General features: G+C 39.0%; 1 long non-coding RNA gene across 1 annotated transcript; it reads left to right on the top strand.

The window, feature by feature from the left end:
- Nucleotides 1-13,223: 13,223 nt before the first annotated feature.
- On the top strand, nt 13,224-44,831 carry LOC116558255. Its single transcript, XR_004271921.1, has 3 exons — nt 13,224-13,385; nt 19,116-19,246; nt 43,062-44,831. It is a non-coding gene; the product is annotated as an uncharacterized LOC116558255 (long non-coding RNA).
- The last annotated feature ends 23,413 nt before the right edge of the window (nt 44,832-68,244 follow it).

Genomic DNA, 68,244 nt, shown 5'->3' with positions numbered 1-68,244 from the left:
TTTGTTTTACGAATCTGTTTTGGGTTATTTATATTTAGGATTGTTAGCTTTTCTTGTTGCATTGATCCTTTTACCATTATGTAATCCCCTTCTTTGTCTTTTTTGATCTTTGTTGGTTTAAAATCTGTTTTACCAGAGACTGGAATTGCAACCCGTTTTTTTTTTTTTTCTTTCCATTGCTTGGCAAATTTTCCTCCATCTCTTATTTTTGAGGCTGTGCTTGTATTTGCACAGCAGATAGGTCTGAATACAGCACACCAATGGGTCTTGGCTCTTTATCCAATATGCCAGTCTATGTCTTTTAATTGGAGCATTTAGCTGATTTACATTTAAGGTTAATATTGTTATGTGTGAACTTGAGATTTTCATCATGATACTAGCTGGTTTTGCACACTAGTTGATGCAGTTTCTTCATAGTGTCATTGGTCTTTATATTTTGGTGTATTTTTGCAGTGGCTGGTACTGGATTTTCCTTTCCATATTTAGTGCTTCCTTCAGGAGCTCTTTCAAGGCAGGCCTGGTGATGACAAAATCCCTTAGAATTTTCTTGTCTGGAAAGGATTTTATTTCTCCTTCACTTATGCAGCTTAGTTTGGCTGGATATGACATTCTGGGTTGAAAATTATTTTCTTTAAGAATGTTGAATATTGGCCCCACTCTCTTCTGGTTTGTAGGGTTTTTTCTGAGAGATCTGCTGTTAGTCTGATGGGCTTCCCTTTGTAAGTGACTTCACCTTTCTCTCTGGCTGCCCTTAACATTTTTTCCTTCATTTTGGCCTTGAAGAATCTGATGATTATATATCTTGGGGTTGATCTTCTCATGGAGTATCTTAGTGGTTTTCTCTGCATTTCCTGAATTTGAATGTTGGCCTGTCTTGCTAGGTTGGGGAAGTTCTCCTAGATAATATTCTGAAGTGTGTTTTCCAGCTTGGTTCCATTCTCCCTGTCTCTTTCAGATACACCAATCAATCATAGGTTCAGTCTTTTCACATAGTCCCATATTTCTTGGAGGTTTTGTTTGTTCCTTTTCATTCTTTTTTCTCTAGTCTTGTCTGCATGCCTTCTTTTAGCAAGATAGTCTTCAAACTCTGATATCCTTTCTTCCACTTGATTGATTCTGCTACTGATATTTGTGTAGGTTTCACAAAGTTCTTGTGCTGTGATTTTAAGCTCCATCAGGTCATTTATGTTCCTCTCTAAATGGTTATTCTAGTTAGCAACTTCTGGAACCTTTTGTCAAGGTTCTTAGCTTCTTTGTATTGAGTTGGACCATGCTCCTTTAGCTCAGTGGAGTTTGTTATTACCCACCTTCTGAAGCCTACTTCTGTCAATTCATCCATTTCATTCCCTGTCCAGTTCTGCGCCTTTGCTGGAGAGCTGTTGTGATCATCTGGAGGAGAAGAAGCATTCTGGCTTTTTAAAATGTTCAGTATTTTTGTGCTGATTTTTCCTCATCTTCATGGATTCATATACCTTTCATCTTTGAGACTGATGACCTTTGGATGGGGTTTTTGTGGGGGGTCTTTTTTGCCGATGTTGTTGTTGTTGCTTTCTGTTTGTGAGTTTTTCTTCTAACAGTCAGGACCTTCTACTGTGTATCTGTTGCAGTTTTCTGGGGATCCACTCCAGACCCTGTTTGCCTGGGTATCACCAGTGGAGGCTGCAGAACAGCAAAGATTACGGCCTACTCCTTCTCCTGGAAGCTTCATCCCAGAGTGTCACCACATACCAGCCAGAGCTCTCCTCTATGAGGTGTCTATCAACCCCTGTTGGGAGATCTCTCCCAGTCAGGAGGCACAGAGTCAGGGACCCATTTGCGGAGGCAGTCTGTCCTTTAGCAGAGTTAGTGCACTGTGCTGGGAGAATTCCCCTTGTCAGGATCAGCTGCTCTCTACAGAGCAGGCAGACAGGAAAGAATAAGGCTGCTGAAGCTGTTACGGCAACCTCCCTTCCCCCAGGTGCTCTTTCTTAGGAAGATGAGAGTCCCCTGACTGGAGCTGCTGGATTTCCTGCAGAGATGCCTTGCCCAGTGAGGAGGAATCTAGAGAAGAAGTCTGGCCATAGCTGCCCAGGCCAAACCTCTCAGTCTCCTTAGCACTGTCGTGGGAAAACTGCCTACTAAGGCCACAGTAATGGTGGTCACCCCTTCCCAACCAAACTTGATTGTCCCAGGCTGACTCCAGACTGCTATGCTGGCAGTGAGAATTTCAAGCCAGTGGTTCTTAGCTTGCTGGACTCTGTGGGAGTGGGACCAGCTGAGCGAAACCACTTGGCTCCCTGGCTGCTGCCCCCTTTCCAGGGGTGTGGACAGTTCTCCTGTCTCACTGGAGCTCCAGGCACTGCTGGAGTATAAAACTCCTGCAGCTCAGTGTCTTCCCGAACAGCTGCCCAGTTTTGTGCTCGAAATCCAGGGCCCTGGTGGTGTTGGCTCATGAGGGAATCTCCTGATCCACAGATCTCCAAGATCCACGGGAAAAGCATAGTACCCTGGGCAGGTGGCACAGTCCCTCACCGCTTCCTTTGGCTGGGGAAGGGAGGTCCCCTGGCTCCTTGTGCTTCTCAAGTGAAGCAATGCTTCACCTTGCTTCTGCTCGCTCTCTGTGGGTTGCATCTACTGCCTAATCAGTCCCAATTAGATGAGCTGGGTACCTCAGTTGGAAATGCAGAAATCACCTGCCTTCTGCATTGGTCTCGCTGGGAGCTGCCACCAGAGTTATTTCTATTTGGCCATCTTGGCTCCTCCCCGCCCATGAGTTTTACTACCCTTGGTTTTCAGATAAGAACACTGAGACATAGAGTGGTTAACTAGTCCTAAATTTTAAGTCATGGGGCCAGAATTATACCATTCCAAAACTTTCTTTTCCTTTCTTTTTATGAAATAATGTTAACATTTACTAGTTAAAAGACTTGATTACTAATATATTCTGAGTAAGAGTAACAAATTATTATGCTAACAGTTAAGATGTGAATCCCACTCAAGAACATGCTGTTCTAGTTTTTGAAATTGAACTCTACCCTGATAACTGTTCTTTCTTCGATTTCAAAAATGAGGCTAATTTTTCATCAATCTTTGCTATGCAACGTTATTGCCATTACATAGAGAATGTGGTCATTTTCTCCTGCATTATTTCTACCACATAATCAGTAGCTCATAACGTGTTACTCTTCCCCCATAGAAACCCTAGTGTCCTAAGGGCTTGGCCTGTTCCATATCATGGTCAGCCAGTAAAGAATTTCTTTCCTTTAACCCACAGTGCCCTCCTGTGAGAAAGGCACCCTGAACACAATGAGCACAATGAGTGGCATCATTGTTTTACTTTATTCTCAGCCCCTGCCAAATGCTCTCTCATTCAGACAATATTTAATTTTCAAAGGCAAAGTCCTTCTGCTTCCAGGAACTTGGATAGAAATGATCCTCACCTAATGAAATGGGCCATGTCATACTATTGATTCTTTCCCAGAGACCATAAGGAAAGGCCTGTAATCACACATTTGATCCATTCTCACCCATTTCAGTTTCTTGCTATTTGCACTTGGCGCTCTACAGTCCAAGGCTCTTTCCCTTGCTCCAACATGGAGATACTACCTAGGTCAAAAAGAGACATTCCCAGGAAGACAAGGTTCCTGTACATCTCCAACATCACATCTCTGCATAAAGCCCTCTGAGTAGAGGCTCCAGTCATGTTCACTCCTCCCAAGAGTATTCTGTGGCCACATCCCTAAGTGTCAACTCTCTCTGAGTAGGAGTCATCCCTGAGTTTTTATCTTTTCTATTCTGCCTCTTCTGGGTTTCTTCCTGATGTGGAGGGGGTGGTGTGGGGATTTTGAGATCCATAGCAACTGCTGGGTGCTGGGTATGGAAATGGTGAAGCACAGGCTTAACCTAGACAGGGGAACACTCAAGCTCCCTAGTGTCACCCTCACTCCATGCAATTTGTTTCCGGGACTATCCTGAAACTTTCTATTAAACCTCAAATCACATTTTAGTTACATTATATAAGATCTCATAGGAAAAATATAAATTTTCAAAGCTTGCTGCCAAAAGCACTCTTGACAGTTCTTCTGTAAGATCTGTTACAATCCTTTCATTACTCCAAATAGAAGGACTCAAAAAAATAACTTTTATTTCTAATATCAATAGAAAAGTACCAAATGAAAAAAGTCAGGAAGCATAAAACCAAAATAAATATTATATAACTGATATGGTTTGGCTCTGTGTCCCCACCCAAATCTCACGTTGAATTGTAATCCCCATAATCCCCATGTGTCAAGAGCAGGACCAGGTGAAGGTATCTGGATTATGAGGGTGATTTCTCTCATGCTATTCTCATGATAATAATGAGATTTTATCATGAGATCTCATGAAATCTGATGGTTTTATAAGAGGCTCTTTCCCTTCACTCAGCCCTTCTTCTTGCTGCCTTGTAAGGAAGGTGCCTTTGCCCTCCTTTGCCCTCTGGCAAGATTGTAAGTTTCCTTATACCTCCCCAACAATGCAGAACTCTGAGTCCATTAAACTTCTTTCCTTTATAAATTACCCAGTCTCACGCAGTTCTTTAGAGCATCATGAGAATGGACTAATACGATAACGATTCAAAATTATGTTTTTAGTTGAAAGGATAGAATGGGGAGTTATTGTTCGGTGGATACAAAGTTTCACTTTTTTTTCAAGAGTTCTACACGGATGGAGCTGGAGGTCATTATCCTTAGCAAACTAACCTAGGAACAGAAAGCCAAATACTGCATGTTCTCACTTATAAGCGGGAGCTAAATGAGGAGAATACATGGATACATAGAAAGAAGCAACACACACTGGGGCCCATCAGAGGGTGGATGATGGGAGGAGGGAGAGGATCAGGAAAAATAACTATAGGTGCTAGGCTTAGAACCTAGGTAACTAAATAATCTGTACAACAAACCCCCAATGACACAACTTTACCTATGTAACAACCCTGCACATGTATCACTGAACTTAAAATGCAAGTTAAATTAAAAAAAAAAAAAAAGAGTTCTAGAGAAGGATGGTGGAGATGATTGCACAACAATGTGAATGTACTTAACATCACTGAACTGTACACTTTAAAATGCTTAACGTGGCATATTTTGTTATGTGTATTTTAACACAATTAAAAATAATTTTTAAAAGATAAACAGATTAAACTGTCGAACTGTTGGGGAAATAGGACTAACTACTAAGGGCACTGTCCTATAAATGCAGTTGTTTAATTTGGCTTGTATATTAAAACAGACTTTCATTTTTAAAAACTTTAATGACTTAGAAAAATACTCATGATGTAATATTAAAGTGGAAAAAAAAATACATGATGCAAAACTATATAGAACAAAGCTGGTTGGAATGTAAACTAGTATAGCCACCATGGAAAACATTACAGAGATTTCTCAAAGAACTAAAAATAGACATAAAATCCAGCAATCCCACTACTGAGTATTCACACCCTCAATAAAAGAAAATCAGTATATCAAAGGATACCTGCACCCCTATGTTTATTGAAGCACTATACAGAATAGCAAAGATATGGAATCAACTAAATTGCACATCAAGAGATGAATGGATAAAGAAAAGAAAATGGGTATTGTATATGCAACAGAATACTATTCAGCCATAAAAAAGAATGAAATCATGTCACTTGCAGTGACATGGATGGTAGTGCAGGACGATATGTTCGGTGAAATTAACCAGGCACAGAAAGACAAATATTATAGGTTCTCATTTACATGTGGTAGCTAAAAGAAGTTTATCTCAGAGAGGTAGAGAGTAGAATGGTAGATACCAGAGGTTGGGAAGTGTGTATGTGGAGATGGAGGAATGAAGAGAGGTTGGTTAATGGCAAAAACACACAGTTAGATAGAAGGAATGAGTTCTAATGTTCAATAGCAGAGTAGGGTGACTGTAGTTAACAATCATGTATTATATGTTTCAAAATATCTAGAAGAGAAAACTTGAAATGTTTCCAACACATAGAAATGACAGGTAAAGTGGTGGATATTCCTAAAATATTTGCTATCTGAACTTCTAAAGAAAAATTTGGTGGGTCCTTGATCCAGAAATAACCACCATTATTTTGGTGCCTCTTCATTTCAATTCCTATTGAGCACCCATGTGAATTTTTAAGAAAACAAAGTCTGTGATACTGCTGTTTGTAGTTTTTATTGATACATAATATTTGGGTATACTTATTTAAAAATGTGATATTTTGTTAAATGTATATTTTGTTATACAAAATATACAAATGATCAATATATACAAAATGATCAATATAAAAAAATAACAAAATGGTCAATCATTTTGATCATGTTGATCATTACATATTCCATACATTTAACAAAATATCACATTTTTAAATAAATATATGCAAATATTATGTATCAATAAAAACTATAAACAGCTGTATCACAGACTTTGTTTTCTTAAAACTTCACATAGGTGCTCAATAGGAATTGGAAAGAAAAGGGACCAAAATAATGGTGGTTATTTCTGGATCAAGGATGCACCAAATTTTTCTGTAGAAGTTCAGATAGCAAATATTTTAGGATTTGTGAACTCCATGAGGTCTGCAGAGAGGGGTGTCCCTCTACTTTTTGCTATGTCTCATAGATCAAAGTTCATGTTCTCTCTATCCTCATGGAAGGTATGGACAACTCAGTTTATTTTCTAGTTCATATTAGTTTATTTTTTGTCTTCCTGAATCTCTCAATAAAACTCTGGTCCTCCTCAACAGTTTTCTTGCTTTTTTTACATTTTTTGTTCTCAATCCTGACTGTCTACTTCTTCTATTGATCACAATACAAGTGATCAGAAATTCTTGTACCCTAGAACCAACACTTCTGTGCTTGCCGATCAAGTTTTACAAAGGTATTTATTTTCCGGATTATCTGAAGTCCATGAAACAAAAATGTGACAGGAATGGAATATCTCTTTGAGACCTTTTGGGAACATGAGACTGGTCGCCGTGGTTTTGTGGCAGAGCTTTCTCGTGTCACCTCTGCAGCAGCATGGGTTTAATTACAACCGAGGAAGTCAGGAGCCATCTGACTTAGACAATGACTAGGCCTCTTACTCACAGCTTCCACAGACATTTCGGAATATTAATCGAAATCATAGAGAAGATACTTATCCAGACTACCATTTTTGCCAAGTCATGGCTTCTTAATTACTGAATTCGTATTTTTCAGAGGTGACAGAGAGAGTTGCCTGAATTAGCTCCTAAGTGTATCACCTTCTCATATGCTTTGGTTGTGTAGAATCTGCCCTAATTAAAAAATGATTCTTGGAAATGCTTCTGGGATCAGAGACTTTGAAGAGGGTTGCATTAATATGAAATAAAGCAGCTGCCAACCAAAGATATGTTCCCATTTGTCTTTCTCCTTGACCATTCCATTCCCATTAAAATCAACTCTCAATGCTTTTAAAAGAGTTTGTTCCTGGCCTTGCTTTTAGAGAACATGCCCTTTGTGGTTGTACTCTGAAAAGATAGAGAGGCAGTACTCAAGGCTAACTGGAACATATGAATCAGTCTTATATTCCAGCAGGCATGGGGGCAGTAGAGCTCCAAAGTCCAAGGAGAACACTCTAAGCATAGTCAGATGGGCTGTGCATAGTCAGGGTTTTACAGGCTCACTCACAATTTGGAAGTCATTGTCTCAAGCGGACCTCTGCTGCCATCTCATTAAATAGCAGTCTTATGCTTTTTCTCATCTTTGTGTTTTTTACTTTGCATTGCAGCTTTGAAAAGGAAGCCAGCTTTATCACCAACAGATATACCTACAGAATGCAGTGCTTTACTGCCGGTCTTTTCAATTAATCTTGGCTGTGCTGGCCTAGTGGGGCTGTGTTCTCTGGTGATACTCCAGCGGACCCCAGGACTGACCCCATCTACCTGTTGTTGCTTCCATGGTTGATGATTTCCCTCTGGTTTTTCCTGGCAGCAGCCGCTCGCTTAATTGAAGCCTCTGTTTGGTTGCATGTCCTCTATTCCCCAAGAGAAGCTGAAACTGCACATGCTGCTCCATTGTCAGCTCACCCCTGTCTATATTTGAATTAGACTGCAGAAGAGGAGCACGGTGTCAGCCTGAATCCAAATGGATACTGCTGTGAGCAAGTGTATATGTTTGCCTTGTGTTACAAGTATGCCTTGATTTAAACAAATTGAAGTATGCAAAAGTACAATTTTAAAAACCGAAATGTCCAAGGTGACAGTTTTTAGGGACCTACTCTTTGAGACTGAAGGAAACTTGGATGCCACTTAATTCAACCTTTTATCTAATATATGAATTCTTCTTACAACATTCCCTATAAGTGGCTCTCAAGATATTACTTGGCACATCCGGGAATAAGGAACACATTCTCTCAAGAAGTAGTCCTTGCCATTTTCAGAGAGAGAATGGAATTTCTTCTGTATGTCAAACTGAAATTAATCATCCTCTATTTAGCTTATTTTCATAAACACTGACACCTGCAACCACATAGAAAAAAATTTCTACCCCAAACTGCAACCATTTAAAGACAACTAAAGTGCTCCATGAATATTCTTTTCTCCAGGATATCTGTGCAGCATTACAGTTTTCAATGTTTTCTTATAATATGATTTGCAGGTCTTTCTTTCCTTCATCATACGTTTTTCTCTTCTTCAACAAAATTGTCTCTCTTAACGTGTGTATCTTAGAACCAAACCAGTAATCTAAATGCCTAATGTAGAAGGAAGTTATTCCCTTAACCAGAAACTGTCTTCCATGATTCCGGTCTAAGATCTGGCATTGGTTACAGAAAGCCGTGTGTGTTGCCTACTATCGTTTGGATATTTGACTCTTCAAACCTCATGTTGAAATTTGATCTCTAATGTTGGAGGTGGGACCTAATGAGAGGTGTTTGGGCCATGGGGGCAGATTTCTTCTAAATGGCTTTGTGCCTTCCTCCTGGTAATGAGTGATTTCTTGTTCTATTAGTTCCCATGAGGGTTCTCCAAGAGCTAGTTGTTAAAAAGAGCCTGACACCTTCGGCCCCTCTCTTCTCTCACCATGTAATCTCTGCACACCTGGCTTTCCTTCACCTCCTGCCATAAGTGAAAGCAGCCTGAAGTCCTCACCAGAAAGCAGATACTGGTGCCATGCTTCTTGTACAACCTGCAGAACTGTGAGCCAAACTAACCTCTTTTCTTTATAAGTTGCCCAGCCTCAGGTATTCCTTTATGGCAACACAAAGGGACTAAAACATTGCTCCAACAAACAAACCCCCAAAACTCAACAATAGTAAAACTTTATTTGCTCGCTCTGCAGTTGGATGAGAGTCTGAAGACCATCCTCCAACCCATAGCCAGGCCATTAGGTCTCCATGGTTCCAAGGGTCACTTGGAACTATGGAAGCGAGGACTAGAGGCTTACTCTGATTTTAAAGGCCAACTCTGGAAGTGGCTTACATATCTTATTGGCTAAAACAGTAGATTTCCATGAATTTCCAGAAAGGGGAAATGCTATGAAAGACACATAGCTTTGTCTTTACCACAGATCTTATTAGCTTTCTTGCCATTACAGCCTGAAGGCATCTTTGAAAACTGGACCCAGCTTGTCTACTGTCATTTTTACTTAACATGATAATAAATTTTATACCCACAGGAATCCTTAGAAGTCAATATTATTATTTTCATGTTATAAATGAGGAAACTAAGGTTTAGAAAAGTTAAAAACACAATTGAGTTCACATTTGAGGGTTTCACAAAAATTTTTCAAATAACCAACTTTTCACACTGAAAATTTAAGATGCTAAAGCTCTTATTGCATTCAACACTTGAGAGTTCACGATATATAGATATTGGTAGAAACTCTAAGAAATCATTGAGTACATTAGTTCTTATCACTATGTGACCCAAAGCCCTCTTTTAATAAAAAATATGTTATAATACCTTCTTGGTAAACATGAAATAAAATTAATAATAAAATAAAATATTCAATAGGCAAAACTAGACTAGAAGAAAATAAGAAAATGAAAGTAGCTGTAATTATATATCTACATTTTAGCCTATACATTATTGTTTCTGTTTCTCTGGAGAACCCTGATCAACACAGACTTTAACATATAAATGTGCAGGTCAGGAGGTGGAATGCAATTCAGCCCCTAACAACCCCCAATTAATTTTGAAGTCTGAAGGGAGTGAGATGGTGGAGGGGAAGTAAAGGCAGGGTCACGGTGCTAGTACCTATGTACTGGTTGAAAATAAAGGAAATGTTTGTATAGTAGAGTCCAGAGGAGATAAGAGAAGGTGAAATCAAATGTGTTTGGTGAAAGATTTGTCTTTACAAGCAAAACAAAATTTAAAAACCTAATAAAACACAAATTTTACAAAACCCTTTATATTCTCTGAGAAGAAAACTTTTATCTTATAGATGAAATGTTCACTAACACATATTGAGTGCCTACTGTGTGCCAGGCATATTATCTCATATCCCGCAATAACCTGAAAGGCTGGCACTACTATCTTCACTTTATATGTGAGAAACCTGAAGCCAAGAGAAATTAGAAAAATTGTTCGGCTCCTAGTTTATAAAGCAGCAGGTTGTTCAAATCCAAGCATGCCTGTTTTATCTGAGAACAACTTGTCAGTTGTTGAGCTACTGCTGCTCTTACAGAACTTGAGAAAATCCCAGATGTCATTGGTTAGAAAATGATGTCCTGAAATCCCTCTTGTTTGGTCAGTGTTTTTCAGGGGATAAGAAATAAGAGAACTGCTTGATTACCTACCCCCCCCCTTTTTTTTTTTTGGCCTCTGAGGTCTACCTTTAGGAACACCTTTAATCATCAATTCTTAACACTTTACCTCCTCCAGGTAGAATAGTAAAATTTATTTTCTTGTTCTTGAGACCTTTCCAGACTTTTCTTATAACATTCATCATGTACTAATCAAGTTTATTTGTGTTTTCCTAATTCAACTGCAGTCCAGAATTTTCTTTTGTCTTTGTATCTCCATTGCCTAATATAGTGACTGACACACTAGGTAGCTCATGCCTATAATCCCATCAGTTTGGGAAGCTGAGGCAGGAGGATTACTTCAGCCCGTGAGTTCGAGACCAGTGAAGGCAATAGAGTGAGGGACGTAGTGGGAGGTGGTTGGATCATGGCGACAATTTCCCCCATGCTGTTCTGGTAGTGAGTGAGTTCTTACAACATCTGATGGTTTTATAAGGGGCTCTTCCCCCTTCACTCTCTCTCTTTTCTACTGCCTTGTGAAGAAGGTGTTTGCTTTTCCTTCTCCTTCCACCGTGATTATAGATTTCCTGAGGCCTCCCAAGCCATGTGGAACTGTGAGTCAATTAAACCTCTTTCCTTTTAAATTACCCAGTCTTGGGTGTTTATAGCAATGGGAAAACAGAGTAATATATATGCAAACAGCATTTGCATATGTTGGAGACAGAAAATCTCTCTCTGTTTCTCCTCTATTCATTCAATTAATTTTCTCAAGAACCCTGTCAGGAACATGCTCCTATTGTTCACACTTTGAAAAAAACACTGAGATTTAGCAAAATGATGTATCTTGCCCAAAGTCACCCATCTAATAAGTGGAAGAGCCAGTCATGGCCCTTAGTCTGCCCATGTTTGCCGGTGCTCTTAATAACACAATATGGAAAGTGCCCTTTAGCAGTGATTGGCAGCCAGTTAATAACTTCAGAATTTCATTCTAACCTTAGAAAATCTTCCCTCTCCTTTTCCAATAACCAATATCAAATAGAGGAACTTCATTTGTGTTGAGGACAGGAACCCGACACTTCTGTCTGTGTCACTGGTCTCTGGCTCAGTGATTACCATATATGGGTGTTCAGTACATGTGTAGGAACTCAATACAGGACATGTTCAACCTTTATGCTAGAGGCACCCACAGAGGGCCAGGGTGACTTTTCCAAGATCAATCCCATGCCTCTTGGCTCAAATCCTAATACACCTCTAGAACCTGGGGATATGTATGACATAATGTCCTATATGTTTTATATAATTTAGTTTTCATGATACTTGCTTGTGTAAGTATGAGAATTATTTCCACATGAAAAAATAGTTTGTCTTGGAGAAATGCTAAATGACTTGCCCAAGTTCACACAGCTAGTAAGTGGCAGAGCTAAACTTTAGACCTAGGCTTCTTTCTCTCCAGCCCCTCTGCATTTTCTTTGGTGTATCCTACCAACAAATCAGCACTGTTGACTTGGACATTTTCAAACTGGCCATGACATGACTCGTTGAGTCCACACACATATAAAAGAGGGAGGGAGCTACATTCCCTAGTCTGTGCCAGATAATGCTCAGATATGAAAATAAAGCTACCGAAAAACTGTAGAACAGAAGCTGTTGAAACTTTTTCCTCAGGGACCAGTAATAGCTCTTTAATAATCCAGACACATGTGGCAATCCAGTTTATCTACAGCCAATAGTGTATTTGCAGGATGGGAATTAGGTGTGACCTCTCCAGTCAAGGAACAGGATTAAACTAATTAGCCACTAATGCCACCAAATGCATAACCTGAAAAGGCAATCAGGGGCTGCCCAAGCTGGGCTAGCCACCCACCAACAGTTGAGAGTACCTCATACAGAGGAGGAGACTTATTTCAGTGGCATTTCGATTAAACATATCACTAAATTGTACAGACACATGCAAATGTAAAGATGCAAATGTGAAATACAACACTTTCTTGTAGGTGATTTTGGGACCGAAACAGTGGACTGAAACTTCAAACAACCACTGTTTTGTCCCTGGTGGATTCCTAGGGTGTATCTCAGTGCCTTGCACTCGATGGTGTTTACTGAATAAAGGAATCAATGAGTTAAAACATGTTCTTATGACAATAATCACCTATAAAGCTACACAATTTTCTAATCCTCATTTGGTTTTCACTTCTGCATTGCAATTAAAAGGCTACCTTCATTTCCACACATATCAATCAATATCTCCCCAACAAAAAAGAAAGTTGCATGAAAAAAAAAATAGGAAACCTGTGACTTTCCACCATGTCCCAGATTTTCCAAATAATCCTGCCATTTGGAAGCCTGTTCATAGCCCCCAATGTACTGAAAGGCCTTGCAAAATGCTCATAGGTGAAACAGCAGGAAGCATCTAGAGCCATCTCAGAGGGAGCCTTCTGCTTCCAGGAATAAAGTCACGCACTCACAGGTGCTTCCTGTTTTTTCAAACACCTTGCCCACCTTCTGCACACCAAGCGTGGATTCTGCAAAACGTACGCCCAACAGGAAGCTGCCTGCAATTTCAGGTAGCTTTTCTGACTCTTGAAAAGATCTTGAGTATACTTTCAGAGAAATGCCAGCAAAAACTGTAGTCATTTGGGAAGGAACAATTCTGGAAGGAAGAGATACAGCGAACTAGCACAAAGAGGGTGAGAACATGTTTCATGAAAATGCTGTCTGTAAAGTACATTTTTAAACAAATAAATGTGTTTTCTTTAGGTTTTTAGCTCCTGTGGGTGGAATTAGGAGAACCCACGTGGTGTTTGTCATAGCTGTGCTGTGAGGGAGGAAGAGGAAGGAGGAAGGCTGAGGTGGAGAGGAGGAAGGAGGCCCGTATGGCTGGAATGTCTCCACTGAGCTCAGGAGTATGAATTCCTCTGAGACTTTCTCTATTTCAGGAAGCTCACAAACCCTTTCTGAGATCTCAGGATAACCTGAAATGAACATGTAGAACATTGATTAAGTCGTGAGAGTGTTCACAGTAAGTTTTGATTGAACTGTTCTAGGAAATTTCTTCTTAACATGATCACACGTGGACAAGTTGGGAAGAAAATGCCAGGGGTTCTGTACTCAGTTTTAAAATGAATTCAGAGAAGTTGTTCAAGGTAATGAGTGCCATGTCATATATCATAGGTCTTGGATAATTTGGGCTGATTTTTAAATGTAATTAAAACTGGTAATTGCATAATTCCTGCTGACAGTACTGGTTCTGTTCCAGATATGTACTCTTACATTTGCTTTTGTTTTGCTCTATTTTTTTCCATCCATATTGCCAAATTAAGTTAAGTTGTCTAAATGATTTTGCTTATTAAGTTGACTTCTTAATGCTCTTTTTCCTGAAATGAAATTAAAAACAATATCTACAAAGTTAAGCTTCTTCAACTTAACTGTTGAAAGGGCTACACGGGAGAATGTTTCTCTGCTGAAATTCAAAGAAATGTCTTTAGCCTACAATGGTCAGAACTGGTCCATATAAATCCTCTCTGAGCTCGCCCTTAGCAGTGAATTAAGGGAACAAAGTTAAGAGCGATTAATTTTGTTTTCCTTGTGGTAACAAAGATAGAAACACCTCAATATCTTATATGACCAATAGAAGCTTTCTAATCCTTTTTTAAAGGAAACTTTATATACCTAAGCGTTTGAAATACATTAACAATTTTTTTAAACTTTAAACTCTGTTCTACACAGAAATTATTTCTCTTTCACCTGCCCTGTGTAACCATGTCACCGTGTGCATATGGCTATTAAAGATCCAGATTCAAACAAGTCACTGTCCAGAAAGAACCTGATATTCTCTCAGGACACACACATATCACAGTGAAGTGATACCAGATAATGGCAAAGGTGGGGTGGAGTCTAGACTTGGTTCTATTATTTACCAGGTATCGCTAGGTTTCCATTTTCTCATCAGCAGAAGGAGGAAATTGGACTATGTGTTCTGTAAAACCTCTTCTAGCTTTAAAGTGTATTGATTCTTAGGTTTTAAGAAGACCTAAAATAAAAGACAGCACATGCTAAGTGGCAGATGAGCTGCTATAATGGTTCTGAAAAGGAAGCAACTGCATAGGCTTGGAGCATCTGGGACAGCCTCCATGGGGCTGTGAGATGTGGCTGGCTCTAAAAAATGGGCAGAACCTGAGAAGGTAGAGGTGAGGGGCAGCAGTTCACAGGGTACACTCAGGAGACCAGGGGATGTTCCACTGTGGCTAGATCCAGACAGACCCCAGATGCACATGTGAGTGCTAGAGAAAATCTTGCTCCTTGTCACCTTAATGAATGAGGATAATAAGATAACTTGTGGGAAAGTTTTAGTAGCTAAGGCGGCTGAGCCATTGGGCACAGCATCTTCAAAGAAAGGCCAGCAAGATGGACTGTGTTAAACCCAGAACTTTTGCCAAGGCTCTTTGGCTTCTCCACACCAGGAGGTCTCAGTCAGTAGTCTGCACTGCAACTACGCACTCACATGACTCCTCTCTTTTAAATAGTTGGGAGTCCCTTAAAGAGGTTCAAAAAATAAGGCTTCCTAAAAGAAAGCTATACAAATTCTGCCACTCTTAGCTCTATGACCTTGAAAACTTCGTTTTAAATGAAATAGCTCAAGGATAGAGAAAATTCTCTAGAATGAACTAATAAGCGCCCATGTGCTTGTCATTCCAGCTTTGTCATGTTATTCCTCATAGTTATTTTCTCATAGTTATTTCAGATTTTTCACAAGGAATGAAAGGTTAAAGATAAAGTTGAAGCTCATTATGTACTACCTTTCAAACCAATTCTCTTCCTCTTTCTCTTTTTGTCTCTCTCTTTCTCTCTCTCTCCAAGAGTAAACACATTTTCAATTTGACGCTTATCTTCCCATGATGTTTCTGTATTTACACTCCATAGACATCTACAAATAATACTGAGTATTGCTTTGTGTCCCTAGATGTTATATGGTAACATGCTTTGCATATCTTTTCATATCTTGCTTTGGTAATTCACCATTACATTTTTGAGATTTGTCCATGTTGATACACATAACTTTATTTTCACTGCTACATAGTATTCCACTGAATCATTATTCCAAAATGTATCTATCTGTTTTCTTGTTAGTAGAATCTTGGCTTGTTTAAAAGATCTATCTTGAACAATGCTGCAACATTGCCCTTGCACGTGTTTCCTGTACAATCAGGTCAAAGCTTCCCTAGAAGCCATTGGAGGACACACAGACTGTTAGTTTTAGAAGATATTACATAACTGCTCTGTGCTTTCCTAACACTGAGAGCATCCAATTCTCTACATCCTTGCCCACGTGCAATATTTTAATCCTTTCAATTTGATAGGTGTACTATTTTAATGTACATTTGCATGCTATAAAAGCCTTTTATGCTCCATTGTACAGAATACTAAAGTGAAATCTTTATTTCTCTTGCTGCATACCCCAGTCTAGTTTCTTTTAGGACTAATCGAATTCCTTTCAATTTATGGTATTTTGGCCACCAAATTAGTCACTGTTTTTCTTTGAGTAACTATATCTCAAAGCAGGTGTTGACTTTGCACAGTAACAAAGAAAGGTAAATTATTTGCAAAAGTAGAGATAATATCACTGTGTCAATTTTAAGGCTCAGAAAACATCCCTTGATTTCTTATCCAATTTTCTTTCCCTTTAGTCCTCCCACCAGTTGCTAATCACCATGAACAGCCAAAATACTGCATGCAAAATTATATTTGTGATGTTTGCAGCTTGACTTAAGACAATGAAGTAGCCAAAAATCTGACAAATGTGTTCTTTTGTCACTGTCCTGTCCTTGTGCAGTGGAGGGGGATTTCAGACACAAACTGGTCCCCATTAGGCTTGAATCGCTTTGATAAGCTCTGCTAAGCATCAAGGTTCTAGAGCTTTTTACAGAAAAGAATTTGTTTTTCTTTATTTTTTAATTTCTGAATTTCATTGGACAGAGGAAAGTTCCTCCCTTTCTTTAGAAAATCACCCTCTGTTTTTTAATGCAGTTTATGATGTACTCTTCTCTCTCACTCAGAAAGGATTTAGAAGACTAATCTAGCATTCATCTCAGTGAAAGCACTGAAATATCTAACACTGTCAGATCATTAAATAGAACCCTATATAGTTATAAAGTAAACATCCTAAACCATTTCTAAAAGGTCATTGAGGAATCTTAAGTGATCTGAAAAATGTTTATGAGATAAGGCTCAGTCAGTGGAAATAAACTGTATGTATATGTGCATATCAATAACTGTTCCATTTCTATATTTCAATCTATTTATCATCAATCTATTTAGATAAAGGAAATACACCAAAATATTAACAGTGAGAACTTTCCAATGAAGAGACTATGAATTATTAAACAATTAAAAATACATTTCTGATTCTCCAATAACTCTACCATGAACATATATTATTTTTATAACCCAAAATGATTAGCACAAAAGGCATTTATTAATAAAAGAAGATAATGTGACAAAACGTCTAAGAAGACATAGTCTTATAGTATGGAGACTTGATAAAGAAATTTAATATACTCAATTATTTTTCTTTAGACTTTCCTTTTATTTTTCTTTTTGCAAACTATTCCTGAGTTTGACATAGGTTTGGGAAAATAATAGAACTGTAACTTTCAACATATATTTAGAAACACACATTCAGTAAATTTAGACATGTACAAGCATGTCTAAATGGTAGCCTGCTGGGGTTTATTTGCATAAAAGGCAGAGGGTCTCAGTAATAACAAGTTGCTATTTTCTCAAGGTTGATGATTAGTACCACCATGTCCCCCCAAAAACCCCACTCATTGTGGCATGAGGGAATACATTAACCTTCCAACCATTGGGAGTCATTTCAGTAGGGGAAGGCATTCATCATCCCAGGTGAGTTGTTGTACACAAGCTGAATTGGGGTTGTCCTAGGGCTAAAGAAGAACTCAGTTCCACCTTCATATAGTGACAACAAGCTTCCTACCCCTCCTTCAGAGAAGAGCCATGGCCCTCAGCAGAGGAAGCTATAACAGAGAATGAGTTAAGTGAATGCTTTATTAACCAGTGTTGGTGTAAATCAATCAAGTCACAGGGCACCCCGTTTCATTTGTATCCATCAATGCATTGTTATATCCACCTGGAAACACAGCGAGGAAGGACAGGAGGTGGATGATGTTGTGGGGATCTTCTACCCCACTGAGTTCCTATTACATCTATTATAATCACGATCATACATTTATTTCTTGAGTAAACAAATTTGGAGATTTTTAAAATATGCTGCTCTATCTTAACTTGTTAAAACGCCTATATACAATTACCTAAAACAAGGAGGAGAATTTAAACACAGTTTCCTTTTTGTCTTTTTTTTTTTTAGATAGAGTCTCATACTGTTGCCCGGGCTGGAGTGCAATGGCACGATCTCGGCTCACTGCAATTTCTGCCTTCCAGGCTCATACGATTTTCCTGCCTTAGACTCTCGAGTAGCTGGGATTACAGGTGCACACCACCACACACAACTAATTTTTCTGTATTTTTAGTAGAGACAGGTTTTTACTATATTGGCCAGACTGGTCTCGAACTTCTGACCTCGTGATCCACCCACCTCGGCCTCCCAAAGTGCTGGAATTACAGGTGTTAGCTACCATGACCAGCCTAAACACAGTTTTCAAAACAATTAAGCAAGTATATATGAAATGGCCACACAATATGTCTGGCACTATTTTAAACATTGTAAGGCTGAAGAAATAAGACACTCCTCCAAAAGAAGCTCTTAGGGTCTTATCTGGAAGAGGAAATAGGTGTACATGAAGCACACAAACAACATTACATGTTCTAGGAGGTAAATTAAGATAAAGCATCATGAGTGATGAAAGTGATCTACTGCAGTTTTAAAGCATGGACTCTTGAATTGGTTCCCCTGAATTCTAATCTCAGTTCATTTTATTATTGACTGTGTTTAAGGAAACTTGGGCATTACCTAACCTCTTCATGCTTCAGTTTTGCCATCCATAGAGTGGTGAAACTAATATCTGTTAAATAAAGTAAATTATATATTATATGCTTACAAGAGTGTCTAATGCACAGATGAGGCTCAAGAAACAATTACTTTTATTACTGTCAAATGTCAAGAAAACTAGTTTAGAGACTACATGTGATACTTATAAAATATTTATTGCCAGGGTTGGCCCAGACTTTTGAGAGAAAGTGCCTTTTAGAAATGGCAGGGTGAGATATTGAAATAAAACTTTTAAGGTTGCATTTTATAAAAGACTGAGGATTATTTATCCCAACAACTGCAAAATCATTCCCATAAAGAGTACAAAATGTAAGTGGTAGGAAAAAATATATCAGTTGATTATTTTCTTTGAAACAAGAATCTCAGATCACTCATTTGATGTTTCTCTTCAAAGTTTGAAAGGTTCGTGACAGCTCACAGCTCATGATGGTGCCAATCTTGAGGATAGAGAAAACTCATTCCTCATGCAGGGAAGAAGAAAATATTCTAAAAAAGTGATAAGCATATTCCATGAAATCAAGAAAGGTAGGAAACCAATATTTATTTCTTCATTCTTTCGCTTACTCAACAAACATATATTAGTGCCTACTATGTGTTAGGCAAGGCACCAGAATCTGGAATCCAAAATTAAATGAGTCCCTCTGTCCTCAAGAGTTTACAAGACAGGGAAGTAAATAAGTGATCAAAATACTACATGATAACAATCAGTACAAGGCATGGAACTGAGCCTGGATAGTAAAGCAGAGGTCATGTAAATGAGTTTTGTCTTTATTCACAAACATGAATCTATTGAAAGATTTAAACAAGGAGAATGACATCATTTTCATTCTTATAAGATCATACTTGTTGCATAGTGGGAACAAATTGAATGTTTGGTGCTGAGATTTTGTTATTTTTATAACTACATCTTGTATAGTTTTCTATGTCTATAAAATACAACGAAGATCATACACTCTTAACTTTATGTAGCTATGGGTCCACTTCAATGCTATTATTCATCCAGCAGTCTCCCTTCTGCTCCCTTCTCCTAAAAAAAAACTAGAAGAACTAGCCCTATCATACATCTCCCTACAATGAATAACAGAACTGCAAGTAGACAAAGACAGATGGAGAATGAACTTAGTTTCTCTTTCAAATGGAAGCTAGCAGAAAAGCTCAGGAACTCACACTTTGAGGAGAGAGTAATATGCAGTTGTTAATAACATAGGATATTGATTTAAAAACCAGTGTTGTCCATTGCTTATTCTGTGACCTTGGGAAAACTTGTCAATATTTCTGGTCTTGCCTGGGCATGGTGGCTCACGCCTATAATCCCAGCACTTTGGGAGGCTGAGGCAGGTGGATCACAAGGTTAAGAGATCAAGACCATCCCACCCAACATGGTGAAACCCTGTCTCTACTAAAAATACAAAAATTAGCTGGGCGTAGTGGTGCACACCTGCAGTCCCAGCTACTCGGGAGGCTGAGGAAGAAGAATTGCTTGAACCCAGGAGGAGGAGGTAGCAGTGAGCCAAGATTGTACCACTGAACTCCAGCCTGGCAACAGAGCGAGACTCCATCTCAAAAGAAAAAAAAATTCTGGTCTTAGGTGTTAATATCTTTACTCTAAGATGGTAATAAAATTATGCATATCTTTTATTTGTCAGATTCAGCTAACTACTATAACAAATAAATCAAATCTCAAAGGCTTAACACTATACAAATGTTTTTCTGGTTAAAGTTAAGAAAGGGCATTAACTAAAACAATAAGTTATTACAATATAAAATCGCAGGATAAAAACATTACATAGAGAACTTATTTTATATATATAAAAAATGATTATTTAGGAAATGTAATAACAGAAAAACTCTCATTTATAGTAACAACAAAGAACATAAAACACTTGTGAATAAACTTAAAAGGAAATGTGCAAAACCTGTATGAGGAAAGCATTTATGAAGGATATAAAAACACTGCAGAAGAGCCAAGAAAACACTTAAAAAGAAAAACTAGGAGAAGAACTAGCCATATCACACATTAAAACATACTATAAAGTCTTTATAATTAAAAGAGTGTGGTATGTAGGTGCATGAATAGGCAAATGGACTGATAGAGTAAATTAGAAAGCCCAGAAATCAACCCAGGTACGTATGGAAATTTAGTATATGATAAGTGACATCACAAAATTATTAGAGCAAGCAAATTTTAATAATTGGTTCTGGGGCAATTGGACAGCTATTTGGAAAGAAATAATTTTAGATTCATATTTCACACCATACATTTATAACTAGTGAAATGCAAATTAAAACTTTATAGGGATATGATTTTTCACCTATCAGATTGGCAAAACATTTAAAATACAGCAATCAGATAGAGATACCCTCACACATTGCTGGTGAGAATGTCAACTGGTACAAGCTTTTTAGAGAGAAATTTGGCAATGCTTAAGAAACTACATATACACTTAATTTTAATTCAGCAATTCCACTTCTAGGAATTTACCCAGAAGATACATCTCCAATAAGGCAAAAATACATTTGCACAGGGTTATTAATTGTGGCAGGGTTTGTTTTTGCAAAATATTGGAAACAATGTGAATATCCAAACATAAGAGAAGAGTTAAACAAATTTTGTACCTCTACAGACTCTAAGAGAAAATGAAATAGAGGATTTCTGTGAACCAATTTGGATTGTTTTTCAGAACACATTAAGTAAAAAAGAAAAAAAATGCAAAAGAGTATCGATTGTGTGTCAACTTTTATGAAAGAGAAACTGAAAACACACATACACAAACGTTACCCCAGAAACTAAGATTGCTTATATATAGGGATAAGATGAAGGAGCAGGGGTGCAGGGGATGATGGGGGTGGGAGAGAAACACTTCTCTGAGTGTAACTCTTTGTACAGTTCTGACTTTAAGAAACCATGATAATGTTTCATATACTGAAAATATAAAGAAAGGACTAAAATTAAGCAGGATGAAGGGAGAACCTAAAATTCAAAACAAACAATAACAAATGAGCCTAACTAAATTACAAACCACACTGAAGGGGATAAGGAAGAAAAGAATGAACTGAAGGTAACTTTGAAACCCAATGTATTATCAATACAATGTATGTATTCTATAAGACCCAAGACAAACAGGAACGTACACAAACATTGTACGCTAGTTTGCAAGTTCCCTAGCCCCAAAGAGGCATGGGTTAGTTCACGTGTATTTTAGGATTGTTCAATAAGTAAATAATCTTTGGATAACAAGAGGGAGATTTCTTACTTTTAGAGAAATGAGTTACTAGTAAGGAAAGGAGGAAGGCTAGAATTAACCCTGTAGTATTGAACTGAAATCAAATGTATTGGTATGAGCTGTTGGTGATAGATAGAAGATTATATATATATACATATATATATATACACACATATATATATATATGAGAGAGAGAGAGAGAGAGAGAGAGAGATGGGGATAAACAGGAATCAAATGTATGAACTCATGTTAACAGATAAATGATAGATAGATGGATAGATGATACAGAGATAGAGACTTAGATCATGTGTATGTATGTGTGTTTATTACAAACACAGGTTTTCATCTACCTTTGTCTGATGAGAGGGCCTGAAAGTAATGACACCAGTAGCAATGAATGCAGGATCTTGGTTTCTCAATGACATTATTTAATAAAAGAATCCAAGGATCCTTGAGAAATGACTGATCTCATGGCTGGGGCAGGGAAAGTACTGTGTAAGATTATCCTGGAACATCTTGTGCCAGAAAGAAAAGAAGTAATAAGAACAAAATGGTGGACACATGTTGAAAGGACACAGAAGCCAATTGAAGGGCCCCCCAATGGTCAATTCTGAGACAACTTGAAGAACTAAGTAAATTATGGTAATAATGGATTATAGCCTATAGAATAAAATATGTATTCATGACTGCATACTGATATACATCAGTAATGGCATAACTAGCAAATGGGAGAGAAGGGAAACCTCTTCTTTACAGTAGAATTACAATTAATAAATGTCAAATAAATTATTAAAGTAAAAAAAATCACGAGTTGAAGATGAGTGGGGCAATATATAAGAACCAGGATATTTACCTAGTCCTGATGTCACTCTCTACAAAGTACGTATTAAATACAAAGATAAAGACAGTTCCTTTACAGTGGGACAGTCTGGCAGACACCACCTTAACCAAGTATTCAAGGCTAACATCACCAATAATAAGAAATATTCAACAAAATGGACCCTGATATATGTACTGAGAAGCCCACAATACCACTTCTGTGATAGTCTTACCAAATATGTATAAGCTGAATTTAATCATTATTAACTTAATCATAACCTGGATCCTTGCTATAAAATAGATATTAACATGATAATTGGCAAATGTTAAATAACGTCTGGGGTTAATGGGACATTAATATTATAAATATTAATATTAATCTCAATATTCATTTCTTGATTTTGAAAATTATACTGTGGTTAAGTAAAATATTAACACTTGGAGTAGTTCAGTAAAAGGTATATGGGAATTCTGCGTACTACTGGCAATTTTTTTTAGTCTGACATTATTTCAAAATAAAAAGGTAATAAAAATATTAAAAAGAAAGAAAAGGTATTTAAAAACCTTTCTACCTATGATTACAAAACTTCATTTTAGAAGAGATGACTTAAAACCCTCTCAAAATATATTTTCTTCTCAAAATAAAAATGTTGGCTGTGTGCAGTGGCTCATGCCTGTAATCTCAGCATTTTGGGAGGCTAAGGTCAGAGGATGGAGAATGGCTTGAGGTCAGGAGAATCTAGACCAGCCCGAACAACATAGTGAGACCCTATCTCTACAGAAATAAAAATGTAAAACTAACCAGGCATAGTGGTGCATACCTGTACGTCCCAGCTATTCAGAAGGCTGAGATGGGAGGATCACTTGAGCCCAGGAGTTTCAGATTGCAGTGAGCTATGATTGCACTACTGCCCTCCAGACTAGGCCACAAAAGTAAACTTTGTCTCTTAAAATAAAAAGTTAAATACATTCTTAAAATGTACATATGGAAAAACACATTTATTCCATAAATTGTCCCCCAGATCAATATGTTCCTTCGCTCTGACTCACTGTTTTAACTTGTCTGCTATTGTTCCTATTTTGAGAGGATATGACCTGGGTAATTAAGTAATTTTTTTGTAAATTAATCCTAGTTATAATTTTACTTCAGAGAATTCAAGCATCTTATTCTCTAATTTTATGTACAGATATACGATTTTCTAGGCAACAGATTTAGGGAGCTTCATTTCTATTCCAAAAGCCTGGGTATAAAGGCCTGGCATCCTTACTCTACAAAGGATAGGCCCATTTTATAGATCACAAGACTCATCACTACTCAATAGTTACCTCATATTCCTAGAGTTAAATAAACCAGAGCACCTGCACACTTACATACATACATATATACTCACACATAGGTATACACACACACATATAATGTGTATATATGTGTTTATACATATATATGTATATACACATTTTCAATAACTTGCTAATCAGGATGAATGCTGTCTTAACTTTTTTTTCAAACAAAAGTTCTCACATGTTTATTACGGAACCAACCCAGTGCAGAGCACAGAAACAAAGATAAAAATCATTTTTTCAATAAAACATGTCCGACAGTACGGATAGTGGCAACATTTTCAAGTTGATATTGCAAGATGCCAGTGACCCCGATACAGCATGAATCTGAGTGCCAACTCATGTGCAAGTCCTTATTGACCCAGCTGGGTTCTTCTCCAGTGTCTCCTCTTGGCATTGTACATGTTCTTATTACAGTTTTCATCTGATTCCACTAGGGAATGGGATGATTTTGCTTTTATTTCTTGGCCAGAAATCACTTGATACTAAAAAACTTGTGGGAAGACACAGTGAGGAATGGAGTTAGCTGCATGCACCACAATGGCAGAGAAAGGGAGAGAGCTGTCTTATTTTAATGAAATATCATGCTTTGGAGAATTCAAAGAAAAATATAGGAGGTCACCTGATTTTACCACCAGAGGGCATAAGGCATTAAGCAATAGGGCAAACAATGCCCACTTGCTTGTGAGAATTTCTGATTTCATGGTTTGAAATCTCTAGGTGGCTACTTCAAAAATGAACTCAAATCCTAACCCAAATTGGAACACAGACCTAAAAACAAAGGTTTTATATTCTGCTACTGAATCAGACCAGGAGGGAAAGGAGTTCGCAGCATGCACTGAGGTCCAAAGAAAATAAGCCACCTACAAATGAGGATAGGAAAAGGGTAGGAAGGAAAAACTACCTTTTTAAAAATCCTCAACCATGTTCTCAAAAATGTAACTTACTTACATTTGTTAATTACATTATTAATTTAGGTTAAACACTGAAATAGGTTGGCTGTGTTAAATTTGATGTTTCCTCTCCTGTTGATGTTTGAGAAAAATATTGCCTGGTTAATGCAATCTTATCTAGCAAAACAGAGATGAGCTGGTCCAGAATCAATGAGAGCAAGGTCTTGAGTTCAAGTTGTGTGTGAGTCAGTGAACTTCTCTCTAAAAAGGGGCCAAGTCTTTCTCCTAAACCAGCAAATGCACATGGTGGGTCACAGGGGGAGTAGTGAGAGAGGGCACATGTGCATAGCACAGATCCAGCACTGCCCTGGAGAACTGAGAATCAAACTGCACATTCTGCTGATGTTGTGTCAATGAACTCTCCCCATAAATAGTATTTTGACCTCAGAGTCAGATAATTTAAATTTCTCCTCTTTCTCTCACCACCCTCCCCTCAACTCCCACCTTTTTCATTTCTATTTTCTTCCTCACCCAAGTAAGACCTCACCCTTTAAAAAATACTTGATAGGGTGCATACCTGGAAAAGGGGATGAATTATTTATTTTAATGATTTAAAAATTATTTCAATTCTGTCAATAGTTTACCAAAGTAGAAACAACTTGGATGGGCAGGAGATATTCATCTTAGACATAGATCTAACTGGCCTATCTCTATTCTCTGCATGCGATGGCCCCTTATCCATTACAAGGATATCACTTCCTGCCTACCCGACTTGCTTAAAAATCTCTGGAGCTTATTTCATAGATGAGGACTTTTGAGAGAAACTGCATCTTATTTGGAATTAACATGATATTACTATATCCAAAGGAGCCCTCCTGGGTTTAAGGATAATCATGACTGATGCTGCATTTGTGCAGCGGAAAGTATCAGTGAGATCCATGTTTTCACATGCTGCATTCAAGTCTCTCTTAGTAGGTAAAAGTAAACTGGAGAACTGAAATAATCATGACAATTTAGTCAAAATGCTCTATATTTATTCTAGATTTAGGGACTAAGGGTGGGAAAGGTGGGTATGTGTTTTTAGTTTGTTGCTTAACCCTCTTCTAAAATAGAGATACTTGCAATGTTTCTTTCTCACTGTTTTATAATAGTACTAGACAGAATTGCATTATATAAATGCTCTGTTATCTTAAAATTATCAGAGTCCATTTCTGACTAAAATATTTCATTATTTCATTTCTACTTCCTTGCCTCCAGCTTTTTAATCAGGTTTTTATTGTCAGATTTCATTTTCCTCTTCAGAAATGGGTGGCTTGGGGAATCTGATCAGGAAGGGAAGGTGACCGGGGACACTTGGGCACATAGGAAATAAGAAGATCAACTCTTTCTCGGTGTCACTTCTAGTGTGGACTCACGGAGGTTAATCAGGTGCTCAATGCAAAGAAAGAAAGAAATAGAATCAGCTTCTATGAACTCACACAAAGCAGGTCGTGGGTGGGCTTTTCTTCTGGGACAAAGGAAAAGCAGCAGAAAATATCAGTGACACATGTTTTCACGTGCTGCATTCAGGTCTGTCTAAGTAGGTAAAAGCAAACTGAAGAACTGAAATGATCATCTTGAAAATGTAGTCAAAATAGTCTATCTTTATTCTAGATACAAGGACTAAGGGTGGGAAAGGTGGGTATGTGTTTTTAGTATGTGAGCGGGCTTTTCCTCTGGGACAAAGTCCCCTGCTGTGTTTAATGGGTATATGAAAACCATGTTTTGAATCTTTCAATCCAGACTGTTCTTATTCCTGTGGTATCTTTGGGAACACAAATGGGAGTTGAGTGGGTCCCAGAGGAAAAGCCCACCCACAACCTACTCTGTGTGAGTTCATAGAAGCTGATCCTCTTCCTTTTCTTTTTCTTTTTTTTTTTTTTTTTTGCATTGAGCACTTGATTAACCTCTGTGAGTTCACCCTAGAAGGGATACCGAGAAAGAGTTCACCTTCTCATTTCCCATGTGTCCCTCGAGTGTATGCCATCACCTTCCTTTCCTGAACTCAGGTCAGACAAATTTCCTCCTTTCCCAAACTTGAATGCCTCCCTTGCTCTAATTCTTACAGAATCCATATTAATTTGGGCAATATCCAAAGCTATCTTGGTTTATATGTGGCAACAGTTTGTAAGTTTTGCTGACATTCAAAAACAGGAGGCTTAGGCATGCTGCAAAAAGCCCTGCCCTAGGGCTCTGGATTGAGGCTGAAGTCATGCCCCCTCACACCTGGGTGAGCTAGGTATGCCCCTCAGGTAGTAGGGATAAAAACTTCAAATACTACTTCAAATATTTGGAACAAATGCAGCTTCTTTGTTTTCTATAATAGATCTACTCTTCCTCATAAACATCTACCTCACTGGATACCAGTGCATGGCAGCACTCTTATACTTGTCAATATTCAGTATTAAAGCCTCTTTTCTTTTAAATGGGCTCCCTCCCCCACGACGCATTTACTTTTGTATCTTTCCAGCTTTCTCTCTCTCCCCAGAGGATCTTCCCAGCTTCCTCTGGATCTTCCCAGATTCCTCTCTTCCCCAATGCTGGATATTTCCAGCTTCCCCTCTCTCCCCAGAGGCTGGGGCTGATGTAATCATGTGGCAGCAAGGGAAAGGCATGCCAGAGCCCTCTGGATTCTCCATGCATGGCTTGGTCGCCCCCGAGATGAGGTGTCACTCGGTCCATGTGGGCCTTTGGAGCATTTTTCTGGCACACCCTCTCATCCTGACCATTTGCCCCTGGTTGTGCCTTTTGTCTCTCTACAGCCTCTATGCATCTTCAGATCTCTACCAATTCTCTTGTCTTCTTAGCACCAATGCATCTGCTTGTCGAGGCTCAAGGAAGTTTTCAGAACCCATAGGACCAAGACTGTCACTAGTGTCTCACCTCACATACTTCCAATATGGTCTTTTTTCCCCCAGTGCTCCAAACAGTGATAGGGAAAAATTGGACTTTCCATTGGACTTTACTTAGCAGGATGCATATACTAAAAACCTGCCTCTCCAATTCTCTTTTCTGTCTCCTTTTTTTGCAGTCCACTGGTGTGGAAAGATAAACATCCCGCTTCTTTCTCACACCTGTAAAGGACTTCTTTTTATATCCTATTTACATATTCTCTTTTCATATCCTTTCTGAAGTGGCGTTTGTCGTCTCCTAAAGCCATCATGGTGGACAAGCTGCAGAGACAGAAATCTAGTTCACTCACAAACAAGATACATCTGGAGAAATTCCAAAATATTATCCCTCTTGCACCTAATTTTTCTCTGTTTCCTCAGAAAACTTAAAAGGGGGGAGGCAGTAATAATGCCCGATCCTACTCTCCAGAGGGAAGATCTCTGTGTCCCTCTTGAAAACAATTTGGGTTAAAACTGCAGAAAGTGGAATTTCTCCAGATGCATTTATTCCTTAGAGAGTTTACATCCTCAGAGGGCCTACACTGACAGACAATCCTGCCTGCTGACTTAGCCATGACATAGCATGCAAAAACATGCATACACATGCATGCACACAGGTGCGCGCGCGCACACACACACACACACACACACACACACACACACACACAGCCATTCTCCCCTTGTACCCTCCTCTTTGGAAATGTCCTCCAATCTGTGTTAGGATCAAAGAGCAAATAATAATAATAATAATAATTACAAGTTTAATATGCTAATTTTTCTTAAATGAGCCCAAAATCCTAAGAACAGAACCCAATAAATTGTCCTGGATGCTTGAATACCTCAGTAATCAAAATAAACCCTTATGCTTGACAGGAAGGAAAAGAGTAGGAAGAAGGGAGGCAGATAATAATCAATACACTAAATAAATATGTAAATAATATTGTACCTTAGAAGCAGAGGAATGGAATAACGGAAACAATAGAATACACAGGATGAAAACACTTATTTTTATACCTTCGCTTTTCATATTTAAAGTAATTTACTTATTCATATTTCTCTAATTAGTTTATACCTTCCCAGGGTTAAAATAACCTTTAACTTCTAAGGAAAGGAATATTATATCAGACCAGCTAAGACTGCAGGTTATGGTTTACTGATCAATGAATTATTAGGTCCTGGGGCCTGCTTGAAACTTCTGGAGAGATTCAAACTTAATACAGTAACCATCTGTCTGCCTTCTTTCCCTCCTTCGATTCTTCCTATCCACTTTTTAGAGTGAAACGCTGGAGGAGAAGTCAGTGGCAAGCAGCTAAGACAACATGGTATGTTTGGTTAGTGCATAAGGGATTTGATTTGTCACACACTAAGGAATTCGATTTTTACCCAACAGGCGATCAAAGGACAAAAGTGACAAGGTGGTTTTAAGAACTGTCTCAGGAAAGTAATCAGCAGAGTAAATTTACAAGATAATTTTCAAAAAATTTTCTAATTTATTTATGCCACAAAGCTTGTATAAAGAGTTCTAGAAAAAAAGTTAAAGAAGGAAATTTTTATGTATAAAACGTTGAAAAACAAATCGCAGATATTTTTTATAAGCCGAGATTAATGAGTCAGATTCTGATGAAGCCATCAGTATTTAGCCATCTCCCTCACTCATAGAAGAAGGGATCAGACATGCCCACTCTGCTATGTCTGGGAAGAATTGTAAGGTAGCCCAATGATCTCTGCCCAGGTGTTCCATCCATAATTTGATTACATTATAGGTGAAAGTGAAGGGATTTGGAAAATATAATTAAGATCCAAAATTGATTGAAAATTTCATCAAAAAGGAAGATAATACTTGGTGGACCTGACTTAATTAGCTGGAAGCCTTTTTAAAGAGGGTTTGGACTTCACTGAGTCAGAAAAAGATTCTCCTGCTGGCATTGAAGGAACAAGCTGCCACTCGTTCTGCAGCTGCAAGGAAATGAGTTTTGCCATTAAGCTTGTGTGCTTGGAAGAAGACTTTGAAACTCAGATGAGACCATAGTCCCAGCTGATCCCTTGACTGCAGCTTTCTGAGACCCTGACCTGAGGACGCAGTTAGGTCAAGGCTGGACTCCTGATCCATGGAAACTGTAAAATAATAACAGTATGTTGTTTCAAGATTCTAAAATAGTGATAATTTGTTACAAACCAATAGAAAGCAAATATACCCTTAGAGTGATTTTTAAAAATCATGTGGAACAGTGCTTATCTATAAAAACAGTCAGTGAGTATAATAGCTAAAGGCACAGAGCCTGAAGCCAGGCTACATGGGTTCATGTCCCAACACCACCCCTACTTGTGTGACTTTGGGCATGTTCCCGTGTGCTTCCATGCCTCAATTTCCACATTATGAAATGAACATAAACACAGGACTTTACTCTTAGGATTATTTTGAGAAATAAAGGACTTAAGTTATGCAAAGTTCCTAGAAGGGCAGCCAGCACACAGTAAGCACTCTATAAATCATTAACTATCCTTGTATGATGCTGCTCTACTAATTATCAGTGGATCTAGACATATCAAAGACTTTTTTTATATACACCCTTGACAAATAAGAATGTCATCCTATTACAAACATTTAAGGCATTTGAGGAGATCAAATTTATCACTATGTGGAGTTTCAATAATCCATTTTAGTCAGAAAAAATAAATAATGGATGAAATGATGCAAGAAATACAATCTCAATTTTAAACTGAGAAAAATAGCAGGTGGAGACCTAACCATACCTGAGAATCTCTTAACGTCCTCTCTCCCCTAAGATTTATATATCAGTCACGTTTCAAAGTAATCACTATAATACATGAACAGCTGATGAAACTCATGTTGTAATTGCCACATGTTATTTTCAAGGAATTGCACAATGCAAAAGGTATATATTTATACAATAAAATAGAAGGAACATACTTTGAGGAAGGCTACATAGCCATGATAGATAAAAAAAAGACAGAAGAATAGGCAGGAAGAGATAGAGAAAGTGAGAGGGGGAGAGATGGAACAAAGAAGGAAATAGATGATTTGGTGCCCTCATCATGAGATGACACATCTTGAATCCCCTGGGTCAAATGAATTGAATCTTTTTTTCTGAGACTGAATTTCACTCTTGTTGCCCAGGCTGGAGTGCAACAGCACAATCTTGGCTCACTGCAACCTCCGCCTCCCGGGTTCGAGTGATTCTCCTGCCTCAGCCTCCTGAGCAGCTGAGATTACACGCCTGGCAATTTTCTTGTATTTTTAGTAGAGACGGGGTTTCTCCATGTTGGTCAGGCTGGTCTCAGATTCCTGACCTTAGGTGATCTGGCCACCTTGGACTCCCACAGTGCTGTGATTACAGGCGTGAGCCACCACGACGGCCCGGGATTGTCTTTTAAAAAAACTAAGTGAAGCTTCTTCTAAAGCAATAGAAATTGTTGAGCTACAGCGTTTTTAAAAAGATCAGGCAAACTAAAAATGGAAAAACATTTTCTTAAGATATCTAACTAGAAGAATTTATCTAGGAAAAGGAAAAAGTCAGCTGTGAAATGAAGTGCAACATTGCTAAAGACTGGCTATCTCTGAATTGCATGGGTGATCTTTTAGAAATCAGAGATATATCGTCTATATCCCAGAGATTCTGACCTAGGAGGGCTGGAGTGCAGACCAGGAAACTGTATTTTAAAAAGCTCTTTATTTATTAGTTAAGGTAAAATAAGTTAGAGAACAATCAGATTCCAAAGTGTCAGTAGATTAGCACAGTAGAAATTAATGTCTTGCTCATAGGATGGTTCAGGGTGAGGTTGGTAGGAACCTTCTCCACAAGCAGTCATTGAGTGACCCAGACGTTTTCCATCAGTGGCTCTCTGATATCCTAGGTTTGATGGTCATCTGCATCCACCAGGTAGAAGGGGAAACAGCATGGAGGAGCACTATGGGAAGTTGTAATGAACGAGACTGATGAATTTTCCTTTTTCCTCTCATTCTGTTAAGGAGATCTCAGTCACAGCGTAACAGCTCCCTATAAGGGAGGAAGGGAAATACCAGCCAGCCGGCGTTCCAATAAGAAGAAGCAGTAGATTTCAGTGAACAGGAAGCAGTCTCTGCCGCAAGCACTCCACGTGATTTTATGTACATCTGGTGCATGATTGAAAGTTCACCTTTGAAAATACAACTTTTGAGTCCAAATAATCTAAATTCCAAATCTAAGATCACATTTGACAGCTATGTGATCTTAGGCAAAATAGCTCCCTTCCTTGTGCCTTGGTTTCTTCAGTTATTCATCTTTCAAGTAAAGATTAAAACCATCCTACATCTTAAGGATCTTGGGAGACTGAAATAAGACAATATGTTTAAGATAACTAGAACCATAACTGTCACTTAATAGTAACACATATTTTATTTTAACTGTACTGTTTAGGAATCAAGGTGTTCTGCTATTTGAGATAAGAACTCAGATGTATCAGCATCAGAGTATATATTTTTGTCCCAGCTGAATTATTAGATTGGAATGGTTTTTAAAGGTAGAACTTTAACACACTAGAAGTTGTTTTCTTGCACTTATTAAAGTTCCTGGGCAAGTGGGCAGCTCTCCTCCATGCAGTCATTCAGAGGTCTTGTCTTTTCCCGTCTGGTGGCTCCCCCATCCCTAGGCTTTACTATCGTCTCATCCAGTGTGTAGAGATACACCAGGGAAGCAGTACTCACTGTGGTCAGAGCTAGGAATCTGGTGCTGTAGTATTAAAATATTTGAAGCCCACTGAAAGCAAAATTACTGTGATTTAAAAATAAAATAGGCCAGATGCAGTGGCTCACACCTGTAATCCCAGAACTTTGAAAGGCCGAGGCAGGAAGATCACCTGAGGTCAGGAGCTCGAGACCAGCCTGGCGAACATGTTGAAATTCTTTCACTACTAAAAATACAAAAGTTAGCCAGGCATGGTGGTGGGTGCCTGTAATTGTAGCTACTCAGGAGGCTGAGGCAGGAGAATCGCTTGAACTTGGGAGGCAGAGGCTGCAGTGAGCTGAGATCGCTGCCACTGTACTCCAGCCTGGGCAACAAGAGTGAAGCTCCATCTCAATCAATCAATAAAACAACTTCCAAAATTAAGAAATTGAAAGCATTGATAGTTGATATCTCAAGGTGATATTTGCAATAATCTGATAATTTTAATTCAGAGTGTATCACATATTTTTAGATTTAACTTTTCCTATATATGAATGTTTACCACTACACCCAAGGTGCTCCACGAACACTTCTGGAATAGACCTAAGGTATATGGTGCTAATCATCTGAAGCAAGTGAAACCATCATTGATGAGCTAGATGCTATATCCTTGAAAGGATTAATTTATAGAGTGGTTCTGAAGTCTAGACCACTGTGCAGGCACTGGCCAATCAGTGAAGTTACCTATTTGAAGTAGAGATGACTTTTGTTCAGCATTTTTCAAAGCTGAATATTGTATAAGTCTCTTTAAAGAAAAATAGTTTTTACTAAGCCACACAAATATATCCATGGTTTTCTGGTCTTCAGACTCCAATCTGAGGAATACATCCTTGGTCAAAATAATTCACAGCAAAATACCTCTCTGCATGCCTCATCTTCTTGCTTTCTCCATCATTTTCCCAATCTCAAACCTTACTGCCCGCACCCCTTGCCATACTCACACACTTTCTGCACTGTCCTCCCCAGTAAGCATCTCAGAGCACGCTGCCTTCCCTCTGACTTTCCTGATTCCATTCAAGTTTACCTGTTAGGTCTTGTTCTTGTTTAATGCTGACCATAAAGCTGGTCAGAGCCTGGCTCTCCATGGCCGCAATTTACAATATGGTAGTGAATGCTCTGAACACAAGAACACAACTTCCTTCTGTGTTCTTGCCTTGGGCTGAACCACATATTAGGGAAGTGAGAAGAAATAAATGTTTGGGATGCCCTTCATGTGCCAGACCTGATAGAATCATTTCAATTTTTTACCCTCGTGCCCTTGGGAAATCACTCAAGCATTTCAGCTTCCTTTTACTCCTATGCAGAAGGAAGATGGTGGCAATTTCCTAGGTTCAAATAATAGTTACTCTTTAGTTCATTACTGTGTTTCTGGTTCTCTGTCAGGGGTTATATGTATTATCTCATTGAACCTTCAGGCATTGCTATGAGGTAGGTTTCTAGATGAGAAAACTGAGGCCAGAAAAGGTTTTGTAAATATTTGGGCACAGTCCTCGGAGTTTTGGAGTCTTTAGGTGATATTGGCTATACACTTGCTTCCTAAGGCACAGTAACAACAGGAAACTGTCCAGGACTAGAGGTATATATAAAATAAATAGCTGTCTCATCGAGCTCTCAGTTTAGCAGCACTTGTTTGGTGGTTCTTTGCCACATCAACCCAGTTTACAAGTAGTCAACTAACGTAAACATAAATCTGACCTAGTTTAATCAAACTGTGGGTTGTGGTTCAATTATTCAACAATTGATTTCTAAGAATTTAAACAGTTTTAATAACCACTATAAGTGCAGTTTTTCTTTTGTGGTCTCTCCTCAGAAGCTAATGTTGCTATTTCTGACCACCATATATATACTGTAACTCCTCCAAATAACCTGAAAATGCAAAAGGAGCTACATTTTCACAGACACCATATTTCAAAGAGCATGAATTGAAAGAAGCACCGTGGAACTGATCTTGAGATGATGTTCCAGCTAAGTCAAGCTCCAAATTTCACCCTTGATTTTGCTCAATAATAACCAATATTGTTTACTTCCCACTTAAGGAGACAACTCAAGTGGAGACTGAACTTGGAAGTAGTGATGTCAAGAGAACCATCAGACCACAGCATGCTGGACCAATTGGTGTCCACTACTAGTACCATGGAGCCACAGCGAGAGGATCAGCAAGGGCCAAAATCAATAGTGTTGAGGCCTCACTGAGGCAGCCAAACCTTATGAGAGCCAAAAGTCACCCTGCTCAGCCTACAAGGCAGCAGGACATCTAATAGAGAAAAATTAGAGAGAACTGAGAAGCTTCTCTAGCAGATTCCAATGCTGTTGCCTTCCAGTTTCCTGTTTGGGTTTCCCAGGCCCCCTTCAGTTACCCTGGAATGTCAGAACAAGCAATCTACTTTGGGTTTGGAAAGGTTTAATGTTCCTTTATGTGGGGGTGTTAAGTTCATCAGAAAGAAAAAAACAGCCTACCTCCTGCGCTCAGTAGTGTGGCATGGAAATGTAGCACATCCTACTCTGATGTTTCTTTCCTGCCTCCCTTAGCCCTAGTTGCTAGATTGTGGTTTATAGGTTCTTTTGTTTTTTCTTTCCTTTTAATTGGTTTTTCTCTTCATGCCAAGTTGCTTTAATTAAGGATCTAATTTTTTTTTTTTTTTTTTAAGTAATAAGGAAAGCTTTTATCCGCCACCTGCCAGGACTGGAGAGATGAGTTTGCAAATGTTCCACCTTTATGTTTTGCCCCACATAAGACTCTCTTCTATCCCACTTGCATTCAGGGGGGTTACTCTGAGTTTGGTCCATGACAGCCTCTGGCTAGGAAAGGAAACAAGGACATGCAGATATGCTAGCCTCAACGCAGAAATTGTTGATGAAGGCAGGAATAGACTATGCTCAACCAGAGGAATTCTGCCTTCACTTCTTCTCCCTAAAATAAGGAGAGGGAAGGGATGAGAGGAGCATGTGCAACCAGCTTCCTTCTCCCAAGCACTTTTCACAAGAAGTCATGTCAAAGCCACAGACATAAACTGGGCCAGTGGTTTGAGGGGGTGGAGAATCTGGATTCCCCCAGTTGATTTGACTCGTATGAACTCAATTCAATTCAACAAGCTTAGTTTATAGGTCACTAATAATGCCTATTATCGTCACTTCACAGGCATACCATAGTTCCAGCCTGTGGGCACTTTAATTAAGGAAAGACGACAAGCGATACATAGAGTACAGGACGAGGAGGCCTTTGCATCTAGTGCAGAAAGAGAACAGGATCCATTCTACAAAAATAGCAACAACTTTGCTCTTTCTGTGGTATATCTCCTTATGGTTTTGTTTAGAGATCCCTTGGGGATATAGAGGAAGCATGAAGTGGCAAAAGACAGAGGTTAAATGGCATGGAGCAGAGAAATGAAGACAAAAGGGGAAGGAACCATCAAGGGAGCAAAGTGATAGAGCTGGAAAGACCAAGCATCGTCCAGGGTATCTCAGATCACTACAATACAGAAGCTTTAACTATTTTGCCTGGGATTTATTTAAAAGCCTGTGAACCACTGAATATAAAATCATTATCCTATCTTATTGAATTAATTCACAGCACATATTTTTGGCACTTAGAAAAACATCTCTGTGTAATTTAGATCTGAAAGTCAGGGTTTAGGATTGAGGATTTAGAGGAGAACAACCCTAGCCCACATCCTCTCAGTGCATTGGTGGAGGTTGGGGCTGCAAGGTGAAGGACCGCATAATACAAGTTGCCCTGCCTTCTTCGGGCAGCAGTTACACAAAGCCAAGCAGTTGTCTTGACCTCAGGAATTCTCAGTCTTTGACAGATGAATGTGCAATATGGCACTCCAAGAAGGAGGTATAGTGGGTTGCATGTCACAAATATAGTTAAACTTTGAATTCCTCCCCTTTAATTTCACCTACCAACCTATTAATACCATCTACAGAGTCCAATTTGAAAAACACTAAATGGGATGGTTAATTTTATGTGTCCCCCTTGGCTGGACCATAATGGCAGATATTTGGTCGAATATTATTCTGGATGTTTCTGTAAAGGAGTTTTTGAATAAGATCTGCAATTAAATCGGTGGACTTTGAGTAAATTAGACTGCCCTCTATTTCATAGCTGGGCCTCATTCAATTGGTTGAAGCCTTAATTAGAACCAAAGGCTGATTGTCCCCAAGTAAAAAGGAATTCTGCTAGCAGATACCTTTTTTTCCCCACAGGTTATAGGGTACAAGTGGTGTTTGGTTACATAAGTTACTTCTTTAGTGGTGGTTTGTGAGATTTTGGTGCACTCAGCACCCGAGCAGTATATACTGCACCATATTTGTAGTCTTTTACCTCTCGCCCCCTCACTCTTCCTCCCAAGTCCCCAGAGTCCATTGTATCATTCTTATGCCTTTCCACAACCATAGCTTAGCTCCCATGTAGCAGTGAGAACATATCATGTCTGGTTTTCCATTCCTCAGTTACTTCACTTAGAATAATAGTGTCCAATCCCATGCAGGTCACTGTGAATGTTATTAATTCATTCCTTTTAATGGCTGAGTAGCATTCCATCATGTATACACATCATGGTTTCTTTATCCACTTGTTGACTGATGGGCATTTGGGTGGGTTCGATGATTTTGCAATTACGAATTGTGCTGCTATAACCATGCATGTGCAAGTATCTTTTTCAAATAATGACTTCTCTTCCTCTGGATAAACTCCTACTAGTGGGATTGCTAGATCAAATGGTAGTTTTACTTTTAGTTCTTTAAGGAGTCTCCACACTGTTTACCATACTGGCTGTACTAGTTTACATTCCCACCAGCAGTGTAGAAGTGTTCCCTGATCACTACGTTTATGCCAACATCTACTGGTTTTTAATTTTTTTTTAAAATTATGGCCATTCTTGCAGGGATAAGGTGGTATCATATCATGGTTTTGATATTGTATTTCCCTGATCATTAATGAAGTTGAGAGTTTTTTCATATGTTTTTTGGCCATTTGTATATCTTCTTTTGAGAATTGAGCAGATGGCTTTTGAACTTCATTTACAACATCAGCTCTTCCTGGTTTGCCAGCAGAATGCCTTTGGACTTGAACTGCAACTCTTTCCTGAGTCTTAAGTCTGTCAATCTTCTCCATTAGATTTTGAACTTGCCAAGCCTTCACAATCACATACATCAGCTCCTTGAAATAAATGTCTTACACACACACACACACACACACACACACACACACACACACACCCTATTGGTTCTATTTCTTTGGCGAACCCTAATGCATTAAGTTAATGTAAATTGGGAAAATAGAATGGAGTCTATTTTCAGATGGTCATATTAATTGTAATTCTTGGTGAAAAGAGCAATGCACATTTCTAATGTACTATACAAACAGCTTTTGAGATAAAGAGCAATTAAAAACCTAGGCACCAAGATCAAATATAAAACATGTCAGAACAAATACAATTTTTGAGAAAAGCAAAAGGACCTGCAGAAGAAGGAAGGGCTCAAAACATCAATCAAAAACACAGTAAGACCTCGTACCGAGGCCTTATCTAAGGCAAGCCAGATGGACACAAAACTTTTAGCTGACAATGCAGGCAGGGGCTTGAACTCAGGGCTGGATTATGGGTTTCATATTCTAAAAGTAAGGCCACAGAAATAGGGATGTGAGGTCATGTGCTTCCCCATGATAAAGGCATAGCCATAGGAAAGCTGCAAACAAGCCACCCCTAAAGGAGAGAGTCCATGTAAGGTTTAGAAGGGAAGGGCCAAGACAAGATCCCAGGACACTTTCTGATCTTTTCACTCAGGGTAAGATAAGGTGTCAGAAGCAAGCAGTCCCACCCCTCTGGCAGAGGCTTCACCTTCTCATCTCCTCACATGTGCTACTTGAAGCCTCTAAAGCCCTTGCAGCTTCTACTAGAGATTCCCAATTTCCAAGTATCCCAAACATTGCAATTTTCCTTAACTGTGCTTGTGATCTACCCACTACCTCATATATTGACTACATTTATTTGATTTTAATACTACATAGTCTCCTAAAAATACTTGATGGTTATAGTAAAAACAAAAAGACATATATTATAGAAAAGTCAAGACCAAAATCAACAAATAAAAGGGAAAGGAAAGGTCTTAAAAACAAAGACGGCCGGGCATGGTGGCTCAAGCCTGTAATCCCAGCACTTTGGGAGGCCGAGGCGGGTGGATCACGAGGTCAAGAGATCAAGGCCATCCTGGTCAACATGGTGAAACCCCGTCTCTACTAAAAATACAAAAAACATTAGCTGGGCATGGTGGCGCACGCCTGTAATCCCAGCTACTCAGGAGGTTGAGGCAGGAGAATTGCGGTTGCGGTGAGCCGAGATCGCGCCATTGCACTCCAGCCTGGGTAACAAGAGCGAAACTCCGTCTAAAAAAAAAAAAAAAAAAAAGAACAAAGACATAGAAAGATCAGCTGAGTGTGAAATTCAGCAAGTGTTGACTGCAAATGTCTTTCCAAATCTAACTTGCCCACCAACATAGCATAGAGGTTAAGAGGGCTGCCACTTACTAGCTATGACCTGAGGCCAAGTTACTTCATTGCTTAGTGCCTCCACTTTCCTATATGAAAACTAGAGATACGGAAAAACAAAACAAACAAAAAACCCTTCCCAGAAACTGACACCACTTCAAATTATCTCTCTCTCTCATTCCTAACCTAGTAAAAGTTCTTGAAAGAGAAGTCCAGGAGAGGGGAAAGAAACCAATCTTTATTGTGTACCTGCTGTATATTAACTCTATAAATTACATCATTTAGTCATCATAAACTTGTGAGAAAACATTTTTATCAATTATATAGACAAAATGGAGTCTTGGAGGCTCCAAGGCTTAGTTCAGAAGCTGAAAGTGACCTAAGATCTCCTCTCTCGTGACGCGTACCGTGGAGTGACACTCCACGAAGTAGGACCCCTGGGCTCCTACCTCAAAATCACTCAAAACCAATCACTTGTTAAAACCAGTGATTCCTAGGCCCTCACCTAGGCCTATTTAATTACAATTGCTTGAGGGTAGTGGTTTTAATAAGCCACCCACCACCATGACTCCCCTGCACATTCAAGAGCGGTTGGCTCAGTGGTTAGGAGCTTGGATTCTGAAGGTGGGCCTGGGCCTGGTGTCGCTATGTTTGGGGCATGTGACATTGGGCACATCACTCAACCTCTCTGAGACTCTTTACTTCATTCCAAGTATGGAGATTACAGAACATCCTGCCTATGGTTGCTGCAGTGATGAAATAATGAATGTCAGGTGCCAAGTTCAGAGTCCGGCATGTAGTAACTATGATCATTTGCTTCACATGAGAATAACTTAATTTCCTCTTTGCTTTCTCATCCAACTTCACAGTTCACTGTGTTTGCTTTTTTCTCCACCATTTAAGTGAAATCAGCTGAGCAAATATGACCTCCTTGCCAAATCCAATCTCCTCTTTTCTGATTTTATGTACTTTTGTATCTACTCTGTCCATTACTTATTCATTAGAACCATATTGTGCCTCTGCTCTGGGCCATGCCCTGGGCTAGGGATAAGGAATGCCATGGTGAATGCAGCAGGCATAATCCATATCCTCATGGAACTTTCGAGCTTGTGTTGGGGACATGGATCTCAATAAGTAACCACATATAAGCATAACAAGTTTTGCTATGGAAGAAGAGAGTGCCCCACACGCGAATGACAGAAAGGACCTTTTGTCAAAGAGGATCAGGGAAGGTCTGCGACCTGAGAAAGAGCCAAGTATGAAACAGGTCATTCACACAGAAGGAACAGCAACAGGTAGGAAGACCCTCAGGTGGAAAAGAGCTTGTCACATTGGAGAAAGAGAAGGAACATCCATATGGCAGGACAACAGGAAGGGTGGTATGAAATGAGCCCATAAATAGGCATGGGCTGAGCTGTGCAGAGCCTTGAAAACCACAGTGAAGGTTTGGATTGAATTCCAAGGGCAACTGGAAGGCCGCGGGAAGACTTTGAGCCAGAGTATGATCCCATCACTGTAGCAGTGATTTGGAGAAAGGGTTAGAAGGTGGTTAGAAGGGAAGCTGAGAGATCATTTGGTTTGCAGAGACTTGGATTTGAGTACTGGAAGCTGAGATGGGAAGAAGTGAGAGCACTGGAGATAAATTTTTGGTGGAGAACTGAAAAAATTTGAAGGTGAACTAGATGTAGAAGATAAAGAAGGAAGGGCTACCAGGAATTACTCCCAGGGCTCAGTTTTGAACAATGAGCTGTTTACCACTTAGTGGAACAATTTACCAAGGGGAGACACTAAGTCTCTCTCAGGGGAATATAATCTTTACCTTTCTAGAAATCTCCCAAATGACTCTGATGACTAACCCTAGTTAAGAAGGCTCAATCTAGAGAGGTGGCATAGAGAATAATGGTTAAATTTAATGACTAATCATTGTATCTTTCTTTGGAGGTAGCTTGTCTTTTTCAAACCTAGTGATGAGCTGCCTATATCACTGGGAAAGTTAGTTTGATCATCTATAAAGTGGAAATAACTGGCTCATATGACTGCTGTAAGGTGGTAATCTTATGAAACATTTAGAATACTTCCAAGCTACTATTTTCAGATCATTCACTTAAATAAGCCAGGTGTTTTCACATCTGTAAGCTTTAGCTCCTTCCCTACCTTTTGCTTGATGTGTTCATCTCCCCTTGTTTTATGTGATAATTTTCTGTTTCTTATCCAGAGGTAGCTTTTCTCTGACTGGTACCTCAAACCACCACCTGCCCTAACCAGTCATCTGGGCCATTTCTCCTGCTTGCATGGGCTCACAGTTTTCCATGCACTCTTCCACTATAGAACTTAACACATGGGTTAGAGTTATTTATTTGTTTATTTGTTTTTGGTCTCCTGGACAAGACTTAGAATTTTGGGGGGCTGCTAACCTTGCCTTATACAAATTTATTTCCACAGAACCTAGTCTGTTGCCATAGCTTGAGGCCCAGAATTAATTTGATGGATTTAATTTAATTTAACTAAATTAAAAGCATGATGCCCTCAGGGAACTCATCTCACAATCTAAGCCTCTTGCTTAATTAAAGTAGCCTGTGAATGCAGACACAGCAAACTACAGCCAACGTGTAGAAAACATTCACCCTACATGGCTATTTAGGCCCAAACTTAAGCCTAAACCAGTCATGCCAGACATAACACCTTTCTTATCTGTCTCTCACCTCTTGCTTTGCTCTTCCTGAGCAATGTGGGGCCTATGCCTTTCTGAGGAACAGAGGAAGGAGGAAGGTAGGGTGGGGAGAAAGAACTACTCCTACAACTTTACAAAACCTTCCTTCACCCCTCAATGGGGGAAGGAAGGTAGACAGGGTGGCTATGTGTCCTGTATTAACAGGCATGCTCAGGTTGGTTTGAATACTTTCTAACCAGGTGGATTTGTGCAGAAGGTCCAAACTCCAGGCAAACCCCAGTAATGTTACAAGCACAGTGAACTTTCCCAGAGCAAATTTTGTAAGAGGATCCATGGTTTTTACCATGCCTTTGTATGGAAGCAGAGTTTGAACTCTCTCATTCTAATTCTTGTGGAGATTTCAACCTCCATAAAGTACGCAGGAGGTACTGGTCATGCATTTTAAACTAAAATAATTTGATTAAGGGCTTGGGTCTCTGAGAGAAAAGTTGAAGAGGACTCTTCATTCTATTCCTTAACCTCAAGGCAAATGGACACAGCAGGAGGTAGGCTGACATGTACAAATGGAAACCTTTAGAGCCAAACAGATCTGGGTCTAAATCCTGACTCATTTCCTCTTTAGTTATGTGCTTATTAAAGTTAATAATGTGACAATGATGATAATCGCTAACACTTAGATGTACTTACTATATGCCAGGCTCTGTTCTAAGTGATTTGCATGTATCAACGTATTGAAGATACTACCATCATATTTTATAGCAAAGGAATCTTAGGCACAGAAAGGTTTTGTAATGGATACAAGTTGCTGAAGAGATGAGCAGGAATTCAAACCCAACGAGCTGGGCTGCAGACATCCATGCTAGCATCCACTGTGCTTCCCTGCCTCCCACGTGCCTCTGGAGCACAGCATCTGGCTTTCAGAATCTGAGTTTCCTTCCCTGTAAAGTGCATATATGAGGCCAACCTTGGTGAGATAATGTACATAGAACCCTAGACACCAGAGGGGCACCCACACTAGAGTAGGTATCTCTAATTTCAACTGGTATACCCACAATGTCCTGTCAGATTTCTAAGTAAACTCTAATAAAATTCTAAGGCATCTAGAGTGTCCAAGACAGCAAATGTGTGAGTGGGCTGAACAAATTGGAGGTTTTAAAATTTACTGTTTAGAACCTTCCATGGATCCAGAAGGCAGTCATAGTCTGTGATGCCCACTAACTCAATGTTTCTAAATTATGGCTTTTGTTGCAGGCTAGAAACCCACCAACTGCTAACAACCAGTTGGAGGGTAAGTCAAAAGCTATGAGAGCCTAGAAGGAGAACAATTATTTAGAGTAGCTGGGAAAGTCTTTGAAGGGTCTTCAGAAAATGGTCCAAAAGGAAAGAGGAAAAGTCATTCTACTGAGAGGAGTTTGTGTAATCAAAGCAACCGAGCCTTAAGAACTCACACAAGATTAGAAAAGGGTGAAGGATGCTTGGAAAGCTGGACTAGGAAAAGGCTGTGAAGGGCCCTGAATGTCACATGTCACATGTTGCCTACAGCATGCAGAATCAAAACATGATGAATCATGTCTTGAATCATGACATGAATCATGACACACGAATCATAACATGTGACATGTTGAATGTCACATGTCACATGCGATAGGCAGCCATCAAGAGTATTTGAAAGGAAAGTATATAATCGGGCCTGTGCTTTAATAAGATAATTTATATAGTATTCAGTGTGGATTCAAATGGAGAATATAGGTACTAGTTTTGACATCGACAGTATAGGAAACCATTTAGGTTTCTCGTACACCAAAATATTAAAACATACACCCAAACACAACAATACATTAAAATTTTGAGAGAGAAGAGCCAAAAGTTATTTGTCACTGGACTAAAAGTGGAAATAAATGTTTACAACCTCTAAGGTAGACTAGAGGAGTTGTTAGCAAAACTGCCACATAAAATTTCAGATATGCAAAGAAATGCAATTGTAGACTTATGCACATATTTCCACAAGAGAATAGAGTCTGGGCAGAATGGGAGAAGTAAAAAACGTGTTCAAAGCTTAGGAAGTGCCTTGCTCTTCACCAAGAGGAGCCAACAGCATTTTCTTTGAATCAACTCTCATATTCCCTTACAGAGAAGTTGATAGTGTTGTAGAAAACTCACCTATTGAAGTGACAACAAAAACAGCAACCCAATATGAGTAAACTGGTATTATGATTAAAGGGACAAGTAACTGCACTTTTGACACATACCCTCTAAAAGGTTGGTTAGGAGTGTTTCAAAGAATCAAGTCTGAGTAATAGAAAAGAGTATACCACTTCCCCTTCATACACTTTTGAGCATGGGGGAACTGGGGGCTGGGTAATTGACAATTGACTGGGTAATTGTCACACGGGACATTCTCCCACTATACACCATTTCTTTGGGATCTCTCCCAAAATTCTTCTTCTAAGTGACACATCCCTGTATTGATCATCTTTCCCCATACTGATCTTCCTCAGCAATCATGTGAGTTATTAGTCTTACTATTTGTTTTTCTTAAATATGGTCTTTTAACCACTCAAATATTTTGTATAAACATAGTTTGTTTTCCCAATTTAACTGGAAGCATTTTTCAAAATGGGAATCTGTGTGTATATTTCTGTAATTTTTTTGTCATGCCTTATGTGGTATATAAAAATCAACAGCAATAAAACAACAACAGTAATAATACCTAAGACTTTTTGAATGCTAACCATATATTCAGCATTATTTCAATTCCTTTACATGTACCAACTGATTTAATTATTACGATAACTGCATGAAGTGGATATAGTGTTGTCATCAGTTTACACTTGAGGAAACTGAGTTATGGGGAGGTTAATTATCTTTGCCATAGTCACAGAGTCATTAAGTGTATGATCTGAGACAGTCTGACACCTGAGCTATGCTTCACTGTACCTGTTAAGATATTCTTTTTCTTGAATTCAAATTCTAAAAGAAAAACGGAGTTGATATTTATAAATTCAATGCTATCCCCATCAAGCTCCAATGACTTTCCTCACAGAATTGGAAAAAGACACCTTAAACTTCATATGGAACCAAAAAAGAGCCCGCATAGCCAAAACAAACCTAAGCAAAAAAAAAAAAAAAAAAAAAAAAAAGAAAGCTTGAGGCATCACGCTACCTGACTTCAAACTATATTACAAGGCTATTGTAATTAAAACAGCATGATACCAGTACCAAAACAGAGATATAGAGCAATGGAACAGAACAGAGGTCTCAGAAAGAACTCCACACAACTACAACCATCTAATCTTTGACAAACCTAACAAAAACAAGCAATGGGCAAAGGATTCTCTATTTAATAAATGGTGTTGGGAAAACTGGCTAGTCATATGCAGAAAGCTGAAACTGGATCCCTTCCTTACATCTTATACAAAAATTAACTCTAGATGGATTGAAGATTTAAACATGAGGTCTAACACCATAAAAACTCTAGAAGAAAGCCTAGGCAATACCATTCAGGACACAGGCATAGGCAAAGACTTCATGACTAAAACACCAAAAGCAATGGCAACAAAAACCAAAATAGACAAAAGGGATCTAATTAAACTTAAGAGCCTCTGCACAGCAAAAGAAACTATCAATGGAGGGAATTGGCAACCAACAGAATGGGAAAAAATGTTTGTAACCTACCCATCTGACAAAGGGCTAATAGCCAGAATCTACAAAGAACTAAAATAGATTTACAAGAAAAAAGCAACCCCATCAAAAAGTGGGTAAAGGATATGAACAGACACTTCTCAAAAGAAGGCATTTATACAGCCAACAAACATATGAAAAAAAGTTCCTCGTCACTGGTCATTAGAGAAATGCAAATCAAAACCACATTGAGATACTATCTCACGCCAGTTAGAATGGCAATCATTAAAAACTCAGGAGACAACAGGTGCTGGAGATGATGTGGAGAAACAGGAATGCTTTTACACTGTTGGTGGGAGTGTAAATTAATTCAACCAATGTGGAAGATAGTGTGGCAATTCCTCAAGGATCTAGAAATAGAAATACCATTTGACCTAGCAATCTCATTACTGGGTATATACCCAAAGGTTTATAAATCGTTCTATTAGAAAGACACATGCACACATACATTTACTGCAGCACTGTTTACAATAGCAAAGACTTGGAACCAACCCAAATGCCCATCCATGATAAACTAGATAAAGAAAATGTGGCACATATACACCATGGAATACTATGCAGCCATAAAAAATGATGGGTTCATGTCCTTTGCAGGGACACGGATGAAGCTGGAAACCATCATTCTCAGTCAACTGACACAAGAACAGAAAACCAAATACCGCATGTTCTCACTTATAAGTGGGTGTTGAACAATGAGATCACATGGACACAGGGAGGGGAACATCACACACTGGGGCCACTTGGTGGGTAGGGGTACTAGGGAAGGAATAGCAGGGGGTGGAGGAATTGTGGAGGGATAACATTGGGAGAAATTCCTAATGTAGGTGACAAGCAGATGAATGCAGCAAATCACCATGGCATGTGTATACTTGTGTAACAATCCAACACAATCTGCACATGTACCCCAGAACTTAAAGTATAATTTTAAAAAAGAAAAAGAAAAGAAGAAAACCGCCAAAAATAAAAAGAAAGAAAGAAAGAGAAAAGAAAATTTGGCACATATATACCATGGAATACTATGCAGCCATAAAAAAGGACGAGTTCATGTCCTTTGCAGGGACATGGATGGAACTGGAAACCATCATTCTCAGCCATCTGACACAAGAACAGATAACCAAATGCCACATGTTCTCACTCATAAGTGGGTGTTGAACAATAAGAACACAGGGAGGGGAACATCAAACACGGGGCCTCGGGGGGGGGCTAGAAGAGGAATAGCAGGGGGTGGGGAGACTGGGGAGGGATAGCATTAAGAGAAATACCTAATGTAGATGACGGGGCAATGGATGTAGCAAACCACCACCATGGCACATGTATACCTATGTAACAAACCTGCATGAGCTGCACATGTGTAGGGTTCAGCCCTACAGGGTTCTGTGAGCCCCTCCTGGCTGGTGCAGAGATGAGAAATTGTAGAAATAAAAGACACAAGACACAGAGATAGAGAAAAGAGTTTGGGCCCTGGAGTCCACTGCTGTCCAAATCGTGGAGACCAGCAGTGGCCCAGAACGCCTGGATGCTCTCACTTTAATTGAGTTGCAAATCTGGGGGCAGGGTAGGTAGGGCATGGTCTTGGTGGTCAGAGAATGCGGGCAGGTAGATAGGGCGTGGCAGTGATAGGGTCAAGTATGTCACGTCTCATTCAGGTAGGGGCTTAGGAATTTCCGGCACCTGAAGTGAGGTAAGGAGCATAATGCATCAGTACTTTTTCCATACTTATCAAGAAAGAACAAAAACATTAAGATTTATATTGCTATTACTGATTATCTTTTCTAAGAAAAACCGGGTGCAGAAGGAGAGCTTGAGAGTAGACATGGAACGTGACCACTGAAGCACAGCATCACACAGAGACAATTAAGCTCCCGGATGTCTGTGGGCCTGCCTGACAGCCGTCAGACCTTACCACAAGAGCTTGGAGAAGCGGAATTTTCTCCTAACTCCTCTGGGGAAGGAGACGTCTCAGCTATTTTGGATGTCTCCTTTCGTAGCTGGCTAAACAGCAGGTGCTTTCCCAGCGCTAGCATTGCTGCACAGCCAAGGCGCCCTCCAGCAGCCCTTATGTGGGTGTCATAGAGAGCTTAAAGCGTCTTGCCTTAGTGTCATTTCTTTCACAATGTCACCCCCGGTTCACACTTCTGACCTGAGAGGCACTAGTAAAAGAATTAAGATCACCTATAAATAACTAAGATCACATATGAATAACTAATAACTACTACAGTTATATTTCTAGTTACCTTCTTCTTCATTATTTATATGGAAATAGGCTGAGGCTTTTTGCTCCTGCCTTGGCACGTATGGGATCTCCCCCCTACACACATGTACCCCAGAACTTAAAGTATACTAAATAAAAATTTTTAATAAAAAATTAAAAAAAATAAGTTCACACATTAAAAAAAAGAAAAGAAAAGCAGAGGCCCTAGTTAATCAAGGAAAGTTTTGCTTTAAAAACATTAAGAAACAATATTCCCAAGGACTCTGCAAGATTTTGTGGCCCATCACAGAACAGGGTCATCTTTGACTTCTACACCAAGGAAAATGTGACTTTGGATTCTTGGACAGAACTTACTGCACGGCCTCTATCTTCATGTGCCCTTGCTGGGATCTGAAGATAAATATGAATAAAGTAGATACAGTGGAAGTGAGTAGAAGAAACATCCTGAACAAAAAACACTTGGTCTCCTTGGCCAGCTACCCATATTCTCATCAAGGGAGAATTTGACCATAGGTAATATCACATCAGAGTGCAAACTCTGGACCAACTTGTACCTTTACTCATTCCTACCTTTAACACGCACATAGCATAATATGTACAATTCTCATTCTGGGCATAGTTGATGGTAGGAAGGTTTTCATATATTTGAGATCCTATTTGGTGAGCATATGATAGCAACACAAGAAATGTGCCATCAGACTACTGTTCAACAAGTTTACAAAGATGGCCACAACAATTCTTATGATTCTTTTGCACATGACTCTTTGCCATGCAACATTGTCACCCCTTCCCATCAAGATATAGAGTCTATTTCTTTTTCCCTTTAATTTAGTCTGGCTCTGTGACTTGCCTAAAACCAACAGAAGGCTGCAGAAGGGACATCATATGACTTCAGAGTCTCAGCAGCAAAAGGCCTTTCAGCTTCCGAAAAGCTGTTGTTGCTGTGAGGTAGGAAGCCTGGCCAGTTTCCATGAGAATGGGAGACCACACCTGGTCAACAGGGAGAGCCAGCCTTCAGCCATGTGCGTGAGACCATCCAGCCTCACTTAAGCTGCCAGATGACTGAAGCCAGATAAGTGACCCCAGGCAAGACCAGCAAAAGAACCAACTGGCTGAGCCCAGCCCAAATTGCTAAGGCATAGCAATTTAGGAAAAGATAAATTCTTGTGTTTTAAATTAGGATTTGTTATGGAGAAATAGATAACTGATAAAGCTCCAAATCCTAATTGAGACAAGAAAATCAACGCCTTTTATACTACTATGATACAAACTATTTTCTTAATATTCATCATTAAAGCTTTATATGTCTAACTGCCCTTCCTCTACTACGAGGACTACTGCGCTGGTGCATTTAAGTGCGTGCATACACACAAAGACATATTCTCCAGTTTCCCAACTAGTTACTCATATACTCTTTTGGGCTTTCATTTCCAAATATTGCTATGTTTCCAGTTCAGTCCATTTAACTAGCTTCATTCCCATATATCCAGCTCTTTCTGTCTGTGAAGAATGGCTTACCATTACTTATTATGTGGCAGGAACTGTTTCTCAGTATCATTTTATCAGGCAGATGACCATTACTCTGCTCATTTTATATACAAGATAACTGAGGCTTAGTAGATGGCCATTCTACCAATTTCATATTCCCTCATTTAAGTCAGCCTGCAAGAGGTTTTAAAGCAAATGACTATCTCTACCTTCCTTAAAATATGTCCTTCACTTAGTTTCCAACTACCACACTTTCCTGGTTTTCCTCTAATCTTGATTTCTCAGTCCCTTTGATGACTTTTCTTCAAGCTCATTTAATGTTAGAATGCCCTAAGTTTTTACATTTGACCCTATTATTTTCTCTATCAATAACTACTGGACAGGTGACTTCATCTAGTCAACCATGACATTCAGAATCGATTGCAAAATAGAGATAGGAGTCAAAGAGAAGAGATAAATACGTTACCCTTATTACTTATTTTTAAAATATTTATATTGGAAAATATGATTGGGACACCTACTAACCCATACAAACACAAGAACATTTGGGCAACCACAGGCCTCCTCCAATGCAAATAAGTGTGTGAAAATCTCACAGCATGGAGTATTTAAAAAATGTATATTCTCTGAAGGTGAGATATGGAATTATCCCACCATCTCCACATGGACTCCAGGTTTTGCCATCTTGTTCTGCCTATGCTACCGTAATAGTCTCCTAACTGGTTATACTGGTTCCTTTCCTGCCCTACTGCAGTCTATTTCTCATACATCCACCAGAGTCATCCTGAAAATAAATCAGATACCATTGGTCCCCTACTTTGCATTCTCTAGTAACTTCTCATTACACAGAATAAAACCCATCTCCAGTTTATAACACACTTTCATCTACCCTTGCCCACCTTATCATCCTTAGTACCTATCACTCTTCCCCATCATTCACTCAACTCCAGTCACTCCGGCTGCCTTGACTTTCTTCAAGCATGCAAAGCTCATTTCTGTGTCACAACCACTGCATCATCCTTGTCCAACCACCTGAAACTCTCTGGAATTGTCTCCCCGCTTTTCATTTCACTGGTATCTCTACTCAAATATTACTTTCTTAATAGAGCTTTCCTAACTCTGTTTTAAACATACCTCATGACTTTCAACTCCTTTACGTAACCTCCTTTATTTACTTCAATGCATTTACAACTGCTTGAAATTACATTGTATTTTTATTTGATTGTTTATTGTCTAGTCTTCTTCACTAGGTTATAAGCATCCTGAGGCTTTTTGTTTTTTGCTGTACCTGCAGCACTGAGAAGGGTCCTTGAAACAAACTAGACCTAGACCCTCAACATACATACATTGAATGAAAATAATCTATGCAATCTAAATCATTCTGATTTGGAAATGTGATCATGCTGCTTCTTGTCTTAAACCCTCCAATGGCTTCTCGTTGCTCTGTGGATAGACTCAAAGAATTTAACATCGTGTACAAGACCTTCCTGCTTTTCAGTTTTACCTCTAGCTACTCCCACCATGCAGCTGGAGCTCCAGCCCTCCCTAACCTTTATGAAGACCAGAACTGTGCTGCTTCATCTTGTATCCCTGGATTCTAGCATAATGCCTGGCACAAAATGATGATGAAGCCGCTGGCATTAAGTGGCAGGAATTATGCTGTACAACAGAGAGTGTACAGAGTCTTGATTTTATATTTCATTAGCTGGTTACTATGTTGACAAAATAGTGACAATAAAATCAGCCCTAGCTATTTCTCACAGGTGATTTAAAAATCAAATTTATATAAAAAATATTTATGGAGCACCTACTATGTGCTGGACATGTCCTATGTGCTGAGGGTACATCAATGAGTGAAATAGACAATGATTTCTGCGTTCATGGAGTATATGTTCTAGTAAGTAAAAAACTACACACACACACACACACACACACACACACACACACGTAATAAGGGAAATAGAACTAATTCAGGGAAGGAGAGTGAGGAGTGCCTGGCGCAGTGCATATGCACATTTTATACTCAGTGGTCAGGTTAGGCCTCATAGAGGTGACGACATTTGAATAAAGACTCAAAGGGATTGAGGGAATGAACCATGTAAACATTTGGGGAAATAATATTCCAGTCAGAGGGAACAACAAATGCAAAAGCTCTGAGGCAAGAACATGTCTATAGTGTTCAAGACCATATATTCTGGGCCATAAAATAAATCTCAATAAAGTTAAAAGAATTCACACAATATATAGTGTGCCCTCACATCACAACAGAATTAAATGAAGCTCAATTTAATAAATAGAAATAAATAACAGAAAGCATGTCTGGATAATCCATAAATATTTGGAAACTAAATAACACACCTCTGAACACCTCATGAGTCACAGAATAAATCAAAAGAGAATGAATGGAATGAAATTGAAAACAGAAAATACTGAAATTTATAAGATATATCTAAATTTATGAAACTAAAACACCCATATCAAAAAAGAAGAAAGGTTTGAAATTAACAACCTCAGCTTCTGCTTTAAGAAATTAGAAAAAGAACAGAAAAGAAAACCTAACCCAAGGAGAAGAAAGAAAATGATAAAGATCAGAGTGGGAAACAATGAAATAGAAAACAGAAAATGATAGAGAAAATCAATAAAATTAAAAACTTGTTGTTGAGAAAATCAAAACTGATACACCTTTCATAAGACAGATCAGAAAAAGAGAAAGAGAAGACACCAACTACCCATATCAGGAACGAGAGAAGTGACAGTACAGATTTGACCAATAAAGGAAAATAAAGAAATATTATGAACAACTTTATACCAATAAACTTGACAACTTTGATGAAAACATACACATATCTTGAATAGTATGAAGTATCATTATGGCTTTTGACCCACGTCCCCAGTCCCCATCCAAATCTCAAGTTCAACTGTAATCTCCAATGTTGGAGGAAGGGCCTGGTGGGAGGTGATTGGATCATGGGGGTGGGTCCTTCATGGACCCACCTTTTAGTGCTGTTCTTGTAACAGTGAGTGAGTACTCATGAGTTCTCGTTGTTTAAAAGTGTATAGCACCTCCCACTTCACTATGTCTTGCTGCTCCAGCCATGCGACCTGCCTGCTCCCTCTTCACCTTCCACCATGATTCTGTTTTCTGAGGCCTCCCCAGAAGCTGAGCAGATGCCAGTACCATAACTCCAGTACAGCCTGTGGAACTGTGAGCCAATTAAACCTTTTATTTATTTATTTATTTAATTTTTTAATTTATTTATAAATTGCCCAGTCTCAGGTTTTCCTTTATAGCAACGTGAGAACTGACTAATACAGCTATCATAGTGCATTGAAGAAGGAACAAACAGATACTAAATAGCCCTGTACCTATTAAGAAAATTGTTTATTTTTTAAATTCAATTTATAAAGAAGTACATGAATGAAAACACTTTTCATGAAGTAAATCCTAGGCCTGAATTATTTCATCAGTGCTAAAAAAATTATTTCATCAGTGCTAAAAAAATTGAATTATTTCATCAATGCTAAAAAAAACACTTAAGCCATGATAAAATACTCATTCTATGTGAACTCTTCTAGGAAATTGAAGAGGAGTGAATACTCTTAGATCACAGTGCAGTCAAATTAGAACTCAGAATTCAGAAACGAACTCAGAACTGCACAGCTTCATGGAAACTAAACAACTGGCTCTTGAATGTTGACTGGATAAACAATAAAATGAAGGCAGAAATAAAGATGTTCTTCGAAACCAATGAGAATGAAGACACAACATACCAGAATCTCTGGGACACATTTAAAGCAGTGTCTAGAGGAAAATACATAGCAATAAATTCCCACATGAGAAGCAAGGAAAGCTCTAAAATCAACATGCTATTGTCAAAATTGAAAGAACTAAAGGAGCAAGATCAAAAAAACTCAAAACCTCTGGCCGTGCAGATGAGAACAGTGGACAGTTTTGTGCCTGAACGCAGAGAGTATGGGGCTCTCCGCTGGCCCACTCCACAGGTTTCCCCTATTATTCCCTCAAAAACAAAGGAACACTAGGAGAAAAAATGGAAAACTCTTTCACTAATTAAAAGAAAAAGGAAGAAACCACAGAAAGAAAACAAAAAACTTAATACCTAGCAGAAGACAAGAAATAACTAAGATCAGAGCAGAACTGAAGGAGATAGAAACACAAAAAACCCTCAAAAAAATCAATAAATCCAGGAGCCTGTTTTTTGAAAAGATCAACAAAATAGACCACTAGCCAGATTAATAAAAAAGAAAAGAGAGAATAATCAAATAGATGCAATAAAAAACAATAAAGGGGAAATCATCACCACAGATACCACAGAAATGCAAACCACCATCAGAGATTACTACAAACAACTCTATCCACATAAACCAGTAAACCTGGAAGAAATGGATAAATTCCTGGACACTTGCATCCTCCCAAGCCTAAACCAGGAAAAAGTTGAAACCCTGAATAGACCAATAACAAGGGCTGAAGTTGAGGCAGCAATTAATAGCCTACCAACCAAAAAAACCCCAGATCCAGATGGGTTCACAGCGGAATTCTACCAGACATACAAAGAGAAGCTGGTACTACTCCTTCTGAAACTATTCCAAACAGTCCAAAAAGAGGGAATACTTTCCAACTCATTCCATGACGCTAGCATTACTCTGATACCAAAATCAAAGACATTATAAGTAATGAAAACCACAGACCAATTTCCCTTGTGAGAACAGATGAAAAATTCTTCCCCAAATTTTAGCAAGTAGAATGTGACAATATATAAAAAATGACCAAGTGGAGTTTATTCCAACAGGGCAGTGTTGGAGGAAAAACAGAGGACAGTGTGGCTAGGCTGGAATGAGCCAGGGAAGTGAGATGAGATTTGAGAACTAATGAGAACTAGACTATGTGGGCCAGAGAATATGTTCTAAATCATCATGACCCTGAACTCAAACAATTCATACTAGTAGCATGAATTTTAGGCTTCTCTCTAGACAAACAGGGAAAATTAAGGGGTTGGGGGGGCTGGTAAATATCACAGAAAGAAATATCAGCCGCATTGCAAGGACTCGATTGTTAATCTGAGTGAGATATAGGAAAACCATTGAAGAGTTTTGAGCAGAGGAGCGATATCATCATTTGACCGCATTTTAACAATCTGTCTTACTGAGGACATATTTTAGTAGAGTGAGATTGGAATCAGGAAGACCAAATAATAATATGTAAGTCAAAGTATTCAGTAAACTATAAACAATTCACATACTAATAATTACTCAAATATCGCAATAACTTCATCATTCTCTGTCATAGTTTAGTGCACCATTTCTGACAAGCTGCTTTATATATACTTACTTTTTTACAGACAACAGTCTTTTGATAAAATACATTTTGCTGGAGAGCACTCTCAGAAGAACATGGGGAACTCTGCTTGGTTATAGGTTGATCATTGAAGCACAATGGAATTTTGCTCAATCCTTTTATTACACATCCCTCAGTTTTATTGTCAGAAATAAAATGTAATGCAGAATGGTGAGAGCCTAAAATAAGGCAGCATTGTTTGATGCAATGTACTTAGTCCCAACTTGATTGTGATGCCAGAAATACACAATATTTAGCCTTTTCCCAAGGAGCTGGTCTCCCTTGAACCAGCCCGCTGCAGTCACTGTTCTACTGACTGATGTTATCAGAGATCCTGTGCAGGATCTAAGTCCTATTCATGCCAGAGCAAGCCAGAAGAAGCTCTACCAACTCCTGGGAGCTACAGAGTAATAGGTTCCCAGAGCCTAAAACTACTGGAAATGAAGTTTGTCTAACATGGCCAGAGACAGGTTTTTTTTAAGCTTCCAGGAAGTGGAGAACCAGAAAAACTGAGAAAAAAGAGCCAAAGCACACAAGGTCAAGGGAGCTGAGAATCAAAAACTGTGATCACAGGCAAGGCTGTGGCTATGGAGTGCACATGAGAGTTCTGTTTCATAAGGGATTGGTGATGTCCTTGGGGTAGGGTGGCCATTTGCATGTGGTTCAAAAAACGTACAAAGTCCAACCCATGCCTTAATTAGTGTTATAGCTCATAGTGATTTAATTTGTTTTGCCACACTTGAAAGAGCAATACGATAGTGAGAGTATTAGGTCCCTTTGAAGGCAGGTAGGGAAGATTTTTTTGGAGGAAGTGAACACCATGTAAAGAATTGTCAACCTCATCCACACTTCAAGTCAATTCTGCTGACATGTAAATGTTTTTCACAGGTCGACTGTGCAGTTTCCATTTAGCACACACGCCTTCCACCTGGGAAAGTCCAGCTTGGCAGTGGCATTTCCATCCATCTCACCAGGTTACCTATCCACTGCTGTGTGCTTTTAGCGTGATGTTTATACAGCCGAGCATTATTTAGAAAACTATATATGTTCATCTGTACTGAAGCAACAGTGATAGATCAACTACCTCACACACGTCATCTCGAAATCTCAGGAGGAAATTACTGCCTACGACACATACACACACAACCAGCATTTAGAGTTTTGGGGTTTCACCGAGTTCTATTAAATGGCTTCGGAATGTTTGAAATGTACAAAACATTTCCTAGGAATTTTTATATCAATTTTTCTGCTACAGAAATGCCTGTGAACTAGAATTGCTTTCTTCTATTCTCTATACATTCATTTGGTAAACATGTATTCAAGTCTATCCTCGATACTCAGCATTCGGATATTTATAACAATGAAAAACTGAAGTCCCTGTGCTCAAGGACTTCAATTTAGTGAGGGATAGAAGCATATGCAAGTAGTTGCAATTCAAGATCAGAGAAGTACAAATAAAGCACTAGGAGTTAAAGAGAAGGATGTCACTAACTGCCAGGGTCTTTAGAGACCAACAGAGAAAATTATACGTGATCTGGATCTTGATGGACTGAAAGGAATTTACAATGGGGAGGAGCAGAAAGAGTAACATCTTAGGCAGAGGGAATAAAGCCTGGAAGTATATAATCATGCTAAGGCTTATATGCTGCATTAGTCCATTTTCATGCTGCTGATAAAGGCATACCAGAGACTGGGAAGAAAAAAAGGTTTAATTGGACTTACAGTTCCACATGACTGGGAAGGGTTCAGAATCATGGCAGGAGGCAAAAGGCACTGCTTACATGGCGGTGGCAAGAGAAAATGAGGAAGCAGCAAAAGTGGAAACCCCTGATAAACCCATCAGATCTCATGAGACTTATTCACTATCACAAGAATAGCACGGAAAGACCGGCTTCCATGATTCAGTTAACCCCCCATGTCCCTCCCACAACACATGGGAATTCTGGGAGACACAATTCAAGTTGAGATTTGGGTGGTGACACAGCCAAACCATATCATAGGCCATATTGAGGAAGTCTTCTTTTGATAGTCTCAATATCAAGCACCTAGCTAATGATTAATTTTGGCCTATTCTTTGTGAGTGAAAATGATGGGATCAGTTTATGTTTATGAAATTGATGGTGATAATAATGATTAAAATAGGATATTTCTATGGAATGTGGCCAAGATGTCCATGTGGCTGTGCTACCAATTATTTACTATTTTATCAACCTGCTTGCATTTTCCTATTTCTAAACCCCTTCAGTATACATACTTTAAGAAAGCTCTATCATACATCATGACTGTTACTAGAGCCTAGAAGATTAAACATTTTCTCCTTTTACTGTTATAAATACAACAGTTCTTCTGAAATCAATTTATGTATTCAACTTAATTCCTGCCAAAATTTCAGTGATACACACACAAACACACACACATAGGGCAAAATTGTTCTAAAATAAATTCAGAAAATAATAGAGAAGAGAAAATGATGAAAACTAGTATCAATACTAACATTTGACTAACATTAACAGATATATTACTAATGTTATATAGCCTCTAAAATAAAAACAATTTGTTACTAGGCTAAAAATAAAATCTGTGGCTCAGAAGTAGAATGTATTACATATAGCACAATAGGTTCATAAAGGAGATATCACTGATCAGTCAGAAACCTGAAGATTTAGTCAATCCATGCTCTATGAGGGATCAATTAGCAATTTGCAAAGAAAAAATACTTTAGAGCCACATCTCATTTCATAGACCAAATATATTTTAGATAATTAAGGGAGTAAACATGAAAAATTAAACAACAGAAACTAGTAAAAAAAAAAAGGCAAAATAAATATTTATTAAAAGTCTAGAGAAAAAAGGACTTAGCTTAGAAATGATAAGACTTAAGAGAGAAAAATAAAGATTGAACCATATACGAATTTAAAACTTTAATACCTAAACTCTAAAAATCATAAGACAAGTATCATATTGTGAAAATGGCTATAGAAGATACTAAAAACATTAATAACTTTATTGTATTATGAACTTGTATTAACTGACAAAAAAACTCTATAAGACAAAAGAGTGAAATACAAATAAATACAAAATTAAGTAACTACAAAGGGAAATTAAAAATAATTGTAGTTTTTGATCATGTAACTAATCAACAAACGTAGAAAATCTATTCATTCTCAATTGTAATGGAAATGCAAAATAAAATAACATTAAGATATAATTGTTTTGCTGGTATAAATAGTATTTTTCTAATTTATAATATTCAATGTAAATGCAAAGACAGTACAATGTAGTTTGTGTTTGGATAATTGGGTGGTCATTACTTTTATCTTCTTGATTTTTTAAAATGTCCTCAATGGTGTTTCTTTACTTTTATAATTGAAAAAAATTAAAAGTGACAACATATGTATAGTAATTAAGAAAAATATCTTCTCAAATTGGGGTGAATTTGTAATCCTATATATTGGGCCAACTGGCATCAGAACTTCCACTGACTATTGTTAAAGAATCTGCTCAAAAACAGTAAGATTTTTCAGTGAAGAGGGTTATTTCCATCTATCAGCATCTGCTGAGGCAGCAGAACAGAGAAATATCTGTTGTCAGTCAGCTCAAAACACTTAATAACAAAATAGGTGTTAAACAGCCATCATGAGTCAAATTCAGAATTTTTAATAGGTAAGAACACATTAATGATTGAAACATGCATATTCAGCAGAGATTTACTCCACAGAATTCTAGGCAGCAGAAATAAAAAAAAAAGAACAGTGTTGCTAAATTACTAAAGGCCTAAAGGTGAACCATGTGTGTGATAAGTGCTTCAGAAAATGTTATCATCTATTTTTCTTGTCTTTACACAGAAACTCGCTGACTTACAATGGTTTGACTTAACGATTTTTCAACTTTACCATGAGGTTAACGGGCTATAACCCCATTGTAGGTTGAGGAGCATCTGTACTTGTAAAACACCTCCATCTCTACACAATTTGTTAGTGGTGATAGTTGTGGTGGGTGCATATTACGGGGGTGATTCTTGACAGTTCACTGAAATCTATATGAAGGGGTGGATGGAATGATAAATGGTAAGTATGATGCACTGATGGGACAAACGGCCAAGAAGTTCAGCAGAGGGGGTGGGAAGAAAAGTGCCATGAAAGTGACAGAAAACTCCACATGCTACCTTATTCCTTGGGCTAAAAACCATTAATGATTTTCCCTCTGTCTTCTCAGCTTATATAAAACACATAGGAAATAAAATCAAGGTCCCTCTTTTGAAATTATTTCGCAAAACCATTGAGCCAGCAACACTGCATGAATTTACATCTCTACTTTTGCAAGAGCTATTTATTTAGAGAGCAATGTTCTGTGAAGACGTTTTGTGGGATGTATGATCATCAAGATCAAGTCGCTGTAATCCTGATGATTACCAGAGTCAGGAGTATGAAAGTGGGAAGGCTGGCCTCTAGGTGTATTCTGACTGCTCAAATCAGTCCTGTAAAATTGAAACAAACCTACCTGAGCCAGCTCCTATCCACCTGATAGGATACAAAGAAGACTCACAGGCCTGTGGGTTCTAATGTACAAGCTGCTGTTTTCTCCCATCTACCGATCATGGGAATTTCCAGCTCCGGAGTTGTGTTGGCATGATGTCCTGGACAAAGTGAGAGCAGGAGGACCTGGTCACACACCTGTTTATGTATTACTTTCCTTTCTCCCATTAGAGGTTGGAAAGGTGCTTACGGAATCACAACAATAAAGAATAAGAGTGAAACTAATTTGACCTTGGTTGTAAGAGGGTTTGTCATTTACTATATCCTTCCTGTATCTAACTCAGAGTTAAAAGAAACCACAACATTTTCCCCAAAAACTGGTGAAGACTAAATAAAACACTAAACAAGAAAAAAAATCAGAACCAATAAGAGCTCATTAAGTGGCTTCATACAAAATAAATAAAAATTGATACTTTTCCTTTATACTAGCAATAGCCAGTTAGAAAACAAATACAGAAATAGCCTATTCCCCCACCCCAAAATAGGAGGGGGAGTATGGAAAACCTATAAGAAGATTATACTGAGATAAAGTAAGTAGAAAGACATTTTTATAAAACGTCACTCCTTCCTCAAATTAATCAATATTTAATTCAATTTAAATCCTATACAAATGTGTCTGTTTTTCTTTTTTTTTTTAACAGACTGAAGTTGTAAGATTAATATAAAAATTGGCATGGAAGATTGCCTGGAAACTTTTATAAAAAAAATAAAATTGAGCAAGGTAGAGTTGGGTACTTGCTTAGCTCTTAAAACAGTCTGTAAAGGTACTGTGCTCAGATAATTATGATGTTACTAAAAGAAGAGACAAATCAATAGCATTCAGAAAGAAATCCATTTGTCTATGGCAACTGGATATATAGCAAAATTAACATGTTCAGTTTAGTGGAGTAAAATTCAGACTATTTCATAAATGATGTTAAGATTGTTGATCCACCTAGAAGAAAGCAAAATTAATTCCTGCCTCACAACTAAATGAAAAATTTCAACTGGGTTTAGGGTGCGTGTGTGTGTGTGTGTGTTACGTAATTTGTTTTTTTTGTATCTTGGTTTTTTAAATAAGTCTATATACATCTATCTCCTTGTTTAATGGAATTTGTATGTAACAAATTTTGAATGCAACTACTTATTTAACTATTTTTTGATAGACATCTGTCATGGCTCCAGTTTTTTAAGGATGCTTTCATGAAAGTACAATTGCTTGGATTAAAAAAAAATCTGAGCATTTAAAATATTACTAGTTGTTGCTCTATTCCTGGCACAAAATTCTAGAAGAAATTTCTCACATAGTTTCCTTACTAAGGGGTTATTCTCAGTTGATACATGGATGTCTTAACTTGCTCACTACTGTGCTTGATCAGGATAACAAGGATTAACTAGGCACTTTCTTTGCTCCAGACAGTGAGCAAAGATCAGGAGCAGGAGGCCTAGGAGTGGTAGAGGGGTACAATAGAAACTCCTTACCCTTATGCTCTTTCAAAAAACAGAGGGAAAAGTGCGGATTTATAAGTGCTACATTGGGTGATAGTGATTTAAAAAACACAATTACATGTGCTTAAAAAAAAAAAAACAGAGATTAAAAAGATAAAAGATTTTTACAAGATAGAATTTGGCTATTTTTTACAACTGTATTCCTTCAAAATGATTATGACTCCAAGTCCATTTGGAATGTAATATTTATAGTGATTATTGTGAATATTAATGTCCCTGATAATTAACTGGATGAAATAAATTCTGCACCATCAGAAAATTCAAAATACATGAATGATCCTGGGACAAAGCCAAGGAAAGGGAAGGAAGAAACATAACCGACACTTATTTATTATGTGCTTGTACCACATGCTAGGTGCTTTGATTACATCCTCTTCTATTTTGTCCACTTCCGGCATGACTTGGAAGGAGGATGTATTGCCAGGAATTCTCCAAAATGAAGGACAGTTTTTCAGGCAGGAGATTTTTTTGGAAAGAGCTAGCATCTAGAGTTCCTGCTGTATGCCAAATCCTGTGCCAGGATCTTGAAGCACACCACTTCTGTTTCATACATGCTCGATCCTCTAACGTGAGCTCAAAGATGCTCTAACCATATACCACAGTAAGAAGTCCTAAGGACAAAATAAAGTCCTCAGGCACACAGTCTTATGGGTTGAAAGTTTTTAAGTGAGGAGCAGAAGTTAAAAGTAAGTGAAAATGAACCTTGGCTGACAGAAGCCACCTCACCTAGATATGTCTAGGAGATCACCCTCCCACCAGCACAACCACCACCTGCTCCACCACTTCCCAGCAGTCAATGGCTGACTCAGGAACACAGAAGTCCAGGCTGCTTCAAATCATGATAACTCCACTGTGCTATTTACGCTCCAGCGTCCCCCGTTGATCAGGCCAAGGCTAGACTTCATCAGATGATATCCTCAATTGGTAATCTGCTCTTTCCTATGTCTCCTCTCTTTTTCTGTTTTCGGCTTAGCCTGAAGAACACTGCCTCAATAAGTCCCCTGTCCTCAGTTTCTGATTCAGGCTCTGCTTCCGGAGAACCCAACCTAAAACGAAGAAAATTTGGGTTCCTGGCCGTGTTTCTGTTTATCACACTTAATGATTTCTGACCTTCACAATGACTCTTTGAGGTAGGGATTATTAATCCCATTTTATGAATTATTATATTAAGGTAGGTATGCTGAGCCAGATTCAGCAAAAAGGCAAGTCCCAGAAAGATAGTTCAGAGAGATTCTGAACTGCTTCAGTAGTTCCTAAGGAAGAACTATCAAGGCTGCCTTTAGCAGGAAGGTACTTGGCAGTCCAGCTCCTGGCCCCTAGATTTTAACTTCCCACAAACCCATTTCTTCAGAGGGAAGGCAGAGGTGAGAGGACAGAAGCTGTATCTTTTTTCAATCTGTGTTATAAAGTCACTCTTCCAAATCTTTGAAAATTAATTTTACTCATTTCTGATGCCTGGCAGGTGGAATATGTTAAACATTTTTCCAATTAGCATATACCTAAGGAGTTCAGGAACTAGATCGCAGCCATAATTTCTCTTGGTTTGGAGTCTTCTTCATTTGTCCATTTCCCCAGAATCAGGCTTCGTCCCTGTACTGAGCCTTTTGACTGCAACTGATAGCATTCCCCTACCACACCTTCCGATGAGGTGGTTCAGGACCAACAGTAGATTCACAAATACACGGGTCTGGACATCTGAATGAGTTGGGACTTTCTGGATCAATCATCCAGGCTTGAGATAAGCTTTTAAGTGACTAACAAAGATAGCAAGCATGTGCTCCATGAGAACCTACTGACCAGACTGAGGAAAACGTAACTGAACACAGAGTCAGTTTTCAAAGTTTAGAATATGGTGTGTTGAGATACGTTTGTTAGCTTACTGCTTTCTGCGAGGGGACGCTGTTGAGGAAGCAGTTAAAGTCTCTCTTCCCACTGCTGTTGTATCTAAGTCGGAGTCTCCTAAAGAGCTTGAATGGCTGTGGAAGCTCCTCTTTGGACGGCTGAGCTTTGAAACAACCAATGAGAGCCTGAGGAGCCATTTTGAGCAATGAAGCATGCCCGTGGACTATGTGGCAATGAGATCCAAACACCAAGCACTCTGGGGTTGTCACATATGCCACTGTGGAGGAGGCGATGTAGCCATGTGTGCAAGGCCACACAGGGTGGAGGGGGGAGTCGTACAACCAAAGAGAGCTGTCTCAAGAGAAGATTCTCACAGACCAGGTGCCCACTGAGCTGTGAAAAAGGTATTTGTTGGTTGCATTAAAGAAGACACTGAAGAATGTCACCTAAGGGATTGTTTTGAACAGCATGGGAAAATTGAAGTGATTGAAATTATGACTGACTGAGGTAGTAGCAAGAAAAGGGGCTTTGCCTTTGTCACCTTTGATGGCCATGACGCCATGGATAAGATCGTCATTCAGAAGTCCCACACTGGGAATGGCCACAACTGTGAAGTTAAGAAAGTTCTGTCAGAGCAACAGGTGGCTAGTGCTTCCTCCAGCCACAGCTTCCACAGCTCTGGAAACTTTGGTGGTGGTCATGGAGGCAGTATTGGTGGGATAGACAACTCTGGTCGTGGAGGAAACGTCAGTGGTCATGGTAGCTTTGGTGGCAGCTATGATAGCAGTGGATATGGTAGCAGTGGGGGTGACTATAACGGGCTTGGCAGTGATCGTGGTTATGGAGGAGGTGGCTCCGGTTACTCTGGAGGAAGCAGAGGCTATGGGAGTGGTAGAGAGGGTTGTAGAAACCAGGGCTGTGACAGCTGTAACAATGGAGGCAGAGCCAACTTTGGCAGTGGCAGTGGAAGCAACTGCAGAACTAGTAGATACAACGATTTTGGCAACTACAACAATCAGTCTTCAGATTTTTAACCCATGGAGACAGGAAACTTTGAAGGCAGAAGCTCTGACCCCTATGGTGGTAGAGGCCAATGCTTTATGGCTGTGGTGGTTCCAGTAGCAACAGCAGCTACAGCAGTAGCAGAAGGTGTGTGTGTATGTATATATATATATATATATATATATATATATATATATATATAGTTTTTTTTTGGAGACGGTCTCTTGCTCTGTCACCCAAGCTGGAGTGCAATGGCATGACCTCTGCTCACTGCAACCTCCACCTCCCAGGTTCTTGTGATTCTCATGCCTCAGCCTCCTGAGTAGCTGGGATTACAGGTGCACACCACCACACCCATCTAATTTTTTGTATTTTTAGTAGAGACAAGGTTTCACTGTGGTGGCCAGACCGATCTTGAACTCCTGAGCTCATGATCCACCCACCTTGGCCTCCTAAAGTGCTGGGATTATAGGCATGAGCCACTGCACCCGGCCAGAAGATTTTCATTACTGCCAGGGGACAAAGCTTTGCAAGAGAGGACAGCTGGAGATGTGACAAGGAAGCTACAGGTTATAACAGATTTTTTAACTCGGCCAAGCACAGTGGTGGCAAGACCTAGCTACTACAAAGAAAACATGTTTTCAATATTATTCATGTGCATGGGCAAAAATCTCAAGGACTGTAGATGTGCCCAGTTGTACAAGTTTATTTCAGTTCCTGTTCTGTAGAAAGTGTAAGGCATGCCTTTAAAGGGTTTTAATGTCAATTTTTTTGGCACCAATGCTGGTGATTGCTAAATGTAATAGTCTGATCATAACACACCAAATAAATGTGTCCTTTAAAAAAATACGATGTGTTGTCGTACATTGGTTTGCTGACATTAATGAAAAGATCTACCTATTAACATTGATAACTAAACCAGGACTTCTCTTTATAAAGCTACCCAATTGGGTCCTACTGGCTGAACTTTACATGCTTCAGTGGCTTCTTAACAAAGGACTGCTTCTAAATTAAACTGCCTTGGAACCCTGTGGTCTAGAGGAATGAAGTGAAATGTAGTAGCTGCGAGAAACAGGACATTATACGTCAAAGAGAAGAAGTATATCTCAAGGTAAACTAGCACCCCACCCTAGCCCGGCCTCATGGCTGACTCTCAGAGCATCATATTTTCCACTGTTGGGCTGAAGATTCATAAATGTAGTAAAACACTGAAAACAATTGCTTCATAAGACCTCTTTAGAAAATTCCTCATGGTACTATGTTTACAATGTAGAGGCCTTGTCTTCAGCTCCCTCACCATCTCAAATTTTTTGACACATTCAGTACATGCCTGTTATGTCTTTAATCCCAGAACACGTGTATTTTCCCCATCCAAATGATTTCTTTGCTGATGTCATAATGAAGAAGAGTTGTCAGAGGTGGAAGTAATTATGCTGTCACAAAGATATTACTTTTTTCTTCCAGTGCTGTAAGGCAGTCAGGAACAAGTGATGCATGAGTCTAAAAGATATGAGATTTTTAACTCCAGGTTTTTAAAGCTCATAGTAGGAAATGAAGAAGGGGCAATGGCACAGAGGGGGCCATGCTATGGGGGTGAATGCATTTGGGGTATATTAGGGACCAAGCAAGAATCAATCACTTATGTCTGTCAAAGGTGGATCTGGACACAGTTCAATCCTCAGGTCCAATGTGATATGTTGTGATATGTGATATGTCACAGTAGTAGGTTTTACCTACAGGTTTCAAGCCTATGTTTTTTCAAGAAAACATTTTTTAAAAACTTGAACAGAAGACAAGTGGCCAATATTATAAGATTAATACAGAAAATAATGGTAATAGTATTTAATAAATTTCAATTTATCTAATAAACCTGTATGTCAGTGTTTCTTGCTTTAGGCCTGTTTGCATCAGAATTATCCCGGAGGCTTAAAACAATGAAAATGAGCACACAAACATCTATATAATCATAAGGGAATCTTCACCTAAAATAATCTCCCCCTGGGAGGTAGATTCACACTGAAGTTGAGTATAATAATTTTTCTCTCAGCTAAAAGAACTGGAAAGAGAGCTTTGTGATATGTCATTTTGATCTAAGAAAACTTATTGGCTTTCTTGCTGCTTCTTTGGACTCTTTCTGCATATCTCTGGTAGTGAGCAGGTGCACAGCTCGGATAGCCAGGAAAGTACTCCCAACCCGGCTACCACTGCCTCACAGCAAATAATCAACCATCACCTCATTTCCATCCCACTCCCTACTCCCAGTCACCAGGCAAGAAAGCTTAAACCTAGCAAAGTCTCCGAGTGCTCAACAGGGAATGGAAAACCCAGAAGAACAAGGTTGGAAATCATGGTTGGGAAGTCCCCAGTTCTCTAGTTCCTCCTGGAAGAGGGCATGAAGGTGGCTTTGTGTAAAAAATGACACTTTTATTTGTGTTTGATGTGTCATAGAAAACTGGAGAGTCCAGAGATAAATAAAGGAACTGGGAATGTTGGAGTCCAATAACATTGACTATTTGGGATTGGCAGCTTCTCTCTTCCCCATCTTTAGCACCAGTTAAAGCGCTGTTCCTTTAGATGGACACATGCTTTACAATAACGTTTTTAGCTGAGCCCTAGAGATTTCTCAGATATGCTTCCTATGTCTTTCCAGAGGCCCAAGCACATACCTCCCTCATTTATTGCTTCTTTATTCAACTTGCACAACTTGTACGTGGTTTACATATTAAGCTTCTGTTTAAGATTCCATTTACAGGGCTCCACTGCACATCTCATCCAGGTTTTGAAAAATATTTAGATTTTTAGGAGTTGCGTTCTACTCTAAGTAACAACTCCAACCCTGCACCATATTTATTCGGTGACTTTAGGCCACAGTTCTGTTTTATACAGTAAGATATCTTCTTATGAAGCAGAGAAGATATGCTTACTTCCTTGCAGGATGAATAATGTGATCCTGGCTAAGATAAACCTAAAGTTACTAAGAGCCAAACACTGCATATTAAGTGTTATAACCACACATCAGAAGACCATTTTAGATTGTGGTTTCAGGGTTCTAGGATATTTGAACTCTGTTTGCTTAGCTGACTAATCTAACTTTTTGGTAAGGCTGATTATATTTTGTTCTGTATAGAGAAGAGGTGATGAGAGAAAGTATTCTTTACTTCATTCATTCACAATTTTTTCAAAGATCACTCTGGTTACTGCATGGAGAACAGATCCGGTGGGGAAAGACCAGCAATGGGGAGGCCATTTAGGCAGCTGCTGCCATCATCAAGGCAAAAGGGAAAAACCTAAGTTGAAAAGCAAATTTATTTTTACAAGTTGTAGATGTAAACAAGTCTCATATGCATGCCTCATAGATCTACTTCGTCCTATCAAAGGAGAAGGAGGATAGTGCAGACGTAGACTCTAGAACAAGACTGCCTTGGTTCAAATTCCAGCTTTGTCATTGTAGGGTCTTGCTTGGACAAATTACTTAATTTTTTATCTCTGTTGTCTCATCTTTAAAAGGAGGATAATAGGGCCGGACACAGTGGCTCACGCCTGTAATCCCAGAACTTTGGGAGGCCGAGGCGGGTGGATCACAAGGTCAAGAGATTGAGACCATCCTGATCAACATGTTGAAACCCCGTCTCTACTAAAAATACAAAAATTAGCAGGGTGTGGTGGCGCGCACCTGTAGTCCCAGCTACCCGGGAGGCTGAGGCAGGAGAATTGCTTGAACCCAGGAGCTGGAGGTTGCAGTGAGCAGAGATTGTGTGACAGCACTCCAGCCTGGGCAACAACAGCTAAACTCCATCTCAAAAAAAAAGGAGGGGCCGGGCGCGGTGGCTCACGCCTGTAATCCCAGCACTTTGGGAGGCCGAGGCGGGTGGATCACGAGGTCAGGAGATCGAGACCATCCCGGTCAACATGGTGAAACCCCGTCTCTACTAAAAATACAAAAATTAGCTGGGCGTGGTGGCGCACGCCTGTAGTCCCAGCTACTCGGGAGGCTGAGGCAGGAGAATTGCTTGAACCCAGGAGACGGAGGTTGCGGTGAGCGGAGATTGCGCCATTGCACTCCAGCCTGGGTAACAAGAGCGAAATTCCGTCTCAAAAAAAAAAAAGAAAAAGAAAAAAAGGAGGATAATAGTAGTACCTGCCTTATAGGATTGTCAAGAATAAAGGAGTAAGTATATCTGAAGTGTTTAGAATAGTTCCTTCCAGTCAATCAATGGTAACTACTTCTTTTTTTTTTTTTTTTGGCCAACACATCAGTGATCTAAATGGGGCAATGTGGCTAATGGCCCCTAGAGGGCAGCAGAGGAATAAGAACAGAAGTGGACGAAAGGTTCACAGAAAGATGACCTGTCTGATGGAAAAACGGGGAGAAGGGCACTGTGAATCATCCAAAATGGAGACTGACCGCAGGGCCATTTATACACTCGCTTGGGGACTTTTTTAATAGTTCAGAACACCTTGTCAACGAAATCAAGGACTGGAGTAAATGTAGTAATGAGAAGGATCCAGGCATTCATCTGAGAGCATGCTTCCAAGAAGCATCGCTCAAAAGCTAGCAAGGAAACCATGGCTGTTGGCAGGAAGCACAGCTGAGGGCTGGGGCCTGGGCTCCTTTCCTCTTGGGCCTTTTCTTGCGACCCGGACCTCGTCACAGCATGGTAGCTGGGTTACAGCATAAGCATCCTAGTGAAATCAGGAAGAAGTGGCATCATGTTTTAATGATGCAAAAGTCACATGAATCACTTCTGACATATTTTAATAGTTAAAAGTCTAACAAAAGCCCTCTTAAATCCAAGGGGATAGGACACAGATTCCATCTCTTGATGAAGGAGT

Source organism: Sapajus apella, unplaced genomic scaffold (genome assembly GCF_009761245.1).
Source record: "Sapajus apella isolate SASKATOON/1434 unplaced genomic scaffold, GSC_monkey_1.0 scaffold2, whole genome shotgun sequence".
In the NCBI taxonomy this organism is placed as follows: Eukaryota; Metazoa; Chordata; class Mammalia; order Primates; family Cebidae; genus Sapajus; species Sapajus apella.
This window is presented reverse-complemented; position numbering and strand designations above follow the sequence as displayed.